This window comes from Temnothorax longispinosus, chromosome 9, assembly GCF_030848805.1.
Source record: "Temnothorax longispinosus isolate EJ_2023e chromosome 9, Tlon_JGU_v1, whole genome shotgun sequence".
NCBI classification, from domain to species: domain Eukaryota; kingdom Metazoa; phylum Arthropoda; class Insecta; order Hymenoptera; family Formicidae; genus Temnothorax; species Temnothorax longispinosus.
Window position 1 is genome coordinate 11,841,654 of NC_092366.1, and position 72,089 is coordinate 11,913,742.

The following is a 72,089-nucleotide window of genomic DNA, read 5'->3' on the forward strand; positions in this document are numbered from 1 at the left end:
CCCTTCGAGAACACACAGGGTCAATTTGACTCTTTTTTTCTTTTTTTTTGCCAGAAAAATTTTTAGCCAAAAATATTAAACATAAAAAAATAAAATTTTTTTCGTAAAAAACTTTTTTTTTCCAAAAGAACACACTGGGTCAATCTGACCCTACACACACTTTGATCGTCTACCATTTTAAATTGACGAGTGCGATCAGCTTGAAAAAATTCTCAGATGTACTTGGAACATTGTTAAATCAATTGATATAAATAAAAAGTGCCGTTGGAATTATTTACATATTTTAAAAAATTTAAAAAGAAAAATATTTAAATTTTTTTTAATTTTTTAAAATATGTAAATAATTCCAATATGTAAATAATTCCATTGATTCAACAATGTTCCAAGTACATCTGGGAATTTTTTCAAGCTAATCGCACTCGTCAATTTAAAATGGTAGACGATCAAAGTGCGTGTAAGGTCAGATTGACCCAGTGTTCTCCGTGAATGAAAAAAAAGGTGTGTTCTCGAAGGGTTAAATAAATACTGCACATTGTAATAAATTTGTAGTACAAAGAATGGAATTATAATAAAGTAGTAAATAATCCTGTTTATATATCCGGAATTCACGGATTCTATCAGTTTGAATCGGTCAGTCAATCCGTTTAAATCATTATAATTTCGTGATTTTGGGATTCACGAAATCATAACAATTTAGACTGATTCAAACCGATAGAAAACGGGTGAAATTACATCCTTGAGTACGAATCCGTTTTAATCGTTTCCAATCGGTATAATCGTTATGAAATTATAACGATTCAAACCGATAGGAACCGATTGAAATTACATCTTTGAATACCAATCTGTTTCAATCGTTTTCAATCAGTGTAATCGTTATAAAATCATAACAATTCAAATCGATAGAATCCGATTGAAATTACATCCTTAAATACCAATCCGTTTCAATTGTTTTCAGTCGGTGTAATCGTTATAAATCCGTGATTTCCGGATCAAGAATCCAGATTCATGCGGATTCAAAATTTTTAATCGGATTCAATCGGTCATTTTTAGCAGGGATGTGCGCTCGGCGCGGTATACGGAATATCGGAACGCGGGTCTTCAACTGGACGCGGTATTTACACGGACCGGTAGCGCATGTGCGCTCGGGCGGTAGGACGGACGAACGGAACGCGGTATATTACAACGATCGGTAGTGCATGTGCACTCGGGCGGTAGGACGGACGAACGGAACGCGGTATATCACAACGATCGGTAGTGTATGTGCACTCGGCGCGGTATGCGAGATAACGCGACTTTACAGTGAGACGCGGTATTTTACGGCGCGCTATATACAACGGAGTATCGCGGGATCCCGGGGTTACGGTCGCGAGAACCCTCGCTACGAGGCCGAGCACGCTCGACCTCGTTGTGCCGTGGCCGTCGGGAGTAAGTGCGATGGAATCCGGAGACACCTGAGAACGCTCAGTCGAGGCCCATACTCTGGACCTCGTTTTTGTGTGTCGCCTGGGGATAAAAATGGTAGGCTTCGTCGGAGATGGTTGAAGGCCGTTGGAGACGAAGTCGCGATCTCTTGCCGGAGCGCCGGCTTATATACCGCTCGGCGCGGCTGGTTCGGTGGGAGGGAGGCCGATCGTCAGGCGGGTCGCGCGGTAGTGGGATCGGTGCGGTCCCGCGCGCCTGTCCTCGGCGTGGATCGGCTCCCTCCGGCGTTTATCGGCGCCGCGCGGGGAAGGCACCGGTGCCGCGTTTTATGTTTAAAAGAATCGTTCGGGCGGCATCCGACGGGTGGTGTTCGGGAACGATGCTTTGAAAAGACGCATTGTTACAATATAAACTAATATGAATAAATAAGAGATTTTTTTTCCCGGGTTATGCGGTTTTAGACATGTGTGTATATGTGATGCTGGGTAAGGTTTTTTTTTATAATGACTCGCTTTTTATTTTACAGATAAGTTAAAATAAAGAAGTTTTTTCTTTTTGTAATCGCGCAGCGCGACGTTGGCCCAATAGGCCTATTTTATAATGAACCGGCACTGGTTTCTGACATTCACCCGACATTAAGAAAAAATTATATTTGTATCCGATTCAAAATTTTATTATTTTTTTAAAATTAAATTTGTTTCTTAAAAATTTTTGAAAAATTATATATTTGCGCTGGTTATGACACATGTAGACTATATATAACACTTACATCAAATTAAGAAGTAGTCTACCACGTAAGACGGTTGGCTCACGATCCAGAGGTCCCGACTAGTCCCGAGGTCTCGAGTTCGAATCCCATCAAGGTAAGTGTGTTTTTCAAGTACGAGAAAATATTTATAATCATAGGTTGCATCTTAAGAAACAAATTTAGTTAAAAATTAGTAATAAAATTTCAATATAAATATAATTTTTTTTTATGTCGGGTGAATTTCTTCATTAAAGAGTGTTTTAATTTTAGTATTTCCTTGTAGTCTACTGTACTCAAATAGATATAGAAATGTGTAGAATATCAATATTAGTTGTAGTTTGGCGTAGTTTTACCCAAAAATTTATGGATCAAGATGCACTAAAAAAATACAAAAATTTACAAAATTGTTCCAATTCTAGCATTTTCATGTAGGATTTTGTAGTACTTCTTAAATTTATGTAGAATTTAATAGATTCTGGCAATTATATTTTATAGTTTTTTGTAGTACATTTTTATTTTTTTTTTTAATTTTGTAGAAATATTCCAAAATTCTTTGCTTTGTCAGTGAAAAATTAACACAGGTTGTATTTTTGACCAAACTGACATTTATTCTTACGTTAACTCGACGTTTCGACACTGGTTTTGTGTCCTTATCAAGAGATTTCTAAAAGTATACAAAACGAAGTCGTTACAAGCATGTTGTTACAGGAACGAATGTCGCACGAGAAACAATCAAGGAAATATCTACCTATCTCATATTATTCGCAAATTGCATTAGCCAACCACAAAGTTCTTGCAGTTCTACTAACATTGTCAAATCTTAAAAAAGTCGCAATCCAGAGCGAGCCGCAGTCATGATGTGAACGGAACCGACCGGTGACACGTCGTTCCGTCGGATCGAAAGACAGCGACTGACTAATCTCCGATATATAAATAAACGACTGTATAGGTCAAACAAATAAAAAAAAAATCATGCGTGTGGTCGCCACGCGCGTTAGAAGTGAAACTTCTAAAAACAAGGCTTTGCCATAACTTTTCTGAAATTAATACAAAAACAATGCAACGGAATTAGTCACTCCAAGCCGCCCGCAACTCGAAAATATAGTGTTATACGCAGTTCTCACTATATCCGTCTTGCCAGTGCCGTACGCCTGATCGAATTTTCGTGACGCGTTTTCGAGTCGCAAAATCGAATTTACTTACCGATCCAAAAGGAGTTTCACTTTGTACGCCTGTTGGTCGAATTTTCGTGACACTATTTCGTGACGTTTTTTCGTGTCGCACAATCGAACTTACTACCGTACCAATTAAAGAAGTTTGGGAGATAAACTTGCGTTACCGATTAACCAATTCGATAAGAAGGACCGCGAAAATTCCGTTTTAGAAACAATAAAGAATTTCGAAGTTAATGCTCACAGGTTTCCGGAGAATGCGGTAAATGGTGTACGTGAGTCGTTAACGGATTCTTTACATAGATATTTAGTGGATAAAAACCACGTAGATTTGGTCGATCGCTGCATATTAAATAGATACGCGGAATGCAAAAAATTTTTACGAGAAAACCACGATGTCTTCGTCACGAAGGCTGACAAGGGTCAGGTCACTGTTATTATGGACAGGGATGAATACTTGACAAAAATGACTGATTTACTTAAAGACGAGTCCACGTACAAAAAATTAAAGAAAGATCCTATTAGACAAATCTCCTTGAAATTAAATGAACTTGTCAGATCGTGGCGAGACAGTGGCATTATCGAGGACACGGACTACAAGCGTTTAAATTGCACCAACGGTAATCTCCCACGTTGTTACGGGCTGCCAAAGATCTATAAAAATGGTTTTCCGCTACGGATTATTGTTTCGGCTTTGGGAAGTCCCTTATATAACGTAGCGTCCTTTCTTTACAGTATCTTGCATCACTCTACTCGCCCACCTAAGTCTCACATCAAGGACAGTTGGTCCTTTGTAAGAGAAATCAATGACATTGAGATTAATACTGATGAGGTACTCGTTTCCCTCGATGTAACGGCTCTTTTCACCAACATCCCGAAGGAGTTAGTTCTCAGAGGAATAGAAAAACGTTGGCAGGATATCTCTGGTAACACGAAGCTTAATTTGCCGCAATTTTTGCATGCTATTGAGCTGGTACTGGGATCTACGAGTTTCAGTTTTAATGGTGACACATATGAACAGATCTTTGGCAGTCCGATGGGATCTCCGCTTTCACCAATATTAGCGGATATCGTGATGGAGGATTTAGAGACCCACTGTCTTGCTATGCTTAATTTTTCTTTGTCGTTTTTCCGCCGTTATGTCGATGATGTTATTGCCATAATTCCTAAGGATAAAATTGGGGATGTCCTTGACGTGTTTAATAACTATCACCCCTGTTTAAAATTTACTCACGAATTGGAGGTAAATGGGGCCATCCCTTTTCTAGATACTCTCATCATCAAAAATGGCAACAGGCTTTTGACTAATTGGCACAGGAAACCCACGTTCTCGGGCCGATATGTAAATTACTTTTCCAACCATCCACTGAAATACAAATATAATACAATCACAAGCCTTGTTGACCATGCAATTTTACTTTTGGATAAACAATTTCACAGTTCTAATATTAAAATTGTGAGGGACATCCTTAGGAATAATTGCTTCCCAGAAGAGCTGATTGATAAGCAAATTAACAACAGATTAAAAGAATTAAAACATCGCAATAACATCACCGACTGTAATAATGTAAGCAATACTTTCGACGCCCGGAAATACATTGCGCTTCCTTACATTAAGGGTTTTAGTGAGAATATTCGCCGGACTGTAAACCGATGTGGCCTGGATGTTCTTTACACGATCCCCAAAAAGCTGGATTCAATTATAAAACGGGGCAAAGATAAGCTCGAAAATATGAAAGAAACAGGAGTGGTCTACAAAATCGAATGTAATGACTGTAACGTTTCTTATATTGGACAAACCCTAAGACATTTGGAAACTCGTGTGAAGGAACATTTAGGTGACATCAAAAAAGATGTGAATAAACACTCCGTTGTTAGCAAGCACCGACTTACACACGGGCATAATTTTAAATGGTCCGATACGGAAATTATGCATAGAGAGAGAAATGTAAGGAAGAGGGAGATTGCAGAGATGTTTTACATAAAAAAAGAACGAAAGAACACGATCAATTTAAAAAAAGACACTGAGAATCTCAATCCGCTATACGATAGAATCATAAGAGCCACGTAATAATTACTCTCTAAGCGTTATTGAAGTGAAACTTCTTTAGGCACGGTAGTGAATTCGATTCGCGACACGAAAAAGTGTAACGGAAGTGAAACTTCTTTGGTACGGTAGTAAGTTCGATTGTGCGACACAAAAATTGTAACGAAAATTTAACCAATAGGCGTACGGCGTTGGCGAGACGGTTCTTCTTCTGGCACGGTAGTAAGTTCGATTATGCGACACAGAAAGTGTAACGAAAATTCGACCAATAGGCGTACGAAATGAAACTTCTTTGGTACGGTAGTAAGTTCGATTGTGCGACACGGAAAGTGTAACGAAAATTCGACCAATAGGCGTACGAAATGAAACTTCTTTGGTACGGTAGTAAGTTCGATTGTGCGACACGGAAAATGTAACGAAAATTCGACCAATAGGCGTACGAAATGAAACTTCTTTGGTACGGTAGTTGTTCGAGAAGTCGAACATGTGCCGCGCGCGCCTGACAAATGCGCGCCCGGCCAACACGCGCTTATCAGATTGCGCGGCTCGCCGCGGCGCGTCGCCGGCTCACGTACAATTACTCGCGTTTAAAGTACGTTCGAGTAGCAATTTAAGGCGAAGCCGCGCACAGACCAGGATCGAATCCTACCGCTATACTCGGCGATCTAGCCTTGAGGAAGCGTTGAGAGACTCGAAATTATAAATCTTTTGTCGCGTCGAGTGAGATTTCATCTCCTCCGCGCAGAAATTATTGAGCGTCGAGAGACTTCTCCTCCGCTCATTGCACTCTCGTGGAGCCACCGTGGAGACCGTGGCCCCCTCCAAGTCGGACGCCCCCTCCGGGCCCGGCACAGTAGAAGCGGAGGCACGGAGTGGCCCCACTCCAACAGCGACCCGAAGGAAGAGGTGCCGAACCAGGACGCGGAGCCAGAGACGGAAGAAGCGCCTCTCCCACCAGCCGGTACCTCAGGAGCGGCACACGAAGGAGGCGGAGCCCGCTAAACCGGTGCCGCAGGAGCGGCCCCAAGAGCCACCAGCCCGTGTGCAATCTCGTCTGGCCAACCAGCCAGAGCCGCAGGAGCGGCAGCCATCGAGACGGGCATTGGACAAGGGACAGGCGATACGTCCGTGGAAGCTCATTCCACTGGAGCTCCCGGAGGTGCGCCGCACCAGGCCAGCCGGACTGACGCTCCCGAAACGGGATTGCCGCATTTCTCGGCCACCGGCTCTCCACCTGATCCGCGTCAAGGAGACGCGAACCACTGCGTGTCAAACGGTGCTCAGCCGAGCATTTCTGGCTCCTCCATCGCCTGTGGACCCACCGGATCACCCGACGGACAAGCCACCGCGCACCCCGGGCTCTAAAATCGACCTCAACAATAACTCGGTCCCCTCTGAGCCCCTTGCAAAGAAAGCCATCCGCCAAATGAACTTTTAACCGTGCATTAGCACTTATATTTTTTGATTAGGCGCCTACAAGGCGCCGCCTAAGACAACGCAAACACAATGTACATAATTTAGACAGAATATATTGTTTTTGTTACCAAATCTTGTCTCGCTGACTCACCGCCACCGTCCTGATCCCTATTGCGACCCCACGATATCGAACAGTAGTAAATTCGATTGTGCGACACGGAAAGTGTAACGAAAATTCGACCAATAGGCGTACAAAATGAAACTTCTTTGGTACGGTAGTAAGTTCGATTGTGCGACACGGAAAATGTAACGAAAATTCGACCAATAGGCGTACGGCGTTGGCAAGACGGTTCTTCTTCTGGCACGGTAGTAAGTTCGATTATGCGACACGAAAAGTGTAACGAAAATTCGACCAATAGGCGTACAAAATTAAACTTCTTTGGTACGGTAGTAAGTTCGATTGTGCAATACGGGAAGTGTAACGAAAATTCGACCAATAGGCGTACGAAATGAAACTTCTTTGGTACGGTAGTAAGTTCGATTGTGCGACACGAAAAGTGTAACGAAAATTAGACCAATAGGCGTACGACGTTGGCGAGACGGTTCTTCTTCTGGCACGGTAGTAAGTTCGATTATGCGACACGAAAAGTGTAACAAAAATTTTCGACCAATTGGCGTACGAAATGAAACTTCTTTAATTGGTACGGTAGTAAGTTCGATTGTGCGACACGAAAAAACGTCACGAAATAGTGTCACGAAAATTCGACCAACAGGCGTACAAAGTGAAACTCCTTTTGGATCGGTAAGTAAATTCGATTTTGCGACTCGAAAACGCGTCACGAAAATTCGATCAGGCGTACGGCACTGGCAAGACGGATATAGTGAGAACTGCGTATAACACTATATTTTCGAGTTGCGGGCGGCTTGGAGTGACTAATTCCGTTGCATTGTTTTTGTATTAATTTCAGAAAAGTTATGGCAAAGCCTTGTTTTTAGAAGTTTCACTTCTAACGCGCGTGGCGACCACACGCATGATTTTTTTTTTATTTGTTTGACCTATACAGTCGTTTATTTATATATCGGAGATTAGTCAGTCGCTGTCTTTCGATCCGACGGAACGACGTGTCACCGGTCGGTTCCGTTCACATCATGACTGCGGCTCGCTCTGGATTGCGACTTTTTTAAGATTTGACAATGTTAGTAGAACTGCAAGAACTTTGTGGTTGGCTAATGCAATTTGCGAATAATATGAGATAGGTAGATATTTCCTTGATTGTTTCTCGTGCGACATTCGTTCCTGTAACAACATGCTTGTAACGACTTCGTTTTGTATACTTTTAGAAATCTCTTGATAAGGACACAAAACCAGTGTCGAAACGTCGAGTTAACGTAAGAATAAATGTCAGTTTGGTCAAAAATACAACCTATGTTTGTAGAAATATTTCCGCTAGGGATATCCCATGGAGCGGAATTCGCGGAAGCGCAATTGACGCTTGCCAATCACAAGCTTCCCATAGATCCTTTCATGTATTTATCGGAACAGTGCATATTGTTGGCACGCACTGACTACGCTTCCGCATTTTCCGCTCCATATGGGACATCAAAAAAAAATATTTCAGCGGAACGGAATCACATGTACATGCAATACATCTATCACATTCGACAACGACTTCCGTCACAAGGCGCGGAAATTCGCGCCCAGGGACGAGCCAGAGAGGCGACGACGAGATCTCCAAAAGCTAAAAATTTAATATTGTTTCCGCATTCTGATTCCAATTTTATTTTCATATGTAATTGTAATGCGCGCGGCGCCTCACCCGCACCACGGCGAATCTTCGAGGGAACACCGTTGACGGAAGGGTCCTGGAGGACCAAGGACCGAGGAGGGGTGGCGATAGCGGCAACCACTGGGATCACGGGCGGCGAGAGCAACGCGGCAGGCGTGCGGCGAATGAGGCAGCGATGGACGAAGGCCGCCAATGGCGGGGCCCCAGGTACCGGGGAAAGCCCGACCTCAGCAATTCGCCTCCACGAAATACCGGCCCGCGGGGTGGTTGGCCCCGAGGTCAAACCGGAGGCACACCGGCCAGAACAAAGTCCAGTCCGCTGCCCAGGGACAAATCGAAGGGGTCGCTACGCCGCCGAGGGACCGTTGCGCGCCCCGAAGGATCCCCTTGCGACGATCCTGCGCTGGGATACCGCGCGAGCTTGCAAGCTCGCTCCCGATTGGTCGGCGCGCCCCTCAGGAAGGGGGTGCCGCATTGACTCCGCTATCGAGCGAATCTAGCAAAATACTCTCTGGTCGTCCGTCGGCGAGTCCGAATGATATTTAGTTTTGAGCTCCGCGATAACCGCCCCGAATCGGGTATCCGTTTGATCCTGCGACGACCGATAACACGAGGTGACGGCGAGGAGCCCGAGAGGAAGGCATCGCATCGGTGAGGTTGCCCGCAAGTAATATTGAGATGTTAACCAGCTGAAAATGACCGATTAAATCCGATTGGTTCCGTATTAAATTTGGTGAAATTAAATCGGAATGAATGCGTTTTCAATCCGGTTAATCGGATGCCCGATTGGAAGTGAATCGGTTCTAATAACAAATCAATCGGAATCGTTTTTAATTCGGCATTTCCGGATTGATCTGAATCCATCGTTATCAGTTTCAATCGTATTAATGCACATCTATTTTAATTGGGTAAATAAAGTGAGCACATGAATCGTGTTGAATCCGCATCAATCGTAAAATTTTAATACAACACCAAAATCGGATTTAATGCGATATTTCCGGATTTATTTGAATCCGACTGAATCGGTTTCAATCGTATTAATGCCAATCTATTTTAATCAGGTGAATAAAGTGACCACATGAATCGTATTGAATCCGCATCAATCGTAAAATTTTAATACAACTCCGAAATCGGATTTAATGCGATATTTCCGGATTCATCTAAATTCTACTCAATCGGTTTCAATCGTATCTGCGCTTAATCCATTTAAATTGGGTAGTGAAAGTAGCTATGTGAATCGGATTAAATCCGCTTTAATCATTAAAATTGTATATAACACATAATTTTTACGTAATAGAGTTCTTACTACAGAATTTCCTTTTGGTAAAGTCATGAATTCCATATTTGCAAAACTGTAAAATGTTTTTATTTAACCCTTCGAGAACACACAGGGTTAATTTGGCCCTATTTTTTTGCCAGAAAAATTTTTAGTCAAAAATATTAAACATAAAAAAATAAAATTTTTTTCGTAAAAAACATTTTTTTTTTTTTTTTTTTCAAAAAAACACTGGGTCAATCTGACCCTACACACTTTGATCGTCTACCATTTTAAATTGACGAGTGCGATCACCTTGAAAAAATTCCCAGATGTACTTGGAACATTGTTAAATCAATTGATATAAATAAAAAGTGCCGTTGGAATTATTTACATATTTTAAAAAATTAAAAAAAAATTTTTTTTTAGTTCTCCAATGGCACTTTTTATTTATATCAATTGAATATCAATTGATTTAACAATGTTCCAAGTACATCTGGGAATTTTTTCAAGCTAATCGCACTCGTCAATTTAAAATGGTAGACGATCAAAGTGTGTGTAGAGTCAGATTGACCCAGTGTTCTCCGTGAATGAAAAAAAAGGTGTGTTTTCGAAGGGTTAAATAAATACTGCACATTGTAATAAATTTGTAGTACAAAGAATGGAATTATAATAAAGTAGTAAATAATCCTGTTCATATATCCGGAATTCACGGATTCTATCAGTTTGAATCGGTCGGTCAATCCGTTTAAATCATTATAATTTCGTGATTTCGGAGTTCACGAAATCATAACAATTTAGACTGATTCAAACCGATAGAAAACGAGTGAAATTACATCTTTGAGTACGAATCCGTTTCAATCGTTTCCAATCGGTATAATTGTTATGAAATCATACACGCAAAAAATTTTTCTCGAATAATGTAGAATACTCATAATAAAATTTACTAGATTTGCATCGCACCGGTAGGATATACTCGTATTCAACCGGAAATTAATATATGACAATAGAAAAGTAATAGTTTGATCAGATACATCTTGTAACCTAAAGGTAAATAAGTTTGCCATACTATAGTCCGGGAGGTAACGACACAAAAGTGTCAGCGATTTGATTAGTCTTGGAAAAAAGTAATTTCTCTTGTTTTAATAGTGTTGTTGATGAAATGCAGAGTCTGGCTGCGCTGTCTCGCTGGAATGGGCGTTGCGGCGCCTTTGACCTTGTCGAAAAAACACTTATGTTGGAAGAATTTGATTAGTGCTGAGCTTTTATATATTTATTGTTTTTTGTATAAAGAAATGTTTTAGAAGAATCTGGCATGCAACTGACACTGGAAAATGAGTCTGGCATCCTCCCAAAGTTGTTGTAAAAAATCAATTTGTAGAATCATTTGATTAGAGCTGTAACTTGTCAAGATGGTAGTTTAAATATATAAAATTATAAAAAAATAAGTCTGGCTATTTGTACTGGCTGGAAAATTGGTCTGGCACCCCCTTTAAAGTCGTCTGCACGAGCGCGCCGGTAGCTCGTTGCCCGCCGTATCTGTAATATTATTAACGCATTACTCATTGAAAAAGATTTTACTTGTCCAAAAGGAGAAACGTAAACGATTTCGTGCTTATTAGTAGTGGAATGATGTGTAATTAATTATGTAATAATCAGAAATAAAGTAATTTAAAAATCATGCGTGTGGTCGCCACGCGCGTTAGAAGTGAAACTTCTGAAAGCAAGGCTTTGCCATAACTTTTCTGAAATTAATACAAAAACAATGCAACGGAATTAGTCACTCCAAGCCGCCCGCAACTCGAAAATATAGTGTTATACGCAGTTCTCACTGTATTCGTCTTGCCAGTGCCGTACGCCTAATCGAATTTTCGTGACGCGTTTTTGAGTCGCAAAATCGAATTTACTTACCGATCCAAAAGAAGTTTCACTTTGTACGCCTGTTGGTCGAATTTTCGTGACACTATTTCGTGACGTTTTTTCGTGTCGCACAATCGAACTTACTACCGTACCAATTAAAGAAGTTTCATTTCGTACGCCAATTGGTCGAAAATTTTTGTTACACTTTTCGTGTCGCATAATCGAACTTACTACCGTGCCAGAAGAGAACCGTCTCGCCAACGCCGTACGCCTATTGGTCTAATTTTCGTTACATTTTTCGTGTCGCACAATCGAACTTACTACCGTACCAAAGAAGTTTTGTTTCGTACGCCTATTGGTCGAATTTTCGTTACACTTCCCGTGTTGCACAATCGAACTTACTACCGTACCAAAGAAGTTTAATTTTGTACGCCTATTGGTCAAATTTTCGTTACACTTTTCGTGTCGCACAATCGAACTTACTACCGTACCAAAAAAGTTTTATTTCGTACGCCTATTGGTCGAATTTTCGTTACACTTCCCGTGTCGCACAATCGAACTTACTACCGTACTAAAGAAGTTTAATTTTGTACGCCTATTGGTCGAATTTTCGTTACACTTTTCGTGTCGCATAATCGAACTTACTACCGTGCCAGAAGAAGAACCGTCTCGCCAACGCCGTACGCCTATTGGTCGAATTTTTGTTACATTTCCGTGTCGCACAATCGAACTTACTACCGTACCAAAGAAGTTTCATTTCGTACGCCTATTGGTCGAATTTTCGTTACACTTTCCGTGTCGCACAATCGAACTTACTACCGTACCAAAGAAGTTTCATTTCGTACGCCTATTGGTCGAATTTTCGTTACACTTTCCGTGTCGCACAATCGAACTTACTACCGTACCAAAGAAGTTTCATTTTGTACGCCTATTGGTCGAATTTTCGTTACACTTTCCGTATCGCATAATCGAACTTACTACCGTGCCAGAAGAAGAACCGTCTCGCCAACGCCGTACGCCGATTGGTCAAATTTTCGTTACTTTTTGTGTCGCACAATCGAACTTACTACCGTACCAAAGAAGTTTCATTTCGTACGCCTATTAGTCGAATTTTGTTACACTTTCCGTGTCGCACAATCGAACTTACTACCGTACCAAAGAATTTCATTTCGTACGCCTATTGGTCGAATTTTCGTTACATTTTCCGTGTCGCACAATTGAACTTACTACCGTACCAAAGAAGTTTCATTTCGTACGCCTATTGGTCGAATTTTCGTTACACTTTCCGTGTCGCATAATCGAACATACTACCGTGCCAGAAGAAGAACCGTCTCGCCAACGCCGTATGCCTATTGGTCAAATTTTCGTTACACTTTTCGTGTCACACTATCGAACTTACTACCGTACCAAAGAAGTTTCATTTCGTACGCCTATTGGTCGAATTTTCGTTACACTTCCCGTGTCGCACAATCGAATTTACTACCGTACTAAAGAAGTTTAATTTCGTACGCCTATTGGTCGAATTTTCGTTACACTTTCCGTGTCGCATAATCGAACTTACTACCGTGCCAGAAGAAGAACCATCTCGCCAACGCCGTACGCCTATTGGTCAAATTTTCGTTACACTATTTGTGTCGCACAATCGAACTTACTACCGTACTAAAGAAGTTCAATTTCGTACGCCTATTGGTCGAATTTTCGTTACACTTTTCGTGTCGCATAATCGAACTTACTACCGTGCCAGAAGAAGAACCGTCTTGCCAACGCCGTACGCCTAATGGTCGAATTTTCGTCACATTTTCCGTGTCGCACAATCGAACTTACTACCAAAGAAGTTTCATTTCGTACGCCTATTGGTCGAATTTTCGTTACATTTTCCGTGTCGCACAATCGAACTTACTACCGTACCAAAGAAGTTTCATTTCGTACGCCTATTGGTCGAATTTTCGTTACACTTTCCGTGTCGCACAATCGAACTTACTACCGTACCAAAGAAGTTTCATTTCGTACGCCTATTGGTCGAATTTTCGTTACACTTTCCGTGTCGCATAATCGAACTTACTACCGTGCCAGAAGAAGAACCATCTCGCCAACGCCGTACGCCTATTGGTCAAATTTTCGTTACACTATTTGTCGCACAATCGAACTTACTACCGTACAAAGAAGTTTCACTTCCGTTACACTTTTTCGTGTTGCGAATCGAATTCACTACCGTGCCTAAAGAAGTTTCACTTCAAAAATCATGCGTGTGGTCGCCACGCGCGTTAGAAGTGAAACTTTTGAAAGCAAGGCTTTGCCATAACTTTTCTGAAATTAATACAAAAACAATGCAACGGAATTAGTCACTCCAAGCCGCCCGCAACTCGAAAATATAGTGTTATACGCATTTCTCACTATATCCGTCTTGCCAGTGCCGTACGCCTGATCGATATTTCGTGACGCGTTTTCGAGTCGCAAAATCGAATTTACTTACCGATCCAAAAGGAGTTTCACTTTGTACGCCTGACGTTTTTTCGTGTCGCACAATCGAACTTACTACCGTACCAATTAAAGAAGTTTCATTTCGTACGCCAATTGGTCGAAAATTTTCGTTACACTTTTCGTGTCGCATAATCGAACTTACTACCGTGTCAGAAGAAGAACCGTCTCGCCAACGCCGTACGCCTATTGGTCGAATTTTCGTTACATTTTCCGTGTCGCACAATCGAACTTACTACCGTACCAAAGAAGTTTCATTTCGTACGCCTATTGGTCGAATTTTCGTTACACTTTCCGTGTCGCACAATCGAACTTACTACCGTACCAAAGAAGTTTCATTTCGTACGCCTATTGGTCGAATTTTCGTTACACTTTCCGTGTCACATAATCGACCTTACTACCGTGCCAGAAGAAGAACCATCTCGCCAACGCCGTACGCCTATTGGTCAAATTTTTGTTACACTATTTGTGTCGCACAATCGAACTTATTACCGTACCAAAGAAGTTTCATTTCAGTTACACTTTTTCGTGTCGCGAATCGAATTCACTACCGTGCCTAAAGAAGTTTCACTTCAAAAATAAAACTATATTTTAAAGTAGTCAACATTATGAAAGTTTACGCTTATAAAAAATCAATTAACTTTATTTATTAAAATTATTAATTTATTCATCTGGATAATCTGTAATCAAACTTTCAATTTCTGATAAACTTTCATTTTCATCATCGGTGAGCTCGGTATTGTCGGTATCGTCATCGGATTTTTCTTCGATTTCCTTTGATTGAGTACGTTCATGATCTGAAAATGATTCAAAGTTGAATTTATTATTAAAATTACACGATTTTAATAAGCTGCGATAAAAACAAAACTTTTACGAACTAAACTATTTAACTCGTTTTATTTGCAAAAAAATAATTATTATATTAAAATCATATTTCTAAAGTCATGATTAAAGATTTATTAACAGTATTTAAACCAAAATTTTTTATATTTTTATAAACTAAAATATTATAATATTATAAATGAATAATTAGTTATTATAATGATAAGTATCTTTATTAATTTCAAATTATTTGTTGCATCATTATTATAACTTTATTACTAGTTTATTTATTTAAAATTAATTTTGCATTTTTTTTAAATAAAATTAATTTATGAAATATACCTTCATTTTCTTCCTTATTCGATTCAAGTAATATATATCGCTCACGAACGGGGGCAGTTGCACTCTTTCGAACTAAGTAAACTCGTTCTTTTCGTCAACTTCTTTCCAGCCATTCTCAATCGGAGACAAATTTGTCATATGCTGCAAATAAGCATTTCTCCAAATGGTTGCGATGTGTGACGCTCTCAAAAGTTGTATTTGATGCGTCATCTATATTTCCATGTCAATCCAAATTAAAGCAACAACTTTTGAGAGCGTCACGCATCGCAACCATTTGGAGAAACGCTTATTTGCAGCATATGACAAATTTGTCTCCGATTGAGAATGGCTGGAAAGAAGTGGACGAAAAGTACGAGTTTACTTGGTTCGAAGGAGTGCAATTGCACCCGTTCGTGAGCGATATATATTACTTGAATCGAATAAGAAAGAAAATAATGGTATATTTCATAAATTAATTTTATTTTAAATGAATGCAAAATTAATTTTGAATAAATAAACTAGTAATAAAGTTATTATAATGATGCAACAAATAATTTGAAATTAATAAAAATACTTATCATTATAATAACTAATTATTCATTTATAATATTATAATATTTTAGTTTATAAAAATATAAAGAATTTTGGTTTAAATACTGTTAATAAATCTTTAATCATGACTTTAGAAATATGATTTTAAGATAATAATTATTTTTTTGCAAATAAAACGAGTTAATTAGTTTAGTTCGTAAAAGTTTTGTTTTTATCGCAGCTTATTAAAATCGTGTAATTTTAATAATAAATTCAACTTTGAATCATTTTCAGATCATGAACGTACTCAATCAAAGGAAATCGAAGAAGAATCCGATGACGATACCGACAATACCGAGCTCACCGATGATGAAAATGAAAGTTTATCAGAAATTGAAAGTTTGATTACAGATTATCCAGATGAATAAATTAATAATTTTAATAAATAAAGTTAATTGATTTTTTATAAGCGTATACTTTCATAATGTTGACTACTTTAAAATATAGTTTTATTTTTAAATTACTTTATTTCTGATTATTACATAATTAATTACACATCATTCCACTATTAATAAGCACGAAATCGTTTACGGTTTTCCTTTTGGACAAGTAAAATCTTTTTTCAATGAGTAATGCGTTAATAATATTTAGAGATACGGCGGGCAACGAGCTACCGGCGCGCTCGTGCAGACGACTTTAAAGGGGGTGCCAAACCAATTTTCCAGCCAGTACAAGTAGCCAGACTTATTTTTTTATAATTTTATATATTTAAACTACCATCTTGACAAGTTACAGCTCTAATCAAATGATTCTACAAATCGACTTTTTACAACGACTTTGGGAGGATGCCAGACTCATTTTCCAGTGTCAGTTGCATGCCAGACTCTTCTAAAACATTTCTTTATACAAAAAACAATAAATATATAAAAGCTCAGCACTAATCAAATTCTTCCAACATAAGTGTTTTTTCGACAAGATCAAAGGCGCCGCAACGCCCATTCCAGCGAGACAGCGCAGCCAGACTCATCTGCATTTCATCAACAACACTATTAAAACAAGAGAAATTACTTTGTTCCAAGACTAATAAAATCAAAAAGTCGTGTTTGTTCGACCCGACTGGCCAAATAATAAATATATTCAAAATTCACAACGTTTCAACCGCATTTTCGGTCCTTCTCAAGTGATTCAGCTATGCATCCTCAAAACCGCGTACAAAATAATAGCGTGGTCTCTAGTCCAAACTGTCTAGTAACAGTATTAAAAAATCCTTCGTCACGATGAAACACCATTTCTCTGGTCCCAGGTGTGTGGTATAAACAAAATAAGAAGCTTCCTTCGCCAGTAAATAAATACAAAACAAAAAGTCGTGTTTGTTCGACCCGACTGGCCAAATAATAAATATATTCAAAATTCACAACGTTTCAACCGCATTTTCGGTCCTTCTCAAGTGATTCACTAATAAAATCGCTGACACTTTTGTGTCGCTACCTTTCGGACTATAACAAGGAAATATGAGAAAAGTAAAAAAAGTCCTATACTAATATGTATATAGACGACGGAAGGCGCGCGGCGCGAGCGGCAACGCGGGCTCGCGCGGCGAAAGGGTTCGGTTCGCGCCCGCTACGCGACGCATCGCCGGTATATTTTCGCGTGATTAAGATTCAACATCGACCTTTATATCTAGGGCAGCTCGGCAGGGTTTCTTCAGCGTTCTCAAGTTCGCTCGTGGCGGACAGCTGACCGCCACATCCTATAACAGCAACTTGTGTTTTTACTGCAACAGACGTCTCGTTTTTTGTCCATCAGCCATATTTTTATTCTTTGCTCTCTAAATTTCCTATACTTTCTTGAAATCTTTTGCATATTATGACTATATCCTAGCCGTGCAAGATTAGTATAATATTTACTTTGTTCGTGTACACTTGTATTGTCGAGAAAAATTTTCTGCGTGTAACGATTCAAACCGATAGGAACCGATTGAAATTACATCTTTGAATACCAATCCGTTTCAATCGTTTTCAATCAGTGTAATCGTTATAAAATCATAACAATTCAAATCGATAGAATCCGATTGAAATTACATCCTTGAATACCAATCCGTTTCAATCGTTTTCAGTCGGTGTAATCGTTATAAATCCGTGATTTCCGGATCAAGAATCCAGATTCATGCGGATTCAAAATTTTTAATCGGATTCAATCGGTCATTTTTAGAAGCCACGACGCCGCCCTCCGGTACGCGCTCTCGCTCGGGAAAACGTTGTAATACCGCGACACGTATGGCTCCTTGAGACCGAATATCGAATGGCGATCGACAGCGAGAGCGAAGGGCCTCGGGCAGTAATCGGCAGTAATGCCAATCCATTTTAATCAGGTGAATAAAGTGACCACATGAATCGTATTGAATCCGCATCAATCGTAAAATTTTAATACAACACCGAAATCGGATTTAATGCGATATTTCCGGATTCATCTGAATCCGACTGAATCGGTTTCAATCGTATTAATCCTAATCCATTTTAATCGGGTAAATAAAATGACCACATGAATCGTATTGAATCCGCATCAATTGTGAAATTTTAATACAACACCGGAATCGGATTTAATGCGATATTTCCGGATTCGTCTAAATTCTACTCAATCGGTTTCAATCGTATCTGCGCTTAATCCATTTAAATTGGGTAGTGAAAGTAGCTATGTGAATCGGATTAAATCCGCTTTAATCATTAAAATTGTATATAACACATAATTTTTACGTAATAGAGTTCTTACTACAGAATTTCCTTTTGGTAAAGTCATGAATTCCATATTTGCAAAACTGTAAAATGTTTTTATTTAATCCTTCGAGAACACAGGGTTAATTTGGCCCTATTTTTTTGCCAGAAAAATTTTTAGTCAAAAATATTAAACATAAAAAAATAAAATTTTTTTCGTAAAAAACATTTTTTTTTTTTTTCAAAAAAACACTGGGTCAATCTGACCCTACACACTTTGATCGTCTACCATTTTAAATTGACGAGTGCGATCACCTTGAAAAAATTCCCAGATGTACTTGAAACATTGTTAAATCAATTGATATAAATAAAAAGTGCCGTTGGAATTATTTACATATTTTAAAAAATTAAAAAAAAATTTTTTTTTAGTTCTCCAATGGCACTTTTTATTTATATCAATTGAATATCAATTGATTTAACAATGTTCCAAGTACATCTGGGAATTTTTTCAAGCTAATCGCACTCGTCAATTTAAAATGGTAGACGATCAAAGTGTGTGTAGAGTCAGATTGACCCAGTGTTCTCCGTGAATGAAAAAAAAGGTGTGTTTTCGAAGGGTTAAATAAATGCTGCACATTGTAATAAATTTGTAGTACAAAGAATGGAATTATAATAAAGTAGTAAATAATCCTGTTCATATATCCGGAATTCACGGATTCTATCAGTTTGAATCGGTCGGTCAATCCGTTTAAATCATTATAATTTCGTGATTTCGGAGTTCACGAAATCATAACAATTTAGACTGATTCAAACCGTAAAATGTTTTTATGCAACTGTAAAATGCAAATGTAAAATGTTTTTATGCAACACTTGCATGGAAAGTGCCCCATTACGCACGCTACGCGTGCGTGGTAGACCACTTTCCAGGCACTTGCAACATAAAATAGGGAGTGTAAGTCGTGTGTAAAGATGAAAATTCCCGGGTGCGGTTACCGCACTCGGGAATTTTCATCTTACCCCACTTGTTACACAAATAACTATTATTTAACCCTTCGAGAACACACAGGGTTAATTTGACCCTTTTTTTTTGCCAGAAAAATTTTTAGCCAAAAATATTAAACATAAAAAAATAAATTTTTTTTCGTAAAAAACATTTTTTTTTTTTTCCAAAAGAACACACTGGGTTAATTTGACCCCTACACACACTTTGATCGTCCACCATTTTAAATTGACGAGTGCGATCAGCTTGAAAAAATTCCCAGATGTACTTGGAACTTGGCGTGTGTGTGTGTGTGTGTGTGTGTGTGCCATTTGCAAAGATCTTCGAATGGCTTTTCTTTTGTGCTGTCTGTTACTCTCTCGCTTTCGCCGTCCCCCTCTACACACACACACACACACACACTTTCTGAGTAGAGAGGGTTTGGAGTCGGTAAATACCGTAAAAATGACGAGCTACGGGGTCCTTATCTCTGCAAGTGACACACACATACACACACACACACACACACACACACACACACACACACACACTCACACTGAGCAGAGAGGGTTTGGAGTCGGTAAATACCGTAAAAATGACGAGCTACGGGGTCATTATCTCTGCAAGTGACACACACACACACACACACACACAAAAGCACATACAGAAGTGAGAGGCAAGGGGACTCACTTTAATCAAGCACCCCAATGAGATGTAAACCCGACCGTGCGACCTCCTACGTTCGCGGTACATCTTGGGTTACGCTAACGCCGGCGGTAACTAATGCGACACACGCGCATGCACGCAAACTTCTTTTTTAGGTCATGTTTGCGCGTTGAAATTGTTTAGCACACCTTTTTTGTAACGGACTGTCGATTACACTGTTACACCGCCAAAAATCGCTGTTTTTTACCTACATAACCTTACTTTCTTGAAAATCCTGACGTGTTAGAGCAAAATGGGGCCTTGTTTCGATTTTAGCTACCCAAAATCTATAAAAATCGTCTATTGCGGTCCCAGTTGCTCTCTGAAAAATTTTTTTTGTGGTCCTGTGTAATCATATATGAATATATACTCTATAATGGATCTATCCATATAAATTTGTATAACTGTTATAAATATTCTTCTAATAGTATATTATTTTACTTGACAATATCAAATTAATATAAAATATATTATTTTTAGTTTCAGTTTACACAATTGCGTTTTAAGTCCGACAAAGTCCATATTGGCACGCAGTGCCAATTTAAAAAACTGAAACATGTATTTAATAATAATTGATATTGTGAAATATTATTAAGCATCAATATCCGCTTCGACCGAAAACGGCACTTCTCATTGCTTATATGTTATTTTAAGTTTTTTTTTTTCCAATTTTGTATAAGATACTTAATTTTTTTAATTGACATATTAATTTTTACTTTCCATGGAAAGATTGAAGGTTTGGTTGAAGGTCTGTTAATTTCCATGTAAAATTGTAGTATCTTATAAACATCTAAAAAAAGCAAATTTATGTAGATTTTCATAAATTCACGAGTTGTAAAAGGCTTAAGGATTGTGTCGTTTTCTGTAGAATCTTGTAGTATTGTATGCAAAATTACAACCATTCACGAATCAGAAATTTATATAAGTAAAAAATTGTACATTTATGTATTTTTCTATTGGACTTTACAACAGACTATACGAAAATAAAAACATAAGTATTTTGACTTCTGCGAATTAAGAAGTTATTAATAATAGATAAATTTTAGAAGATTTGTGTAAAAACTTGTAACATTTAACTAAAAATTACAAAGGAGGAGGGTCCCTAAGGCCTGTTTTCGGCACCCCTTCAAAATAATTCGGATTGACATGGAGGTATAGATGACGCATCAAATACAACTTTTGAGAGCGTCACACATCGCAACCATTTGGAGAAATGCTTATTTGCAGCATATGACAAATTTGTCTCCGATTGAGAATGGCTGGAAAGAAGTTGACGAAAAGTACGAGTTTACTTGGTTCGAAGGAGTGCAACTGCCCCCGTTCGTGAGCGATATATATTACTTGAATCGAATGAGGAAGAAAATAAAGGTATATTTCATAAATTAATTTTATTTTAAATAAATGCAAAATTAATTTTAAATAAATAAACTAGTAATAAAGTTATAATAATGATGCAACAAATAATTTGAAATTAATAAAGATACTTATCATTATAATAACTAATTATTCATTTATAATATTTTAGTTTATAAAAATATAAAGAATTTTGGTTTAAATACTGTTAATAAATCTTTAATCATGACTTTAGAAATATGATTTTAAGATAATAATTATTTTTTTGCAAATAAAACGAGTTAATTAGTTTAGTTCGTAAAAGTTTTGTTTTTATCGCAGCTTATTAAAATCGTGTAATTTTAATAATAAATTCAATTTTGAATCATTTTCAGATCATGAACGTACTCAATCAAAGGAAATCGAAGAAGAATCCGATGACGATACCGACAATACCGAGCTCACCGATGATGAAAATGAAAGTTCATCAGAAATTGAAAGTTTGATTACAGATTATCCAGATGAATAAATTAATAATTTTAATAAATAAAGTTAATTGATTTTTACATAATTAATTACACATCATTCCACTACTAATAAGCACGAAATCGTTTAATTTTCTCCTTTTAAACAAGTAAAATCTTTTTTAATGAGTAATGCGTTAATAATATCAAGAGACACGGTAGTGTCTCGCGCCAAGTACACGCGAAGCGAGACCGCACCGTGACTCTTTTACGCGACGCAATGGGTTGCGAGTATACGAGATGTTGAGATCTCGATAACGAGTGAACGGATCAAGTTCTAAGTAGGCTTGATCGATAGCTTGGGGTCCAATTAGGGGGGGTTTTCTTTTATAATATTCCGCTACGTGCCCTACGAGCGGAGATATTGCGACGCAAAGTCCAAATGTCAAAATTTTATTTTAAGATACTTCTACGTCGACCGCTCTCATTCATTATAACATACATGTAACAAACAGAGAACAGAGAAATGTCACTTTCACTTTTTCGACACTGGCGGCTAGCGGCGTTAGTATCGCAGTGCAGTGTAGTGCAGACAATGCGTTCGTTTAGCGCGCTGTCAGTCAGTTCATCAGTTATAACCTATCTCGAGAGAGACACGGTAGTACGCGCGGAGCGAGACCGACCGTGACTCTTTACGCGACGCGACGATTAATTCAAGGTAATTGTTTTATGTAATTATCCTATAATTATCTTATTCTATATATTACTGTTATACTTGTACTATTTTATTTACTGTTTATATTGTTTATATTATATTATTTTTTATATTGACAACAGGGAGCTGATACTGAGATCAAGGAGCCTGTTCACACGAGGCGTTTCTGCCGCGCGATTGCGGCCGCGCGTTAACGTTTGCACGAGCCGCACGTTGTCGCGAGGTATAAGGTGCGACAACGCGCGCATACGCGCGTACGCGAAACGGCAGTAACACCGTAATCGTGCCGGTGATATACTATGAATTGAATTGCTTCGTGCTTATCTGGAGATTTCGTATCCCTTCATCGTGTTACCACCGCTGCCGGAAAAGAAGGTTCTCTACGCTTGGCAGAAAGTGACGACTGACACGTTTGATCCCGGCTTCGTTGATTGCAGAAGGGTAAAAGTTTACAATAACAAACACAGCTCGGATTACTTTGACCTTGACATATGTTGTCAAGGACATAATACTGAGTAAATTTTCCTTATAACTTAATCGGCGGTCGCTGCTTATTAAAAAGTTATTAACAAAAAAAGGTTTGGCTTCACCTCACCGATTTCAATGACCTTGATATATGTTGTCAAGGTCATGATCCCGAGTGACCTTCAGAAGGTTTTAGCCGTCGCTCGCTATTCGTTAAAAAGTTATTCACAAAAAAAGTTTGGAAAATATAGCATATATAGGTACATATATAGGTTAGTTGACGCGCTTTAAACACTTAGGGGAGAGTGGGCTCCCTTGAGCCACGGGGTCCAATGTGACAGTGCGAGTTTTCTGTATTAACGTTCTGCAAAATAGTGACGGTGGTTATGAAAACTTTCGTTTTCAAAACATATAACTTCCATCAAAAAATTATGCCGAAATAAGCATATATACTTTAGTTAAAGGCAGATATGTAATTGGAGCCTTGCAAAGTAAATTTTTACTTGTCATAACTTTTTGATATTTATGGATTTCTAAGGATTCTACAGTTAAAAAAAAATTCGTAAGACGTTCGTCGGGATCTAGGTTCAATACCAAAGTACGTACAAAAACGTTTAATTGTTTTGTATCTGAAATATTTACGATAAATAATATCAATGTTCAGTGGGGTCCAATGTGACGCAGGTTGATGGGGTCCTCTGTGCCACGCTTACAGAACTACACTTTTTCCTATAAAATGGAATAATTTCCATCGATATAATCATCTCCACACTTTTATTTTCTCTTTTTTTCATTCTTTAGTTACAGATCACATGTAATCGAGTCGCTGTGAGGCTTTGTTTTCAGTTTTCAATTAGATCTCTTCTATGTGTACCCTACACTATGGCTCAATCGACCCCACGCTTTTGGTCCACTGTGAAAAACGCAGCATTTCGAAATATCATTATTTTTGCAAAATATTTCTGAAAATTTACTTCTTAAATCATTTACAAACAAAGTTTATTATATTAAACATCGAATAGTCTCATTTATATTATAATAAAGTTATTAAAAATCATTTTTAATGTGATTTAAAAAAACGTGGTTCAAGGGTGCCCACTCTCCCCTAAATACTTTTAAAGCGCGTCAACTAACCTATGTAGGTTAGTGATCAACGATTTACTGCTTTAAATGTTGTGTTTTTGTAAAGCAGCGACTTTTTCGCAAAATAAAGTATTCTCTGCTTTAACAAAAAGACTTTCAATTTATCAACAATTTACTGCTTTAAATGTCGTGTTTTGGTAAAGCAGCGACTTTCTCGCAAAATAAAGTATTCTCTGCTTTAAAAAAAACGTAATATTAGTCGTTTATGCCTTTCAATACTCAAAATAGCTGCTATATTTTCCAAACTTTTTTTGTTTATAACTTCTTAATAAGCAGCGACCGCCGACTAAAACCTTCTGAAGGTCACTCAGGAGGGTGACCTTGACAACATATGTCAAGGTCAAAGTAATCCGAGCTGTGTTTGTTATTGTAAACTTTTACCATAACCTCAAATGAAATTGTGCATGTTGTTAGTATTCTGATTATACAATACATTTTTACTTTGTAGAGGTATTATATATTGACAGCAGAGAGCTGATACCGAGGAGATCATGGAGCCTGTTCACAGGTATATATTGACGGCAGGGAGCTGATGCCGAGGAGATCAATCCCGTTTACGCGCGAAGGAATTATCGTGTTATTATTATCGGTTCAACTTATTTTTTATTCTTTTTTAAGAGTTAGAAAAAGATAAAAATGCTCTCTTTTCATTTCATATATACATTTTTTTACATGTCCTCCTTCTCTCTTTTATTCACTGTTATCTGTTGTATCTCTCTTATCTTCCTTCTTTTTACGTCTCCCTTTCCTTTGATGTTACTTAAAAAAAATTGTAACTTTTCCATTTTTACTGTTAGTAGAATATACTTCTCAAATTTAACAATTTATTTCTGAAACATTCCGTATTATATTATGCACTATATAAATTAAACTATGTATAATATATATAAACTAATTATATGTATGTTTGTGAATTATAGCAATTAGATAAGGAACTAAAGTTTCGTCATATCTGAAAAATGGCACCACCGAAGGTATTACTCGGACAAAATCGACAAAACAGCACTGCAACTTTGAGGAAAGGAATAACGACCAGGAAGTCAAAATTCTTTACAGAGCAATGTATTACGACAACCCAATGTTGGTAGAGAAATTCGCGCCAAGCGAAAAGTGGAAGTTTTGCCGTTTAAAGAAAAAACGCATAAAAGATGCGCTTTTGCAAACATCACTAATGTATGTGTACTCTACACAATTATTATATCAAAATTAAATGTATATTTTGATTCAGTGGTAAGATTTAAATGCAATTTTTAGCTCGATTTTTATGTCGACGTCCATTCTTTCCTCATGAAAATCAAACCACTATTTTAATTTATCCCAAACACAGCATTGTAATATTTACATTATGTGCATGTACCGTCGGTCACGCGGAATGCAAGAGAAAATCCGCCGTTAAATTGAGCGAACATTCACGAATCCTGATACCCACAAGTAATTTCTTACAATCTTCTTATGATCCTGATTATCTTATAATTTGTATTTTTGTACGTGTATTTTATGCTTCGATAGAAGGAACGTGAAAAAGAGCAGGAAAAGGAAAGAGCACTAGCGGCGAAGCAGACAGAAAAGAACAAACAGAAGAGACAGATTTAAGCTTTGTCTTTTAATCTGGACGAAGACGAAGATGAAGCTGAAATGTCTTCTGACGAAGACAATGCCGAAAAATCTCCGCAGTCAGAAAATGTGCAATCTGATGGCCCTGCCAATCAATCAATCTTTTTAGAAGATTTAGAAAAATCCAGATGTAGATACATGTTTTTTGCCAGTAGGGAAAGGGACGAGGAGGAAAATAAACTTAGGGAAGAATTGTGACAAGAATGGGCTAGAAAGCAGAACGCGTTGAAGGAAGAAGAAATTGAGATCACATTCAGTTATTGGGATGGATCCTGACCATCGTCGGAGTGTTATAATGAAGAAAGGTAAATGTCTCAGTGGTTTAGAGAACGTTTAAGTTATTAAAATACTCCAGTGTCACTTTTGGAGTAACATTGGCATGATATATAATGTTCTGCTGCATAAATTAAATTTTTACATACAGGTAATTCTATCTATTAGGTTCTTCAGAGATGTTTAGAAGTTCTCAGGCGTGAATTCAGCGAGCTTAAAACAGTAATGGCAGATCAGTTAATGTATGTCAAGGAGAATCTTATATTACCGCACCATTATACGTTTTTAATTCATTCAGTTATGTGATAATATTTAATTTATTTACTCGATTATGTAGCTCTACTAAATAGTTAAGGTTTCGCAAACATTTGGAGGGAAAATAAAAATACATGAATAGTTTAATGACTTGAATATAATAATTACAATATGAAAATACAAAACCATACTTTAATTCATTCCGATAACAATCAGAAACAGTATTAAAATATTAATCCATGATCAGATCCTCTAACAGAAATCTATTTACAAATATTAAATGTATCATTTCTTGTCATTTCTTGAAGATAACTGTACAAAAATATATACAATTATATCGATTATAATCACGTATTATTCATAGGTTTGATACAAGTTGGATCCATGTATGTAATATTTTCGGGAAAATGGTTCATTATAATAAACTTTTTCTCAGTCGATCTGTTCAAGCAGTCAAGGAATCCGAACCAATAAATAACTAGTCCAGACCCGAATCTGTTCCAGTAGTTTCCAGTTTCGCATCGTTTTATATTCTTCATGTGTTTTTAATACATGAATTATAATTAATAGATGCTTATTTAAAAATTAATAATTAGTGGATAAGGAATAATCACATTGTCAGGTATTTTATTTAAAAATAATAATTGGTTTAATATAAATAATTTAATTATTGCAGATAAACATGATTTAAAAAACATGTTAATATTATATATATGTATATATACAATATATATGTGTATTTATATCTACTTAACATAGAGAATTGCAAGAATAACATTAAATATAATAAATACGTATTTAATCAATACATATTTAATAAATTTCAAAAATAGGAGACAATAGTTCTATATTATAACTATTATTACATTTAATGTTATAGCGATTCTCTATATAATACGAATATAAATACACATATATGTATATTTGTAAAAAATAAGAGGTTTTATATATATATATATATATATATATATATGTAGGTCCGGAAGTATGTTCCGGGACTTTTATTTTTTACATCGGTATATTCCAGGACATTTGGCAGTTTCCAGGACTGTCCTGGAAAAAAATTCATGTCCTACGGCACGTTTCGGGACAATTTTTTGAATCTGATTACATATATATGCGTTATATTCCAGGACTGTACATTTCAAAAAACGTAAACAGTCCCGGAACATACCTCTAGACCTACATATATATATATATATATATATATATAGATTTATTTAATTTCAGCTATACAAAGCCATGAAATGGACTTGGTTTACAATATACCTTAAACACACTCATACCAACTTTTTTAACGCGTGACACTGTTAATTCCTTATTCCTTACTTTTTTAATTTCTTCTAGAAAAATCATCCCTTAAACCCAACACGCCTAAACCTATTATTTACACGTTAAACTCACAACCTAAACTCAGAAATACTTGACTTAGTCCGCTTCGGCAGTCTCAAGCCAAGAAACGGACATTATTCACCCATACACACACACATACCTTCTTACCGCAACGCGCAACAACTAATATTCCCTATATTTCTTTTATTTCTAAATTTTTCCCAAATCTCTTTTAGACTCATATCTCGCTTTGTTTCTAAAATAACCTTCCTTATATCTTAAAACTTATAAAACTTATAAAACTTGAATTCTCTAAATCAATGCATATTCTTTATATACTTTATAATCCAAAACCTAATTCTCTCTTTTTCTTTATCCCTACCTTTATTTTAATATTACGACTATTTCCTGTTTTTCAACCACATCTTAATATGTTAATAATTCTTTACCTTTACTTTCAAATATTAACGCAACTCTCTCATCTTACAATACATATAATAAACTATATATATATATATATATATATATATATATATATATATATAAATTTAATAAAAATTTAATTCGTTGTTATTGTCAATTTGTGAATAATTAAAAAATAAAAAACGGAAATTTTTTGCCGATACTTGTTTATCACTACAAAATGCATGATATCAGCACAAAATTACCTTTTTCAAAAAAGGTAAAAAAAGGCGCCAAGTACACGCGCAATGTATGTTGTAAATCTAAAAATCTTAAATGGTAGTAGCTTTATTTCTTCCTAACAAAATAATTCACAAAATTTTGTTACCTAACTCAACCCAAGTGATATATGTATAGTAGCTTTACTTCTCCCTAACAAAATAATTCACAAAATTGCGTTACCTACTCTCTAAATTTCTTGGAGTGGAATCTCACTCCAAAAGAGTGAGATCCCACTCTTACGAATAATGAAAATACTGCCAGTCTAAATAGAGCGAATTTTCACTTTGCGAAAGAGTGCTTATTCACTTTTTACTTGGAGTGATTGTTCAACTCTGGAAAGAGTGACATGTTTCACTGAATAATTATTCACCCGACATAAAAAAAATTATTTATTTCGAAATTTTATTACTATTTTTTAACTAAATTTGTTTCTTAAGATGCTGTCTATGATTATAAATATTTTCTCGTATTTGAAAAACACACTTACCTTGGTGGGATTCGAACTCGGGACCTCTGCATCGTGAGCCAACTGCCTTACGTGGTAGACTACTTCTTAATTTGATGTAAGCGTGTATATATGGTCTACATATATCACAACCAGCGCAAATAAATAATTTTTCAAAAATCATCTTAAGAAACAAATTCAGTTTAAAAAGAGTAATAAAATTTTGAATTAGATATATGATATAATATTTCTTAATGTCGGGTGAATGTCAGAAACCAGTGCCGGATCATTATGAAATTTTGTGTTCGTAAATATATTCGTAAATAATCGGGGCCTTATGTTATGTAAGGCCATCCCTAACAAATTTCTACACAGGAACAATTGAACACGCGGGAAGCGGGAAGCGGGAAGGCGATTTCACTTCAAGTTGGAGTGAAGTTTGGAGTGATGACTTCACTCGAAGCGGGAAGCGGGAAGGCGATTTCACTTCAAGTTGGAGTGAAATTTGGAGTGACAATTTCACTCTAACAACTTCACTTTAAAAATCAGAGTGAAACTCAACTCTTTTTACCTTAGAGTAAATAAATTCACTCTATTGGAGCGAATATTCACTCTTTTTGAGTGAACTGGTCAGTAACTCCATGTTTAGAGTGAAAATTTCACTCCAAAAAATTTAGAGAGTAATTCAACCTAAGTGATACGTATTTCAAAAAAAGATGTAAAATCTTTAAATTGCGCCAATTGCAAAGAGAATATATACACTTTGAAAAAAAAATCATGCGTGTGGTCGCCACGCGCGTTAGAAGTGAAACTTCTGAAGGCAAGGCTTTGCCATAACTTTTCTGAAATTAATACAAAAACAATGCAACGGAATTAGTCACTCCAAGCCGCCCGCAACTTGAAAATATAGTGTTATACGCAGTTCTCACTATATCCGTCTTGCCAGTGCCGTACGCCTAATCGAATTTTCGTGACGCGTTTTCGAGTCGCAAAATCGAATTTACTTACCGATCCAAAAGGAGTTTCACTTTGTACGCCTGTTGGTCGAATTTTCGTGACACTATTTCGTGACGTTTTTTCGTGTCGCACAATCAAACTTACTACCGTACCAATTAAAGAAGTTTCATTTCGTACGCCAATTGGTCGAAAATTTTCGTTACACTTTTCGTGTCGCATAATCGAACTTACTACCGTGCCAGAAGAAGAACCGTCTCGCCAACGTTGTACGCCTATTGGTCAAATTTTTATTCCACTTTTCGTGTCGCACAATCGAACTTACTACCGTACCAAAGAAGTTTCATTTCGTACGCCTATTGGTCGAATTTTCGTTACACTTTTCGTGTCGCACAATCGAACTTACTACCGTACCAAAGAAGTTTTATTTCGTACGCCTATTGGTCGAATTTTCGTTACATTTTCCGTGTCGCACAATCGAACTTACTACCGTACCAAAGAAGTTTCATTTCGTACGCCTATTGGTCGAATTTTTGTTACACTTTCCGTGTCGCACAATCGAACTTACTACCGTACCAAAGAAGTTTCATTTCGTACGCCTATTGGTCGAATTTTCGTTACACTTTCCGTGTCGCATAATCGAACTTACTACCGTGCCAGAAGAAGAACCGTCTCGCCAACGCCGTACGCCTATTGGTCAAATTTTCGTTACACTTTTTGTGTCGCACAATCGAACTTACTACCGTACCAAAGAAGTTTCACTTTCGTTACACTTTTTCGTGTCGCGAATCGAATTCACTACCGTGCCTAAAGAAGTTTCACTTCAATAATTGTTGTGCAACTACTTTTAAAAAATAAAACAAAATTGTGTTACCTAACTCAGCCTAAGTGGTATGTATCTTTGTATTCCTGAAAGTCTTTCTATCAACCCAAGTGGTAGTAGTTTTAATTCTCCTTGATAAAATTATAATATTACAAAAAATTATTTTAATCACAAAGAATTGAAGAGGTAACATTATAAAATAAAAATATTTAATTAAAATAAAATAAATAAATTTTTCTTGTAAAAAACTTGGCGCTGCTTTTTTAAGGTCAACCCAGACAAACTTGCATAGGTGCATAAGCATATGCATAAAGAGATGGATTGGTCTATTTCCTTTTGCACATATACATGTAAACCAATCAATTTCTTACGCTTATGTTTATGCGCTATGCAAATTTGTCTGGACAAGAGCCTTTGCACAAGACTCTCGTATGATAGCGTAGCGTAACGTAACGTGGATTAACGCACAAGAAACGTATCGGTTAGAGCCTCCGCACAAAATTTTCGTATGGTAACGTAACGTAGATCAACGCACAAGAAACGAATTGACGTATAAAGCGTTATCTACAATGGCAGCAGGAGTATACAGTAAGACGTAAGCAGTAAGTTATTGACTAATGGGATTTTTGCAATTCAAGAATAATCGACTGTGATTGGTCAATAGAATAGCTTACTGCCTTACGTCTTACTGCATACTCCTGCTGCCATTGTAGACGACGCTTAACGCCGTAACCGATACGTTTCTTGTGCGTTGACCCACGTTTCGTTACACTACGTTGCCATACGAAAGTCTTGTGCAAAGGTTCTAAACCTTAAAAAAGCAGCGCCAAGTTTTTTACAAGAAAAATTTATTTATTTTATTTTAATTAAATATTTTTATTTTATAATGTTACCTCTTCAATTCTTTGTGATTAAAATAATTCTTTGTAATATTATAATTTTATCAAGGAGAATTAAAACTACTACCACTTGGGTTGATAAAAAGACTCTCAGGAATACAAAGATACATACCACTTGGGCTGAGTTAGGTAACACAATTTTGTTTTATTTTTTAAAAGTAGTTGCACAACAATTATTTTTCAAAGTGTATATATTCTCTTTGCAATTGGCGCAATTTAAAGATTTCACATCTTTTTTTGAAATACGTATCACTTAGGTTGAATTAGGTAACGCAATTTTATGAATTATTTTGTTAGGGAAAAATAAAGCTACTATACATATATTACTTGGGTTGAGTTAGGTAACGAAATTTTGTGAATTATTTTGTTAGGAAGAAATAAAACTACTACCATTTAAGATTTTTAGATTTACAACATACATTGCGCGTGTACTTGGCGGTTTTTTTACCTTTTTTGATTACAGATACGGCGGGCAACGAGCTACCGGCGCGCTCGTGCAGACGACTTTAAAGGGGGTGCCAGACCAATTTTCCAGCCAGTACAAGTAGCCAGACTTATTTTTTTATAATTTTATATATTTAAACTACCATCTTGACAAGTTACAGCTCTAATCAAATGATTCTACAAATCGACTTTTTACAACGACTTTGGAAGGATGCCAGACTCATTTTCCAGTGTCAGTTGCATGCCAGACTCTTCTAAAACATTTCTTTATACAAAAAACAATAAATATATAAAAGCTCAGCACTAATCAAATTCTTCCAACATAAGTGTTTTTTCGACAAGATCAAAGGCGCCGCAACGCCCATTCCAGCGAGACAGCGCAGCCAGACTCATCTGCATTTCATCAACAACACTATTAAAACAAAAGAAATTACTTTGTTCCAAGACTAATAAAATCGCTGACACTTTTGTGTCGCTACCTCTCGGACTATAACAAGGAAATATGAGAAAAGTAAAAAAAGTCCTATACTAATATGTATATAGACGACGGAAGGCGCACGGCGCGAGCGGCAACGCGGGCTCGCGCGGCGAAAGGGTTCGGTTTGCGCCCGCTACGCGGCGCATCGTCGGTATATTCTTGCGTGATTAAAATTCAACATCGACCCCTATATCTAGGGCAGCTCGGCAGGGTTTCTAGAGCGTTCTCAAGTTCGCTCGTGGCGGACAGCTGACCGCCACAGCCTATAACAGCAACTTATGTTTTTGCCATGACTGCAACAGACGTCTCGTTTTTTGTCCATCAGCCATATTTTTATTCTTTGCTCTCTAAATTTCCTATACTTTCTTGAAATTTTTTGCATATTATGACTATGACTATATCCTAGCCGTGCAAGATTAATATGGTATTTACTTTGTTCGTGTATACTTGTATTTTCGAGAAAAATTTTCTGCGTGTAACGATTCAAACCGATAGGAACCGATTGAAATTACATCTTTGAATACCAATCCGTTTCAATCGTTTTCAATCAGTGTAATCGTTATAAAATCATAACAATTCAAATCGATAGAATCCGATTGAAATTACATCCTTGAATACCAATCCGTTTCAATCGTTTTCAGTCGGTGTAATTGTTATAAATCCGTGATTTCCGGATCAAGAATCCAGATTCATGCGGATTCAAAATTTTTAATCGGATTCAATCGGTTATTTTTAGCAGGGAAGTGTGCTTTACATATGAGATCTTCTCGAAGATCTAGCCCAAACGTGCTAGCCCGAACGTGCTAGCCCATTGCTTTGCCCTTAAAAACATAATTTATTACAATGTAATTACAAATATTATGTTATTTTATAAGTCAAATAGTTTTTGTCAAATAGTTTAAACTTATTTTATAAGTTCATTTTATTTAATTTAACATAACTTAGTTTCTACATTTACGAAAACTTACTTTTCAATATCTTTTGAATAACGAAAAAAACTCTTATGTGAATTCGAACTATTATTAGTGCATTGTTTAACACTGCACTTAATATATCGTTCCTTTTTTTTTATCCATTTTTCATAATCTCTGAAAAATGACAACCACAGATGACAACTTAGGTCGGGCACATGTTTGCACATATGCACGTTCCTGTCCCCTTGTATTTCATTGGATCCTACCAGAAACAAAAGCTGCGCAGCTGTACCTGCGCGACCACGCATATTTTCGCTGAGTGCCCCTACTGGTTATACTGTGATCGAGATCTTAACATCTCGGGTACTTGCAACCCGTCGCGTCGCGTAAAAGAGTCACGGTCGGTCTCGCTACGCGTGTACTTGGCACGAGATACTACCGTGTCTCTTGATTTCGCGTCCCTCTGAATTTTTAAACAAAGGCCTGTACGTTACAAAGTCACATTGATTTGATATTATTTTAAATATCTATTATAAAAAGAGCAAGATGGATTCTCAAGAGGTAAATATCAAAATTATAATGGTATTATTCCTAACCTTCAAATATGCTTTTTTTTACAGAAAAAATAGAATAATTAAAATATGATAGGGGAGACCGGGGCTAAGCCGACACTATTTTTTCAAAGGCAATTTTTAATATTTAATTAAAATTTTTAGGCAAATTCAATGATATATATTTAAAGAGTGTTTCTTCAGGTACAAAATTGATTCAGGAAGTTTTGCTGTACGTCGCTTTGTTTTGCCGCCAGGAAAGGAAAAGTGACGCGAAGACAAATTTTCGAATTGAAAAATGACGGGGCGAACTCGACACCCCGCCGGGGCAAACTCAACACTTTGTTTGATCGACACAATTTGATCTGGAACTTATTTTTTTATTGTTTAAAAATAAAAATACATTGTTTATCAAATGAAAAGACATTGTGTATTAGAAACAAAAAGTCGGAATAAAGTAAACAATTATTTAAAATAACGAGAAAAAAAAATGAACGCGTGGACGCCACACGCGTTAGAAGTGAAACTTCTGAAGGCAAGGCTTTGCCATAACTTTTCTGAAATTAATACAAATACAATGCAACGGAATTAGTCACTCCAAGCCGCCCGCAACTCGAAAATATAGTGTTACACGCAGTTTTTACTATATCCGTCTCGCCAATGCCGTACGCCTGATCGAATTTTCGTGACGTGTTTTCGAGTCGCAAAATCGAATTTACTTACCGATCCAAAAGGAGTTTCATTTTGTACGCCTGTTGGTCGAATTTTCGTAACATTATTTCGTGACGTTTTTTCGTGTCGCACAATCGAACTTACTACCGTACCAAAGAAGTTTCATTTCGTACGCCTATTGGTCGAATTTTCGTTACACTTTCCGTGTCGCACAATCGAACTTACTACCGTACTAAAGAAGTTTAATTTTGTACGCCTATTGGTCGAATTTTCGTTGCACTTTTCGTGTCGCATAAACGAACTTACTACCGTGCCAGAAGAAGAACCGTCTCGCCAACGCCGTACGCCTATTGGTCAAATTTTCGTTACACTTTTCGTGTCGCAGAATCGAATTTACTACCATACCAAAGAAGTTTCACTTCCGTTACACTTTTTCGTGTCGCGAATCGAACTCACTACCGTGCCTAAAGAAGTTTCACTTCAAAAAGATTAAACTTTTAACTATCTTTTTTTGAACTGTCTGAAAAACAATTTATACACGTAAACTCGCGATCAGATGTGTGCACACATTCGTCATGAGCCATACGGTTGCATAAGATGCATTGTTTGTTATTAGAAGCTAATGAAATGTTTTCCGAACACACGCAACAGATATTCCTTAAATCGTCATCGGAATCGGACGAAACAGTGACCTTTTTTGCGATAATGTCACTTTAGGTTAGTGTCGTCTTTGCCCCGGTGGCGTCGTGTCGACTTAGCCCCGAACGTCGTTTTTTACTTTTGTTACTCCAAAAATATATAAATTTTGAAAATATGCAAAAATTATTATCGGATTCGTATAAAGCATCGAATTTCCCATCAAAATCACTTACCGGTAGATTCGCAAGAGTAAAGCTCGATGAAAGGGTAGACATTTTCGAGAGATCAGAAAATTTACTTTTCACTATCAAAAACACTTATGTCGCGTTAAAACGTACACTATAACTCAGAATGTTACCAACGTTCGTTGATAATACTGGCACATAAAGACGCCGTTACAGTAGCAAAGGCAAGTTTCTACGATAGATTTAAATTGGCAAAAAGCCTAGTGTCAAGTTCGCCCCGCTGTCGGCTTAGCCCCGGTCTCCCCTACATTTTTTTTACATATATTTAGCAAATTCGTATTGTGTATACTTGTGGTTTGTGCAAAGAAATTTGCGCAGAGATTCAAGATCACCCCTGTCTAGAGGGTTACACCAAACTTTACATTGACCAGAATCACTACTTTTACCCCATGCTAGGTATGTAATGTATAATTGTTTTTATTTTAAAGTTAATTAGGCAAATGATCAACAAAAATTAATTTTACCGATGATGAAAAAAGTATTGTCAGGCGGAGTATGATGCCAGACAACAAAGAGGCAATCGTTATGAATAATCAGGAAAATTTAAATCCGAATATCCGTAAGTAAACAACACGTCACGAATTTTGCTAAAACTTTTGGCTGTGTCTGCTTATTTGGCAACGCATGTGAATAAACGTCCGTTTTTCGTTCGGCAAAATTCCCTTAAATTTAGTCAATATTTACGTTATATTTGGACATTAATATATAGTTATTCGTGTGGTTGCCGCACAACTAGACACTTTGAAAATTTTTTGAGAATGACAAATTCTTGTAATTCGTCATTTTGCAGCTGAACCGGTCAGACTCTCCAGAAAATCGACTAGAGTACCCATCGCGAAAACTGCCCGAAACAAAAAACTAACCGATGTAGACGTGGAATTCTCATCCTGGAAGTGCAGAAACGGACTCCTTTATGGGATATCTCATTACCGTTGGAGCAAAGGAATCGAGAGACTGTACGGCATCTCTGGAATGAAGTCTTTGCAGAACTGAATGGTGAGGAATAATATGTCTCTTCACATAAGTGATTTAAGCCTCGTCTTGATTGTAATTTACCGTTATAGGCAAACTAAATGCAGCAAATGCTAAAAAAAATTTAAAAGCTTGCGAGACATTCCGAAAACTTGTTCAAGCTGAGCAGCGTGCCAGCGGTTCCGCAAGAATTGACATCAAGAAGAAGTGGAAATATTATGACGCGATAGAATTTCTCCGCGATTCTTACCTGTTACGACCGTAATACTTCTTTCTTTAAATCTTATTAGTATTGGTTTTATAATAATAGGTAATAATTATTATTATTACAATTTTTTTTGTAGAACACACAAATGTGAGTCAGGATTTTCTTAGCAATTTATATTTTATATATACATACCTTTTATGATGCTGTATTAGCGTACAAAAATGTAGCCAGCTATCACAAATTTTCAGAACTTTTCAGCGTAAAAACACATTTTCTGAAAACTCGAACCTCCTTAAAATGTTTCATCAATTTTCTTAAGGTCAAATACCAATATCCTTCTATTTCTTTTTTTTTCTTAGAGTAAACAGATTAATAATAATAATAATAATAATAACAATAGTGATAATGATAATAATGGCAATGATAATTATGTTACAGCTTCAGCAGACTCACGTAATAGAAGATCTCGCAGAAACACAGTCACAGATGAAGAATCTGTAAGCGTAATGAATAGAATCGCAGATGCCTTGTGTAGAGAGAAGTCAAATATTGTTTTACCAGCACCCTCTCCATCGGATGAAGTTGACGCTATGTTGCATACAGCAGGATTCCAGTTGCGTCCACTACCGTACGCGAGACGGATGAAAACATTTTTGGACATCATATAAATGGTTCACACTGGACTGATGACTGAGGAAACGCAATAAAACGAATATCGAGGAAATGCAATAAAAACATTATGTTTTCGTTTAAAATATATTTTATACATTACATATAAAAATGTAATATCAAAATAGTTTAATACATTAATATGACAGCGTGCGACATTGAAGCGTGCAATAAAAGTGCCAAATTCAGTTGTGATTTTTATTTAATCCTTTACCTATAATGAAACTGCAACGGGTGCTTTATTTTTATTTTGCAAATTTTTGCAAAATTTCTTTACAGCAGAATATTTACATAACCGAACAGAGAGCGTATTAAAAATAAAGTTAAAAAAAAATTACACGCGCATGTAAATTAATCCTACTTAAAATGTACTAAGTTATTCCATCATCGCTTAAATTAAAGGGATTGTTTTAGTTACGATTATATTGCCAGGGAACAGCTCCTTCTCCATTGAAAAAATCAGAAAATTCTTGCCTAATAGCTATGGAGATCGGTTACTGTTATGGTTACCGTAAATACTATAACATCTTGGAGTGCCGAATCCCCTACTTCTTATCTCCAAGAAGCAGGAATTAAACCGTTAGAACCATATTGATCAACCATATTTGGTGAAATACGCTCATTTGTATCGTTACGCTTTCGAAGCCAATTATGGAGACATATGATGGCCTTAATCACGTTAATTGTGTTATCAACCGTAGCATCGTTGGGTCTTTTCAGAATTCTCCACTGACTGACCAATATTCCGAAAAAATTTTCAATAGTTCTTCGAGCACGGGGCTGAGACGATAGTTAAAAATACTCCGATCTTGGCTAAGACCTCCTCTGCCAGGATATGGCCGAAATAAATAATCACTTACGAGAAGACTTACGGAAGTGTAACTCACCGATTTTAATGAAACTTGGCATACTTGTAGAACATCGAAAAATAATTGACACGTATTTTTTTATTTCGGCAATGGTGCGAGTTTAAGGGGAGGTAACCGTTCAAAGGCCCAAAAAATGCATGAATTTCAGGAATTTTTTTTATATAAAATAAATAAATTTGAAATAAAAATCATGCGTGTGGTCGCCACGCGCGTTAGAAGTGAAACTTCTGAAGGCAAGGCTTTGCCATAACTTTTTTGAAATTAATACAAAAACAATGCAACGGAATTAGTCACTTCAAGTCACCCGCAACTTGAAAATATAGTGTTATACGCAGTTCTCACTATATCCGTCTTGCCAGTGCCGTACGCCTGATCGAATTTTCGTGACGTGTTTTCGAGTCGCAAAATCGAATTTACTTACCGATCCAAAAAGAGTTTCACTTTGTACGCCTGTTGGTCGAATTTTCGTGACACTATTTCGTGACGTTTTTTCGTGTCGCACAATCGAACTTACTACCGTACCAATTAAAAAAGTTTCATTTCGTACGCCAATTGGTCGAAAATTTTCGTTACACTTTTCGTGTCGCGTAATCAAACTTACTACCGTGCCAGAAGAAGAACCGTCTCGCCAACGCCGTACGCCTATTGGTCAAATTTTCGTTACACTTTTCGTGTCGCACAATCGAACTTACTACCGTACCAAAGAAGTTTCATTTCGTACGCCTATTGGTCGAATTTTCGTTACACTTTCCGTGTCGCACAATCGAACTTACTACCGTACCAAAGAAGTTTCATTTCGTACGCCTATTGGTCGAATTTTCGTTACATTTTCCGTGTCGCACAATCGAACTTACTACCGTACCAAAGAAGTTTCATTTCGTACGCCTATTGGTCGAATTTTCGTTACTCTTTCCGTGTCGCATAATCGAACTTACTACCGTGCCAGAAGAAGAACCGTCTCGCCAACGCCGTACGCCGATTGGTCAAATTTTCGTTACACTTTTTGTGTCGCACAATCGAACTTACTACCGTACCAAAGAAGTTTCACTTCCGTTCCACTTTTTCGTGTCGCGAATCGAATTCACTACCGTGCCTAAAAAAGTTTCACTTCAAAAAACTTTCAAGGGGTTTTATTCTTGTACTGTTACATAAGAAATTATTATTTTTTTATGTCAAAATAACGGCTCTTGCTTCCACGCCATGAAGCCACAAACGACGTGAGTTTATGCGTGCGAAGCGCTCCACAGCCTTGCCAGCTAATCTGAAACAAAAAACACAAAAAATTTATTAAACTAGACTAAATTTGGGGAGCCTTATGGTTTTCCGATTTTTAAAAAACCCCCAGAAAACAAAATGGCAGCTATTTGAAAAAAAACCCATTTAACGGAAACAATGTTTTTTTTTCAAATGGCTGCGATTTTGTTTTCCGGGGGTTTTCTAAAAATCGGAAAACCATAAGGCTCCCCAAATTTAGTCTAGTTTAATAAATTTTTTGTGTTTTTTGTTTCAGATTAGCTGGCAAGGCTGTGGAGCGCTTCGCGCGCATAAACTCACGTCGTTTGTGGCTTCATGGCGTGGAAGCAAGAGCCGTTACTTTGACATAAAAAAATAATACTTTCTTATGTAACAGTACAAGAATAAAACCCCTTAAAAGTTTTTTTCAAATTTATTTATTTTATATAAAAAAAAATTTCTGAAATTCATGCATTTTTTGGGCCTCTGAACGGTTACCTCCCCTTAAACTCGCACCATTGCCGAAATAAAAAAATACGTGTTAATTATTTTTCGATGTTCTACAAGTATGCCAAGTTTCATTAAAATCGGTGAGTTACACTTCCGTAAGTCTCCTCGTTAGTTGAAATGCTTTGTCGCCGACAAGAACATACGGCAAAGGCATTCCATCGACTGTCAGCCGTTTTGGTTTCGGTACATTCATTTGTCTCTCGTTGAATTTTTGGCCCATTATGGAATCTTGTAACGGCCTGACTTTATCGAACGCGGACTGGCGTGCGGGATCAGGAGTCCGATGAAAGGCCCAGAAACAATAATCAATTTAGGTGGTACATGCAGTAGTTTATTCAGCTTAGCTTATTATATACACGAAGTGGTATTTTATATAGCGCAGGGACGGGTGGAACGCGATATATACAACGAAAGGGGCAGTGCGGGTGCACTCGATAACGGACGCGGTAGCACGCTATTCGACGGGCTCGGTATACACGAAGCGGGATGTTAGCGCGGTATTTGATATAGCGCAGGGACGGACAAAACGCGATATATACAACGAAGAAGTAGTGCGGGTGCACTTGATAACGAACGCGGTATCGTTACTCGACGGGCTCGGTATATTACATAGGCGTATTACATAGTACAGAGGCGGACGCGGTATATTACAGGTAGTGCAGGTGCACTTGATAACGACGCGGTATTTAATAACGAACGCGGTATCGTTACTCGACGGGCTCGGTATATTACATAGACGTATTACAGTACATAGGCGGACGCGGTATATTACAGGTAGTGCATGTGCACTCGATAACGACGCGGTATTTAAGGTACTGGACGGATTCGGTATATTACCGTTAATGCCTGTACGCTCGCGGATGCCGCGGTATCGCGATAATATGCGTGCGGGACGCGTAACGTAGGATGGAAGATTTCCGGAGCCCCGGGGCGGCGGCAGCGAGAGCCCTCATTGCGAGGCCGAACGCGCTCGATCCCGCGTAACCGTGCCTTCGGGGTTAGTTTCGAGGGAGTGCGGGAACACCTGAGAGCTCTCAGTCGAGGCTCGGAGCACCGGACCTCGTTTGGTGTGTTCCCTGGGAGTCGGGATAGGTTTCGTCTGGAAGAAGCGGAGCTTTTAGACGAAGTTTCTCTTTCTCGCCGGAGCGGCGGTTTATATACCCGCCCGGCGCGGCGGGCTCGCTAGGAGCGCCGATCGTCGCGCTGTGGTGGAGCGGCGCGGCGCCGCGCTCGTCCTCGGGGCGGCTCGGCTGCCGTCGTCGCTCGTCGGGAAGCACCGGTGCCGCGCTTGGCCCGCGCACACGGTGCGTTTTAAGTCATGCTTAAAATGTGGGCGCACCGCGCCCTGGTCTTCGCCCGACTGGTCGTCGGTCGGGCGGCATCCGGCGGTCGTTAGCCGGGAACGATGCTTAGCGCACGGGGTGCATCGTTACACCACCCCCCCTCTTAGGAATGCCTGAAATTAGAGGCATATCGCTCGCCATCTCACTCGGCTGGTCGGAGGCGTCGGTTGGATGTTCGGCTGGCCTCAGGCTGGTTTTCCCCGCGACTTTTCCTTGATCCACCGTACGGAGCCATCTCCGTTAAAACGGATGTGCCACCGTCGATGCCCGAGCGTGGGCTTGTACTGCCGGGCGACATGGCATGCGAAGTGGGGTACTTCTACGATTACCCCGGGCTCGACTTGGATCGGGATCGGCGGTGGCGGCAACGGCCCCATTACCCGTGCCGGCTGCAGGGTTGGCCGTGGGCATCGGGGGGCCTCGCTCAGCGGTCGTGGTCGTCGTGGTGGTGGCGGCGGTGTGGCCAGCAGCCAGGCTTGCTTGGCCCTGTTGGCTGCGTCGGACCGTTGGATGACCGTGCCAACCCGTGGCACGGCCCTCGGCTGAGTTGGTCCGGCTGGCGGCGCTGGTGGCCCCGTGTCGGGCTCGCCCCTGTACAGGGTGGCCCATCCTCGGTCGATCCCGGGGTTGGCCGGGTCGTATTCCTCGTCTTCCCCGAGAATCTTGGCGATTTCGGTAAGGATGTCGGGAGCGGCTGCCGGTGTTTCGTCCGTCATGTCTCTCGATATTTTGACGATCGGCGCTCTCTTCCGCCGTCGCGTCGGGGCTCATTGCGCTTGTTTTTGTTTTCCGGCTAATGTTTAGGTCGTGGTAGGTCGTCGTCGCGTCACAATCTTGCACGTGCACGTGCCGGTACCACTTTCCCGAGCGGCTACGGAGATCCACTATGACAGGCGAGATGATGCGGCGAATCTCTAGCGGGCCGATAAACTTTGGCGCGAGCTTCGCGTTAAACGCCGCGCTTTTGTTGGACAACGGGCGGTCCCGCTTCCATACTCATTTTCCAATTCTCGGTCTCCATTCTCGTCGGCGGAGGTTGTAATGTTTCTCCTGGTGCTGAAACGCGCGCGCCAACTGGATTTTTACAAGTTTGTATGCCTCGGTCAGGTGGCGGTGGAGTGTCGACGGCGGGATCGGAGCGTCGCGCGGCGCGTTTTCCCCGGGGCGCCGTAATTCGCGGCCGTGGTTTAGGTATGCGGGCGTGTAGCCGGTCGCGTCGTGCGTCGCGGTGTTGTACGCGAACTGGAGCTCGGGTAGGTTTTCGTCCCAGGTTTTGTGCCTCTTTGCGTATTGCGCGATCATCGTTTTAATTACGCGATTTGTGCGCTCCACTGGGTTGCAGTGGGGCGCGTATGCCGGCGTAAATCGGTGATGAATCCCGCATTCGTCTAGCAACTTTGCGAGTCGTTTCGATTTTAACTGGGTGCCATTATCCGACAGGATTTTGTCCGGGCATCCATGACGGAGGATAATGGCTTCCGTGATAGCTTTTACGATGGCCGGCGCGGTGGCTCGTCGCAGCGGTCGGAGCTCGACCCATTTCGTGAATCGGTCTTGCATATTTAAGAGCCATACGTGGCCGGCGGCGGATCGCGGGAGCGGACCGACGAGGTCAATGGTGACCTGCTGCCACGGGTGATTGAGGGTGGTCGGGTGCAACTGGCCGGCCGGTTTCTCCTGCGCGACTTTGTGCGCCAGGCATGTCGGGCATTCCCTTACGTAACGGGCGATATCGCGGAACATGCCGGGCCAGTAATAGCGGAGCGCGACTCTCGCGATCGTCTTAGCGATTCCCAGGTGGCCGGCGGTGGGTGCGTCGTGGTACCGTTCGAGGATCGCGGCGCGCTGGTCCTTCGGGACGCACTCCTTCCACTGTTCGCCCGCCGGAGTGTCTTTAAAGTCCAGGCTGTGGAGCACGTGCTTCCACAGCCGTCCGTGATCGATTCGGAAGTTGGGTACTTCGTGCGGAGTGGCTTCGGTCGCGTGCCACATACGCGTGTACCACGGGCATTTCGGTGCGGAGATGCTGAGGCTTTCGGGTTGCCTTGACAGCGCGTCGGCCACCTTGTTGAGGGTCCCTTTACGGTACTTGACGTCGAAATCGAACTGTTGCAATTCGAACGCCCACCTCCCCAGTCGGCCGGACGGTGATTCTATCTTTTGCAGCCATTTTAAGGATTGGTGATCCGTGATCACCGTGAACCGGTATCCTTCGAGGTACCCGCGCATTCTCCTGATGCCCCAGATCACCGCGAGACACTCTAATTCGGTGGCGCTGTAATTTCGCTCGGCGTTATTCAGGGTGCGGCTGACGTACGCGATCACGCGCTTTCCCTCGGGAAAATACTGCGTCAGCACGGCCCCGAGGCCGGTGGTGCTGGCGTCGGTCTGCAGGTAAAATTGGCGCGTGAAGTCGGGGCAAGCGAGCACCGGAGCGGTCGTTAGGACCCTTTTCAGCGTCTCGAACGCGGCCCGTTCGGTTTCCCCCCAGGTCCACCGCGCCTGTTTGCGGGTCAACGCGGTGAGCGGTGCGGCGAGGGTTGCGAAGTCCTTGACGAACCGGCGGTACCAGGACGCGATCCCCAGAAACTGCCGGACTTGACGGACGTTCTGCGGGGCGGGCCAGTTCGCGACGGCGCTGACCTTTTCGGGGTCGGTCTGAATACCGTCGCGGTCTATGATGTGGCCGAGATATTTAATTCGGTTGACGCAGAACCGGCACTTTTCGGGGTTGATCCGCAGGTTGGCCTCGCGGAGCCGGCGGAACACTTCGCGCATGATCTTCAGGTGTTCCTCGAATGTCTCGCTGATGATGACGATGTCATCCAGGTAGACGAACACGTATGGCTCCAACTCGGGGCCTAACACGGTGTCGAGCAAGCGCTGAAACGTGGCCGGCGCCGAATGTAACCCGAACAGCATTACGGTGAATTGCATTAAGCCTTTTCCCGGGACGGTAAAAGCGGTTACGGGCCGGCTTTCCGGTGAAAGCGGCACCTGCCAGTACCCGTTTTTTAGGTCAAGAGTTGTCAGGTATCGGGCCCCCCGGAGTTTATCGAGGGTCGCGGTGATCTGGGGTATCGGGTAGGCGTCCTTTTCGGTCACGTCGTTCACCTGGCAAAAATCGATGCAAAACCGCGGTTTGCCGTCCTTTTTCCGCACGATGATGACCGGCGAGCTCCAGGCGCTGTGCGAGGGTTCGATGACCCCGTCGCGGAGCATTTTGTCGACCTCGGCGTCGATGATAGCTTGCATCGCGGGGTTGCGCGGCCGATACCGTTGCTTAATCGGACGGTCTGTCTTTACGCGGATAACGTGCTCGGCACGGTCGGTGGGGCCCCGCACGGCTTCGAATTGCGCCAGTTCGTCGGCCAAAAAACGGCGGAGGCGTTCGTACTCGAGCGTTGGCATGATTTGAAATTTATGCCAGAACATCCTCCCTTGTATGGTTATGGGGAACGTGATCAAGCCCGGAACGGTGGTGCTTGACCCGTCGGCGAGGTACACACGCCCGTCGACCGGTTGGATCGGAAAGTCACGGGCGAGCCTATCGGCGGTGCGTGCGTTTACGAACGACGCCTCGGATCCGGTATCTAGCAGGGCGTCGACGGGCTGTTTGGCTACCATGACGGTTAGGAACGGGCGCGGTTTGTATACTATTCGGAGGACCGGGGGACGGCCACTTCTTCCCCGGCCCGAGCGGCATTTCCCGACGGCGGGTGGCAATCTTTGGTGAAAACGCCATCCCGGCCGCACTGCGAGCAGAACCGGCGCGGCGGTCGTCGGCAATCAAAGCGGGTGTGACTCCGCTGCTTGCACCGCCAGCAGCATTCGCGACGGTCGTAAGCTGCGGCGGCGACCACGGGTTTCGGCGTGATAACTTGGCGGGCGCGCGTCTGTTCCTCGATGTGTTCGAACTCTTCCGCCAGGCGCAGAATGTCTCGGGTACGGATTACCGTGTCGCGGCGAATATACATCTGGTACCGCGGATGCATATTATTGTACAACGCCTCGATTTGGTCGTCTTCCGCGAATCCGGTGGCCCGCCGCATCATCGTGAGCATCTCGGTCGCGAATTTCCGGTATGGCTCGTCCGGTTTCTGCAAGCGTGTCTGGATTTCGCGGACCAGCGTGGCGCGATACCGGCGCGGCAGGTAATATTCGCGAAAGTCGGCGCAGAAGTCCTCCCACCCCTGCCAGTTGGGGCGGTTGTTCCTGCACCAGAGAAGCTCGTCGCCCCGGAGTAATTCGGGTAGCCCCATTAGTAACTGCGCGCCGGAATAGTTATAGGCATCTTTCAGCTCCTCGAGCCGCTCGAGGAAGGTCACCGGGTCTTTCCCGTCGAAGTGGCACCCCCATTTACGTATCTGATCCATGACCTGGGCGGGGGTCTCGCTGGGCCGGTCATTCGCGGTCGGGCGAAAGGGCACGAACGGCGTCGTCATTACCGGTGGCGTGTGAAAAGCCACGTTCGGCGATAGCGGTGGGCGTGTGTCGATCGCCGGTATGCGTAGGTTTTCGGGCGGGTGCACGGAAATTAGGGGTGTATCCTGCGGTGGGTCACCCCCCGCGACGGTGGACGGCACCGTTTCCGGGTGTTCGGTTACATACGCGCTCAGGCGTTGGCGCAGCTCGTCAACCGAGCCGTCGGTGTCCAGCTCGAGCTTGTCGAGCTCCGCGCTCAACTGGCTTTTCGCCAATTTATATATCCACGATTTTGGCATGCTGTCTCTTGATTACTGTCTCTCGGAGCGGATCAAAATGGTCCCTGTTCGGGCGCCATGTAACGGCCTGACTTTATCGAACGCGGACTGGCGTGCGGGATCAGGAGTCCGATGAAAAGCCCAGAGACAATAATCAATTTAGGTGGTACATGCAGTAGTTTATTCAGCTTAGCTTATTATATACACGAAGTGGTATTTTATATAGCGCAGGGACGGGTGGAACGCGATATATACAACGAAAGGGGCAGTGCGGGTGCACTCGATAACGGACGCGGTAGCACGCTATTCGACGGACTCGGTATCCACGAAGCGGGATGTTAGCGCGGTATTTGATATAGCGCAGGGACGGACAGAACGCGGTATATACAACGAAGAAGTAGTGCGGGTGCACTTGATAACGAACGCGGTATTGTTACTCGACGGGCTCGGTATATTACATAGGCGTATTACATAGTACAGAGGCGGACGCGGTATATTACAGGTAGTGCAGGTGCACTTGATAACGACGCGGTATTTAATAACGAACGCGGTATCGTTACTCGACGGGCTCGGTATATTACATAGACGTATTACAGTACATAGGCGGACGCGGTATATTACAGGTAGTGCATGTGCACTCGATAACGACGCGGTATTTAAGATACTGGACGGATTCGGTATATTACCGTTAATGCTTGTACGCTCGCGGAAGCCGCGGTATCGCGATAATATGCGTGCGGGACGCGTAACGTAGGATGGAAGATTTCCGGAGCCCCGGGGCGGCGGCAGCGAGAGCCCTCGTTGCGAGGTCGAGCGCGCTCGACCCCGCATAACCGTGCCTTCGGGGTTAGTTTCGAGGGAGTGCGGGAACACCTGAGAGCTCTCAGTCGAGGCTCGGAGCACCGGACCTCGTTTGGTGTGTTCTCTGGGAGTCGGGATAGGTTTCGTCTGGAAGAAGCGGAGCTTTTAGACGAAGTCTCTCTTTCTCGCCGGAGCGGCGGTTTATATACCCGCCCGGCGCGGCGGTTTATATACCCGCCCGGCGCGGCGGGCTCGCTAGGAGCGCCCATGGTGGAATTATAAAAGGTGAGACATTGCGCATAATGGCGGCATGTGGGGAGGGACCGAAATTTCAACCAATCAGATTTTACCCATTTGGTAACGCGCGTATTTTAAACGTGAATGACTAATCAGAAATAAGAACATAGTATTTATATATAATATATATATATTTGAAGTAAAAATATATGTGTATTTATAAATATTAACATACACTCATATTGTACACTACTGAAAACTAATAAACAATACAATATTGAAACAATACAACAGAAAATAAAACTTATAAATAAATGAAAATATAAGAAATATATATAGTGCTATCTAAATAATAATATTGCACATATGCTTCGTTTTTTTTCTATTTTTTTTTATATTATTCATTTTTATTTCATTATTAATTGTTCTTAACCGTGCATATTCTTTCTGAAAGTAATTTTAATAAAAATTACTTTATTGTATTAAGAAATTTAGGTTATGAGCGTTAGGTTATGGGGTTATATAACATAATTTAATAATAATTATACAATTTAATAATAATAATAGCGATATAATAACATATTTTAATTACCATTTTTGTCTTTGTATTCCTTATTTTTTTGACAAGCTTCCAACCATTTCGATCGCAAATCCGGATCTTGGGGAAATGTATAAAATACAACTTTTTTATTGAAGACATGAGACGTCCGATTTTTGCAATTGTTTACAAAACATTTCGGCATGATGTCCGAAATAATAATAAACTATATAACACTATACGTAACGTAACGTACACTATAGATTTTCAGTATTTGCAGTCAATAACGAAACGCAGCCTATATATCGCTGAGCACAGCTGAGCATTAAATACATATATATCAATCATATGATCATGGTGGATTTGCAGAATGGGTAAAATCTGATTGGTTGACTACTCCCCACCACTTTCGGACGACTGCGCATCTTCCGGAATGTCTCACCTTCTATACTTCCACCATGGGAGCGCCGATCGTCGCGCTGTGGTGGGGCGGCGCGGCGCCGCGCTCGTCCTCGGGGCGGCTCGGCTGCCGTCGTCACTCGTCGGGAGGCACCGGTGCCGCGCTTGGCCCGCGCACACGGTGCGTTTTAAATCATGCTTAAAATGTGGGCGCACCGTGCCCTGGTCTTCGCCCGACTGGTTGTCGGTCGGGCGGCATCCGGCGGTCGTTAGCCGGGAACGATGTTTAGCGCACGGGGTGCATCGTTACAATCTCTAAAAATTCCGCCATCACTGCGACGGCCATAGGCATCTATTTTGACCAATGTGAATATGTATTTGGCATCACAGATTCCGAACAATACAATGCTGTGAGCATTTTTATAGTTGAAATATGCGGAGCCAGTATTTTCAGGACACTACAAAAAAATCTTATTCACTGATGCAATTTATCATTTATTAAACCCTTTAATATTTCTACACACCTTAATTAATATATGTTTGCCATCAATAGCACCTATATAATGATTAAACTGCCATTGGTTTTCAAATTCTCGAGCAATGTTCAACCAGTCTGTTGTTTTCAATGGAAATGGCAGTACTTTCTTGCTGAGATAATTCCAAAGGGCTTCGCATGTTTCCCCAATAATGTTACTTACTGTAGTAAACCCAACAAGATACTGCAGTAGGCAGTCGAAGTCATGCAGTCACCTGTTGCCAAGTATCTGCATATAATTCATTAGTTTTAACAATGTAGACAATTGAAAATAATGAATTAAAATTTCTATAAGAAACTAACCTCAATGTCACAGCCAATCGTGCTGCAGCAGGTACAGGATTTCTTATTGTACTTTTTTTAGAAATAAGAGGCCCAATCAAACTAAGCAGCATGGTGGAAGTATACAAGGTGAAGCAATCCGGTGGATGCGCAGTCGTTCAAAAGTAGAGAGGAGCAGTCAACCAATCAGAAGTGCCCCAATCACACAGAATTCAATATGGCAGACACAGATTTGACAGATTGCGATTATAAGCAGTGATAGGTGAATAGTATATTGCGCAAATTATTAAAAATGCCGAACTGTTTTGTAAAAAATTGTAAAAATAGGACAAATGTCCTTTTTATGAAAAATGTAAAATTTTACTCGGTTCCTAAAGATCCTGAATTACGAATAAAGTGGTTGGAGGCTTGCCAGAGGGATAAAGACTGTATGATAAAATGTGGTATGTAATGAAATTACAGTTTTAACCTGTACTATATCTCGTTGCGTAAATATTGTAATGCTATTGGGATTGGCGATCGTGACGTCACCAAGGCAAAATAGCCGGAGAGAGTAGGTCACTTGTCACTTTACAATACGACGTATGTGCTTATTTATAAATTTCAGTAATTAAAATGAGACTGCCCATAAGTGAAATATGCAATTTTACCAATTCGACGCCTTCATGCCGCAATTCGATTTATTTATGTGGCAGCCGGCGACCTACTCTTTTTAGTTCTGTTTTTGCCACCAGATAGGTTATCGCAGTTTAGCCATTCCCAATATTTTTTATATAAATTACTTTTAGAAAGAGTATGTAAAGTGTATTTTTTATCAAATTGCTTTGAGGAACAAATGACGAAAGGAAAATTAAAACGTAAACTGAAGGCAGGATCTATATCAACAGAATTGCTTCAGTTCCCGAAGGAAAGGCAGAAAAGAATGCATACAAATTACACTAACAATGCAGGACCAGAGAAATCAGTTCGGTAAGAATGAAAAATTTCTCAGGGTGGAGTCCGATCTGATAAGCTCCCATCCATAATGTATCCAAAAAATAAGTGAATATTATAAAGTTGATAAAAGAAATAAATCCTATATCAATGAGAATAAAAAAATTTAGAATCTATTTTAAAATTAATTCACGAAAAATATTAAATTACATCGCATTCAATCGATTAATTAACGTACGTTCTTTCTCATTTACTGTACTGGGTGTCATTATTGTTTTTAATCAATTTTTCTCTAATACATTTGTACATTTTTTAAATGATTACAGTACCGCAATACCAACGTATGCTGAGCTTGTTGAATGTGCAACCAAGGAAACTGAAAACGAGTCCATTCCAAAACATACCACATTCAATAAACCATAAGCTGTGGAAGATGTATCAATAGAAAATATTGATCTTACACACAAGTATGCATCGTCTTTAGCTCTTTAGTGTTAATGCTGATTCTTATCTATTTATATCAATATTACTTTAAATGTTGTAAATAGATTTATTTAATTAATTTTGTCATGTGCTGCACTTTTTAGAAGTGTACAAGATGCTACAGAGAAAAGAAAGCCAGAGGCTTTCAAAGCGTTTTAAAGCATTAGAAAAAGAAAATGAGCAACTCACAGAAATGATAAGAAGGATGGAAAAAGATGCGAACATTCGTGGAGAACAAATTGCCACCAATATTCTCCATCTCTATATTTGCGCCAGCTCAAGTAAAAAAAATTGTCTCTCCGCAGAATAGGGCAAATTGGTCGATTGAAGATATTACTTCCGCCATCGCTCTTCGCTCTGTCAGTGCAAGGGCATATAATTATTTACGCGAGGTCCGAAAAATTCCTCTACCTTGTGTGAGTACTCTTCGCAAATGGATTTCAGAATTTCAGGTTAACCCTGGAATTCTTTACGAAGTTTTAAAAATAATGCAAATTAAAGGAGAACAGTTAATAACTGCGGAGAAGTTAATTGTACAGACCTTTGATGAGGTTTATATTGCTAATAAAATAGATATAGATGTGCGAGAACAAAAAATTTACGGACCTCACAAAACTTGTCAAGTTGTAATGGCCCGTGGTTTGTTTTCCAAATGGAAACAGCCAATTTATTATGATTTTTCAAAACCTATGACAAAAGAGATTCTTTTCGTAATAATTGAATCATTGTATAAAATTGGTTATACAATCATAGCCTACGATAAGCGACATGGGTCCTCTTAATGTAGGACTTTGGAGAGAGTTGAATATCAGAATTTCAACAGTAAAAAAAATAAATGAAGTTCAAATCGATGAATGAATGCACAAAAATACAATGTTTTTTCCCACGTCCATCAAATTATGATTTAAAGATATTTGTATTTGCCGACGCACCTCACCTTATAAAATTACTAAGAAATAATTTCATAGATTCAGGCTTTAGTCAACGGTGAAATTTTTGATAAATCTTTATTGGAAGAGTTACTGCAATTAAATTCGAAGGATTTGAAAATTTCATTCAATTTGAGCAGAGAACATTTAGACGTTAAGGGATTTCAGCGACAACGCGTTAAGTTAGCCGCACAAGTATTGTCACTTAGAAATGCTAAAAGTTTGGAATATTGCGGCACAAAAGGTTTCTTGTCAAAGAACAAAAGAAATGTCATATATGTTGAAGACAATTAATAATTGGTTTGATGTCCTAAATAGCAAATGTAAAATTGGTAAGCATATATAGCAGTACATGCTTACGAAGTTGAGCTAAACAAGCAAAACGAAATTCTCGACGAGATGAGTAATTTAACTTCAAAATTGAGAGTAATAAAAAAAAAAACAGGGCTTCTACCATTTCAGAAAGGTATTTTGTTAACAAACGAATCGTTAAAAAAGCTTCTTCCCTACTTGGAAAAATATTCCGATGACAAATTTCAACCGCAATATATAATTACAAGAAGATTATGCCAAGATATTCTCGAAAATTTTTTTTCGTATTTGAGAGCAATGGGAGGAGCCAATGATCATCCATCCCCTGTCAAATTTAAAAATCGATTACAATGGTACGTTCTGGAAAAACATTCCAATCAAGCCATTTCTGAAAAAGGGAACACGGAAACGGACGTTGAAACTGAACCATTAATAGAAAGAATGACAAGGACAAGGAAAATGAGGACTTCTTTAATGACGGTACTTGTAATAGTAAAAACTTATTTTCTAATACTTGTTATTTTTAGCAACTAATGAGTAATTGTATACATACATAATATATATTATAATATATATATATATATATATATATATATATATATATATATATATATATATATATATATATGTTACGGGCAAAGTCAGCATGGTGTGCAGTGTCGGCATTGCCCGGGCAATGTCAGCATTGCACAACGCGACTGGGCAAAGTAGTTTATTAGCGGACATTGCCCGGTTTGATGTGGGCAAAGTTAACACTGCCCATCCAGCGATGGCAATGTCAGCAACGATTATCACATTGCAGACTTTGCTCGGTTCAAAGTGGGCAATGTCGACAATGCTAAATCTCCGTGGGTTAAGCTGCGCTAAATGTATGGTAATTCTTCAGTTTAGCTACCTCAGCACAGAAATCGATGCAATTAGGCTTAAGTTGTGATTTTCGTTAAAGCAGGGCATACACACGTGTGTGTGCCCTGCTTTAACGAAAATCATTAAACAGTTACATCGTGCAGAATAACCAAGCATCTCGATTCAAGCAGTTAGGTCTCACGCTGGGAGTTTCATTAGTTTAATTATGCGTGGGAAGCACACACACACACACGGGGGGGGGCCTTTGGCCTTTGGCCCCTCCCTCCCTCGCACCCACCCCGTCGGTAGGCAGCGTGGACCTCGCTTTACATTTACAACATAAAGTACATGCTAAGTTGTAAAGCGAAATTATAAAGCACATGCATGGAGGGGTGCAAGGGGGCTTACATGCGTGAGCGCACATGAACAGAAAGGCTTTTCTTCCCTGCACTCTCCCCCATGCATGTACTTTATAATTTCGTTTTACAACTTAGCATGTACTTTATGTTGTAAAGCGAGGTCCACGCTGCCTACCGACGGGGGTGGGTGCGGGGGAGGGGGGCCGAAGGGTCCCCCCCTCGCACCCCCCGTGTGTGTGTGTGTGTGTGCTTCCCACGCATAATTAAACTAATGAAACTAACAGCGTGAGACCTAACTGCTTGAATCGAGATGCTTGGTTATTCTGCACGATTGATTCATTTAAAATTGGCGCAGTTTTACATGCGCGTGCGACGACTGAGCATGCGCATATGGCCGCAGGGCACGTCCAATGTTGCTACATGCCGTCGGTTCAACTTTGACGATTAATATCTCGCGTCGCGGGGCAGAGCGACACTTTTTTCTGCCAGATTCGTTCGTTTCATGCAAAAATGCGTCGATTAAGCCTAATTGCATCGATTTCTGTGCTGAGGTAGCTAAACTGAAGAATTACCCTTATTTAGCGCAGCTTAGCCCACGGAGATTTAGCATTGTCGACATTGCCCACTTGGAACCGAGCAAAATCCGCAATGTGATAATCGTTGCTGACATTGCCATCGCTGGATGGGCAGTGTTAACTTTGCCCACATCAAACCGGGCAATGTCCGCTAATAAACTACTTTGCCCAGTCGCGTTGTGCAATGCTGACATTGCCCGGGCAATGCCGACACTGCACACCATGCTGACTTTGCCCGTAACATATATATATATATATATATATATATATATATATATTTTTTAAGATAATTGTATACTTTTAATTTATATATATAAAATTACATATTAAGATTTGTATATATATACATTGTATTGGAAAAAAAAATTATTTAACCACTAAAGGGTACTAACCCATACAGCACAAAATATTTTTAAAATATTTTTAAAATATTTTTTAAGAAGATTTTAAAATAATTTACAAAAATATTTTTAGAATGTTTCTATGTCCGCCAGATCATGTCAGAAAAATATATTCAATAATATTTGTAAAATTTTTTAGAAATATTGCTTCGAAAAATAAAATATGTTTGACCCAATCAGCAATAATTGTTTTACGTTTGAAAGATTTTTTTAATACTTGAAAAATATACATCCCTATATCTTGCTTTGTAAAATATTTTATATATTTAGAGCATTGCAGTGATGTTGGGTAAGCCTTGCGTTGTATTGCTGGCGAAGATGTGTCACGAATGTCATGGTTTTGCTTTGCCGGAGGCCTGCTTATATTAGATCCCAACTGAAATTTACTTGCGAGTTAGTCTTACCATTATGCGCCGCCTAGCGGCGTCGTTGCGAACTAGCACGGAAAGATGTACTACCATCACAGATTAATAGACAGATAGCCAATGGCCCCTCAAAAGTCGAGGCCAGCATTTCCGTGCTTTGATTACCGACACACTTTGCCCTTTACCGACAGACTTTGCCCCTAGGATTGAGTCCGGACTAAATCACATTACAGACTTTGCCCCTGGTGCGAATCCGGACTAATTTTGCAGTGATGCCAGATTTCAGCGGTGATGTCTCAGATGCTCGATGCTCGGTCAGCCGAGCCGGCGAGAATCGTGCTAGGCTTCTTGTTAATATCTCGGCGCTCGCGCGCGCGCGCGCGCGCACCTAGGTCTTGTCGCACTTATTAATTACTTATGATATTTATTGATTCTATATATATATATATATATATATATGTATATATATATATATTATATGAAGCCGAGACCGAGGATTAATGAACAATACTATTGTTATTATACAATAATAAAGAAAACTTATTTTGTAATTTAAAAATAATTTTTTATTTTTTTATGAGCAAATCATTAACTTTCCTAAAGTTGTTAGAAAATATGCGAGTAATTTTAATGATTGTCAAATAATTTTCCTAGTTTATATGTATTACATAAAAACTCATTTGCCTAAAAAAATAAAAATGCAAAAAAAGTTAGAAAAAAACCAGGATTCGAACTTGAGAACTTCATCATTCTAGCCGATCGTCTTACTCGCTCGTCCACGTTTACTATTAGAAAATTGCTTCTACCGGCTCGATAGATTACGCACATAGAAACTTTAAGCAATTTTATTTCATTAATTATTTGACATTGGCACAAGTTACTATGTCTTGTAAAATACATATAGTAAAATTAAAGGACAAATTTTTGCAATCACAGCAGTTATGTGTATTTTACTTTTACGATTAGATTACATACATATTGTTGCTCAACGGAAACCGCGAGAAGGTGATGGTCTCTTTCGTCATGAGATAATGTAAAAAAAATTTTTTTTTAACATTGCAATAATTTTAATATGTATAAATTAAAAAATATATAAATAGATAAAGCTCGTATGTCTTAGATAAAACAAGAGCCAATAACCGAACAACATGATTCTAAATAATATAGTTTAATATTCCGTCAAAATAACTGGGACGTTTCGTGCTTTACAGAGACTTTTTCAATCAATAAAATAAATCCCTCTAATTAACTGTAATACATTATCATAATAATCCCGTTACATAAAAAATCCGTCGAGAGATAAAATAAATTAAAAGGAAGTTTAACATCATAAAATTAACATTAATTAATAATTATAGCATTTTTGTTATAAAATTTATCCTCTCTATTGATTTAAATCATAGCGGTCGTTTTTATTTTCTTAATATTAATAATTATAGTATACAAATTACATGGAGTTATTAAGAAGCCACATCAAGTTAAAAGCCCAAAAAACCGATTAACAAATAGTCTAAATGTATGCGTGGTCAAACTATAAATTTAATTAGAGAGTTGTTAACAATTTTTTAAAACTTAAAAAATAATTATTCGTTTAATGGCGAGAAAAATCGTGTTAGAAGGCTGAAAAATGTGGAGCGAACGGCCTTAACCCTCCGAGAACACAAAGGGTCAATTTGACCCTGTTTTTTTTTGCCAGAAAAATTTTTAGCCAGAAATATTAAAAATAAAAAAAATAAAAAAATTTTTTTAAAAAGAAACTTTTTTCAAGAGAACACTCTGGGTCAATCTGACCCTACACACACTTTGATCGTCCACCATTTTAAATTGACGAGTGCGATCAGAGTTGTGTAGGGTCAGATTGACCCTGAGTGTTCTCCGTGATTGAAAAAATAGGTGTGTTCTCGGAGGGTTAATCATTGCGTGTCAAAAAATTTTCCGAAGTCAAGCTGTGTAATAATAGTCAAGTAGTAAAAAATCTATAAATTAAGTAAAAATCGAATTCTTTAAAACTGTGACATAAAAAAGTAGTAATTCTCAACAAAAAGTAGATTTATAGTCTTATAAACTCGAATTAGCATCAGCTAAATTCTCAAATTAACGAAGGCTCCTATGCTTCAATTCCAAAAAGCGACTGAACGAGCAAGGACTCAGAAATATGTCAGTAAAGGTTGGAATCGTGGTGATAAATAAAGCTAGAGAAAGTAATTTATTAATTTAATAATTATCCCTGGTGTAAAAATTTGACTGAAAATATAATGAAATTTTTTTATCAATTGACCCCTTTTCATTATTATTCCATAAATATCATTATGAAAATTTCAGTTTTCAGTTAATTTCAGTTAAATTCAATAACTTTCAAGATATCTAATATTTTAACAAATTTTTCATTATTTTTTAACAGTATAATTTAATTTTTCTTATATTTCACAGTATTTACATTAAATTTCATAAAGAAAATTATGATTTATTTTGAAATATATTCAGTAATTTTTCAATAACTTTCATTTTATTTATCATCAATTTCATAGTACTTTCAGCAAAATATTTTCATCTAGGTCAATTGAGACAGAATTTCAGTAAAATTCCATTATATTCAGTAAAATATTTCCATCAGGGTAATAATAATAGTAATAGGACTCTAAGATTTAAAATCAATTTAATATAAGAACGCCATCAAGTCCGAGCTACGATCTAAGTAGCAAATAATTTCCGTGTGAATTTCCAATATTATTTCCAACTAAACTGCGCGCCAACGAATTGTCGGTCTTGAAACACAGTTTCTTCGTTAGAACAGTAAATTCATTTAAATAAATCGCAAATCGATTTAATTTTTGATGCTGATACAAATCGTATCTAACATCCCCCTTCCCCCGAATATTACTGTAAAGAATTTATTGCGAAAAAACCCTGACTGAGATAATATTTTTTCGCAATAAATTCTTTACAGTAATATTCGGGGGAAGGGGGATGTTAGATACGATTTGTATCAGCATCAAAAATTAAATCGATTTGCGATTTATTTAAATGAATTTACTGTTCTAACGAAGAAACTGTGTTTCAAGACCGACAATTCGTTGGCGCGCAGTTTAGTTGGAAATAGTATTGGAAATTCACACGGAAATTATTTGCTACTTAGATCCTAGCTTGAATTTGATGGCGTTCTTATATTAAATTGATTTTAAATCGCCGCAGGGACTACTGTCAAAATGCATTCTGCGCTTAGCGCTGTTTATAATGTGCAAATAAAATATACGCTTGCTCATCTATCTGCATTAGTGTCATCTTGTGCACTGTGTTCATACAAGAATTCGTGCAAATGGAGTAAATTGCTACCTATATGTGCACATGGGTGCATTTATATCTTACCGTTTAGAGTACAAAATATCTATTCTCTAATGGGTAGATATGATTGCAACCCGTCTGTAATACAGCAGCGTGTTTATAATCCAGTAAGTAAATTAATAGCGAATTGTTGCCAATTTGGCATTAAACTCACTTACAAAGAACTTTGCCCATTTTTATAAAGGTTTTAGGCCCCTCACGTCTAGTAACGAGACTTAAAATAAAAGATTATTGTTAGAGGATCGAAATATTTCTGTATAAACATAATCCTTTATTGTAAGTTAATACCGTTCAGAGATACACTCTTTGAAAAATTAGAAAAATGTACAAAATGGCTTTGTTTCATTTAATTTTTCGACGTCCTAGGCATCTCCCTGTGATGACGGATAATAAACTATTTTAATATATCAATTAAAGTACTTTTTATACAAATAAATTTGTTACTACTGATCCAGCTAATTGCAAGTTTCTGGATGTGAATCAGGGATATTCAAAACAATTGATTGTATCCATTACCATTATCACCACGGAGAAATGTCCTGGATGCCGAGAAATCGAATGAAAGAATGCTATATAGTATATTTTTCTAATGTTTCAGAGAGTGTATCTCTAATCAATGTCGACTTAGAGGATTATGTCTGTAGAATATTCTGATCCTGTAACAATAATTTTGAAGTGAAACTTCTTTAGGCACGGTAGTGAATTCGATTCGCGACACGAAAAAGTGTAACGGAAGTGAAACTTCTTTGGTACGGTAGTAAGTTTGATTGTGCGACACAAATAGTGTAACGAAAATTTGACCAATAGGCGTACGGCGTTGGCGAGACGGTTCTTCTTCTGGCACGGTAGTAAGTTCGATTATGCGACACGGAAAGTGTAACGAAAATTCGACCAATAGGCGTACGAAATGAAACTTCTTTGGTACGGTAGTAAGTTCGATTGTGCGACACGGAAAGTGTAACAAAAATTCGACCAATAGGCGTACGAAATGAAACTTCTTTGGTACGGTAGTAAGTTCGATTGTGCGACACGGAAAATGTAACGAAAATTCGACCAATAGGCGTACGAAATGAAACTTTTTTGGTACGGTAGTAAGTTCGATTGTGCGACACGGAAAATGTGACGAAAATTCGACCAATAGGCGTACGGCGTTGGCGAGACGGTTCTTCTTCTGGCACGGTAGTAAGTTCGATTATGCGACACGAAAAGTGTAACGAAAATTCGACCAATAGGCGTACGAAATTAAACTTCTTTAGTACGGTAGTACGTTCGATTGTGCGACACGGGAAATGTAACGAAAATTTGACCAATAGGCATACGGCGTTGGCGAGACGGTTCTTCTTCTCTAATTGGTACGGTAGTAAGTTCGATTGTGCGACACGAAAAAACGTCACGAAATAGTGTCACGAAAATTCGACCAACAGGCGTACAAAGTGAAACTCCTTTTGGATCGGTAAGTTAATTCGATTTTGCGACTCGAAAACGCGTCACGAAAATTCGATCAGGTGTACGGCACTGGCAAGACGGATATAGTGAGAACTGCGTATAACACTATATTTTCGAGTTGCGGGCGGCTTGGAGTGACTAATTCCGGTGCATTGTTTTTGTATTAATTTCAGAAAAGTTATGGCAAAGCCTTGCCTTCAGAAGTTTCACTTCTAACGCGCGTGGCGACCACACGCATGATTTTTTTTATTTTAGTAAAGTCTCGTTGTTAGACGCGAAGGTTCTAAAATAGACAGGGTTCTTTGTGGCAAATCCAATTATCAATAAAGTGAAACGTGATATAAAATAATGTAAAATCTCATAAAGTGAGAGAATGTAAATGTAATGTGTTATTATAAAATAACAATAAATATTTTAAAATTAAAAAATCTTCCTATACTTATCTTTCCGATAAATCATGTAATGGTCATCACCTGCGATGATGTTTAAAACTTCCAAAGAACTTTGTTCCCAATTGCAAATAACACTTAATATAATACTAAAAAGCAACGTACATTAAAATATGTTTAACGCATTACATTTGTTTTGCTTTTTCACTTAACTTTTGCATATACTTACAATAGATTAGGCAGCAAAAATAATCAATAACTCAATAACATAAATGTTTTGTCGCTTATAAATCTTCACAAGTTCGAATTCCATTTCAACGATGACAAAATTTTTTCCTGTTTATATTTTTTATTGTTTCTATCGTATATCGACTGATATCTTTCGGGAAATCGTATCTCAAAAACTGTCACTTTACAGGATTTGTAAATTTTTGTTTTGTTGATAAGCATCAAACAAGATAGTTTGCTTTACTGTTCAAAAGTATAGTGATTTGGAATTAAAATACAGCTTTATTGTTTAATTTAATATTATTCGTGGGAAACAAACGCAAAAACGCAATTTTTACAGATACGACGCACTTCAAAATTGTAATCAAATGAACAAGATACGACATATTTATTGTTAAATAACATTTATTATTGTCATTTAAAAATAAATATGTCGTATCTTGTTCATTTGATTATAATTTTGAAGTGCAAATTTGTCGTATCTACAAATACGAGAAAATGCGAGAAAATTTCGACAACTATATTTCATTTTTGGTAATCTATTTCAAGATAGGATGTAGACGTGTGTGTGAAGCTAGCGTCTCATTTTGCGGAAACTCACAAATTATTGAGAGTTCTGACTTCCTTTTCAATAGTTCTAGAGTTCCTGATAGTTTAAACAAATAGTTCTGGCCATTAAAGCCAAAAAACGCGTCAGTACTAAACTGAGACGTTATGGTTCACGCAGCGTCTCACTTTGTCCTACACAAGTTTCACCACTGTATCTCATCAGATTTTGCGAGATCTCTAGTTCTATAACAGTTTTATAAAGAGTTTTACCATATAAAAGCAAAAAAATTAATTATAAGATACTAAAAAAAAATTACAATGTAACGAGTATACCGAGTTGAGACGCCAGTTGAAATCTCGGAGTTCCGGTTCATATAAAATATTTTTCGAGTAGTTCTGAGCATTTCGAGCGTTAGAAGCATTTTCTAAAGAGTTCCCGGCACTAGCAATGTTGTATAATTTTAAATAAATTAATAACGCTCGAAAGTCAGGAATTTATCAAAAATAGGTGAGACGCTGGCCGTATTTCGACAGTTTTGCGAGTTCTATTACAATTTCCGTGTAGTTCTGAACGTGTTCTAACGTTTTCTAAAGAGTTCTGGCGATAAGCGTTATTTAATCATTTTTTAAATAATTTTTATCGCCCGAGAAAGACGCATTTACGGGTATATGGGTGAGACGCTCAATAAATTCCTGATTTTCGAGCGTTATTAATTTATTTAAAAATTATACAACATTGCCAATGCCCGGAACTCTTTAGAAATTGCTTCAATATACTTAGAACTATACGAAAAATATTTTATATAAGCCAGAACTCCGACATTTCCTACAGCGTCTCACCCATATACCCGTAAATGCGTCTTTCTCGGACGATAAAAATTATTTAAAAAATGATTAAATAACGCTTATCGCCAGAAGTCTTTAGAAAACGTTAGAACACGTTCAGAACTACACGAAAATTGTAATAGAACTCGCAGAACTGTCGAAATACGGCCAGCGTCTCACCCTATTCTCGATAAATTCCTGACTTTCGAGCGTTATTAATTTATTTAAAATTATACAACATTGCTAGTGCCGGGAACTTTTTAGAAAATGCTTCTATATGCTCAGAATTACTCGAAAAATATTTTACATAAACCGGAACTCCGAGATTTCAACTGGCGTCTCAACTCGGTATACTCGTTACATTATAATTTTTTTTTAGTACATTATAATTAATTTTTTTGCTTTTATATGGCAGAACTCTTTATAGAACTGTTATAAAACTAGAGATCTTGCAAAATCTGATGAGATACAGTGGTGGAACTTGTGTAGGACAGAGTGAGACGCTGCGTGAACCTAGCGTCTCAGTTTGTACTGACGTGTTTTTTTGTTTTAATGGCCAGAACTATTTGTTTAAACTATCAGGAACTCTAGAACTATTGAAAAGGAAGTCAGAACTCTCAATAATTTGTGTTTCCGCAAAATGAGACGCTAGCTTCACACACACGATGTAGACACTTAGCTTCGGGGTTGCCTGACTGACAATGAGCGTTTAAGCAGAAAAACCGGAAATTGTGTAAAATCGACCTCGAATTGTGTAAGATACGACCTCCCGAAAGATATCAGTCAATACGTAAAAAATATATATATTTCTTGATTAAATTAATAAATTAAAATTTAAGAAATTAATAATAAAATAAAAATTAATTTTATAAACTGAAATTAAAAATATTAGATATTAATTAAAATTTAAAGAAAAATAAAAATTATAATCAATAATTTTATAAACTATAAATTAAAAATATTTTTGTAACATTCTTTGCGGTGTGTGTGGAGATGGGTATAGTATCGGTATTGTTAAATTGCATGATTATCAATTTAATTATGTGATTGTACGTTTCAGTTTCAGACTGCGTTTCAAGATTAAAAGTACGGCGCATGTAGTTGACGAAGCAAAAGAATATAGTTTTAAAATTCACACGAAAAATTGTTACTATATAAGTGAACAAAATTCAGCCTGACCGTATTTGGCAGTTTAATTTGATGAAAATATTAATTTTATGAAATTACCAGGGGAATTACATAAAAGTTTATTTGAATTGATATACAAACATGAAACTTTCCTACATAGTATAAATAATAAATATAATTAATAGAATAAGTTTATTAAAGAAGCATCGCGAATTAAAATATTTATCCTTTATTTGTTCTTAAAAAAAATTTCTTATGTTATTTATAATTAAAAATATATAATTGATGCATGATTATTAACATCGAGATTAACACAGAATCTATTGCGTCAAAAAGTTGCAACTATATACATATACCATTCAGAATTTATAAATTATTTTTTAATTATGTATTTAAAGTTAAGGGTTTTTCTTTAAATAACCGCAATATTAATTGGATGGCAAAGTTAATTAAAAATAGCAGATATTAAACATTAAAATGATAGTATTTTTACTTTTGATATCCGGCCGCCGCTATATGGCACCGAAATTTTGAATTTATCAACTGAATTTAACATCAGATTAATATTTAGCAACCTGAAAAACTCTTGAGTTTGAGTAACAAGAAAAATTTCATAGTTTCTTAATTATATAATGGTCTATGTAAGTCGCAACTTTGATGCAATAGACTCTATGTTAATCATCAATATCTTTTTAACTACAATTGACATAACAAATTTCTAAGGGCTAAAAGTCCTAACAATTAACATACTTAATTTTGATTGCAATATAACTTCTCTAACACGTCACGCGGAGTTCTCGGCTTAGAGATCAGTGCTCTGATTAACTATTAACAACAATTCGTTATCATTATATTGTCGTTGCGCAGCTTTTTTATCATATATTATATCTGCACAACGATAATATAACGATGATAACGAAACTGTAGTTATAAGAGTTACAGAAAATAGCCTTAACAACGCGACTTTTCGACTGTTAGCGACTTCGTCCGAAAATGACCCGCTTTATCTTAAGAACGTAGTTACAGTGGCATTGGCCACTACACGGTATGGCGCTGAAACCAGTGAGAAATGCTGGTCTCGTCTCAACCCGGACCTTTGGCTATCTGTCTATTAATCTGTGCTACCATGCATCTTTCTTAATTAAGAATATTTCATAATATTTCAAAAATATTTTTAAAAATATTTGAAAAAAGATTATAAAACCAATAAAAAATAAAAATATTTTTTAAATATTTTGAAACAAGATTTTGATACAATAAATATGTAAATTTGAATTAATATTTCAAAAATATATTTCAAATATTTAAGAAAATTTTGCCTGGGTGATAAAAAATAATATTTTTAAAAATATTTTTAAAAGATTCTTAAAATATTCTTTAAAATGTTACCACAAAATGTTTTTAAACCATTTTGAAATATTCCTAAAACCATTTTAAAATGTTTCTCGCAATATTTTTATAGAAATATTTAGAAATATTTTTTGAAAACATTTTGTGCTGTATGGGAACTTGTGCTCGGGCCTACGGATACACTGGGCACAATATACCCAGCCGTGGTTTTTGTTTTTATATGTAATAAATAATGGCAGTAATTACATCTCAGTCGATTTTCAGAATGACCTCTCTGACCTCTTCATATTCAACAGGAGTTTGTGGGATGTTCAAATATCGTGGATATTCAAATATCCAATTATATTTTCATCAGATGTTTCGGGGTTGAATAGGGCTACATCATTTTCACTCATTTCTGCAAACATTGGATTTTGGAGGACAACTCAATTAAATGTGCTAAAAATTGCAATTTTTTTAAATGACAGGTTTTGTATTAGGGCACAAAATGTTGTTAAATGATGTTGTAATAACTATCATGTTGATTATTAAATTTTATTTACATTTTTAATTATGTGTCTTTCATAAATTATAGCTCCACAGTTAACGAATTTTTCGGCAACAGATCTGGAATGGAACCTATTAAAAGAATTCGAGGCCAATATTGCAGCAGAAGATATTGAATCTCAAGAATTAGTTTATATTGCGGGATACGTTGCGCATAGATATCGCCATCAGTATCCTCAATTAGGTAGTACAACTAATACGGCGATACACTGTAACGATTGGCTGTCGTTTATTTCGCGAGAGAACTGTATTCGTCCGTCTACAGACTTTTTAAAAGTTGCAAAAATTATGAATAATCAATTTATGTTATTTCACGGAAATTTTTTCAATCCAGAAAACAAAATTTTTGACAATTAACCCAAATTGTATGCGTGAAAATAAATAATAGTATTCCAAAAGAGGTTATTGCATGTTTGGTACGTACACGAACGTATATACGTTTACGAAAATTAAATAAAGATATAAAAATAAATAATTCGATTAAAAAGAAAGCTCAAAAAACTAAAAAAATTTGTAATGTATTATTATAATCTGTAATGTATTATAATTTTTTTTTTATTTCCATTTATTTTATGAAAAGTTTATTATTTTATTTCGTTGTTTTTTATATTTACATTTATTAATACAATTGTTTTAATCTGGCAAAACTGTGTTTTTATTTTATTGAAGTTATTTCATTTTGAATTTCCGCCTTTTTGTGTGGGGCAGTTTTGATTGGTTCTTTGCCCATAATACCGCCATTATGCGCGTTGCTTCACCTTGTATACTTCCACCATGCAACCGCCTACCACCCGGAGTCAAACGGCATCATTGAACGTTGGCACCGGGTGCTTAAAGCCGCAATCATAAACCATGCCGATGCGTGCTGGACGCGTACCTTGTCTACCGTTCTATTAGAACTTTGGTCGCACGTCCGTGCTGACACAAATGCGTCTCCCGCCGAATTTATGTTCGGGACGACTTTACGACTTCCCGGGGAATTCTTTTTTCCCGACGATTTTACACCTAACCCTAATTATTTCCTTGAAGAGTTTCGCGAATATATGCGCCAGGTCCGGCCGGTTCCCGTCGCGCACAAACATAAAAAACGAGCCTTTTATTTTAAAGATTTATATAATTGTACTCATGTGTTTTTACGCAATATGGCTAAAAGGGCGTTAGAGCGTCCATACAAAGTAGTGCAACGCATCTCGGAGCGTGTATTCAATATTGATATCAACGGAGACACAAAAAGCGTGGTCATATTTATTAAAACCGGCATATTTTGTCCCTGACAGTGACGACCCCGCCGACCCCCCAGCAACCTCCGAGAACATACTCAACCGGAATATAAATCCGAACCCAGCGCTTAAGACCTACTCTCGTAAGACTGTCACAGTTGCGCCGTCCACTAAACCAAAGTGATTTAATTGTAAGAACGAATTCTACTCTATATAATGTTATTAGATATAAGTCGGCTCAAGTTACGTTTAAACGTATAATATATTTTAAGTTAAGGTATTGTTAACCTCGTACAATAGCACCTGGCCAAACGCATAAGCTCATTCGCTTTTAGTGCAATATTACTTATTATTTATTTCGTTAACACTCGGGGGGGAGTGTGTAGGGAGCAGCATATCTACCTCCCTTCCGATTGATCAGCCCCCTCTCCAGCGTCAGCAAGAGGGGTTGAGAGTTATGCTAAGACTCCATAGACGCGGAAACGATATGCGGAAAAGTGCGTTGACCAATCACAAATTTTGATTTTGTCGCAGGCGACTTGCGGCAGCCTTCTGATTGGTCAACGCACTCTGCCGCATGGCGTTTCCGCGTCTATGGAGTCTTAGCATTACGAGGTTGGCAGAACTGAGTTACGACGACCGTTAGAGAAAACCGTACTCTCACGCCATTGGTCGCATGACTCCGTGACGTTAGCTCGGTAATTTGATGAATAAACATTATTTATCAATCAAATTGACTTTCATACGGCTCAATCGACGCGGAATCGTTTGGTGGTCACGAATATCGTCATTAAAACGTTTGGTGGTCAATCGTTTTCCTAAGAAATAGATAAAACCGTACTCTCACGCCATTGGTCGTATGACTCCGTGACGTTAGCTCGGTAATTTGATGAATAAACATTATTTATTATTCAAATTAACTTCCATACGGCTCAATCGACGCGGAATCGTTTGGTGGTCACGAATATAATCAGTAAAACGTTTGGTGGTCAACCGTTCCGACTAATGACACAGAGGTGATATGTCCGGCATTATGCGCATACGATTTTTTCTATTTTCTGAGAAAACGGTTGACCACCAAACGTTTTACCGATTATATTCGTGACCGCCAAACGATTCCGCGTCGATTGAGCCCTATCAAAGTCAATTTGGGTGATAAATACAATTGTTCCGACTAATGACACAGAAGTGATATGTCCGGCGTTATGCGCATACGGTTTTTTCTATTTTCTGAGAAAACGGTTGACCACCAAACGTTTTACTGATTATATTCCTGACCACCAAACGATTCCGCGTCGATTGAGCCGTATGGAAGTTAATTTGATTGATAAATAATGTTTATTCATCAAATTACCAAGCTAACGTCACGGAGTTATGCGACCAATGGCGTGAGAGTACGGTTGTAATAAGCGTGGTTTTAATAAGATCACACTTAAGATTATAATCAGTCTTTATTAGATAACTGTGTTTTATAATGCGTGTCTCTGGGGACCTCGTGTCTCGACTCGACTGTTCTTAACGCTCTCTCTGACTGACTCTCTCTCACACACGCCCACGCCCCTCAACGCCGCCTAGGGGCTTTCACTATCCCTACAACAACCTTCAACCTTAAATTATGCACAACCATGACATCTTCCCCTTTTTATTTTATAGATATATATATATATATATATTTTTTTTAATGACCAATTTCTTATTAACTACGCACACATAATCGCTTAAGTACGCTGGCTTTTTTATAACTCTGCCTGATCTCGTTGATACGTAAGGTGTACTTATAGTTGGTAGCCTACCGCTCTCTTGAACACCTGTTTGATCCTTTATAGGCTCAGCAACGGACTGACTTGACAGCGGTGTTTCTTCCAGATCGTATTTATGTTCGTTAAATGTTAAACCTTTTGATAAATCTTTCCTATTCCGTTTAATCAACTGACCCTGCTCTGTTTTTATTTGGTATGTTCTTGGATTTGAATCCATTCCTAATACAATTCCACTTTGATGTGGTACTAGTTTGTTTTCAGTGTGTATCTTGACTGTATCCCCTATTTTAAACTCTGGAAGTAACCTCGCACCTCTGTCATAATAACTCCTCTGCTGTGCCTGACGCTTTCATAGTATATCCGCAAACTGCTCTGTCTCTACTCTATTCTTACAGTTATAGCTTGGTATCGAATTTCTTATTCTCCTGCCATACAACAGTTCCGCTGGGGTAAACCCATTTTGTTCAATTGGCATATTCCTATACTGTAACAACGCCATCTCCTTATCTTTCCCTTCTTGAATGGTCTTTTTCAAAATTCTTTTTAGCGTTTGTATGTGTCTTTCTGCGAGACCATTTGATTGATGATGTTTAGGAGTAGTGATTATATGTTTAATGCCCCACTCCTTTACAAACTCTGCAAATCTGCCACTTGTGTACTGAGTTCCCGAATCAGTGTACAAAATTTTTGGTATCCCGAACCTAGCAAACATTTCTTTTAAAGACTTTATGGTCGTTTCTGTAGTTAGGTTGTAGCCGGACGGAGGATCGACATTAACCACACGCCCTTGAGATCATTAATTATCACGGTCGCCACTCGATTTTCACCTAGGCCTATCGAGAAAGATACTGATGAATGACCAACCTTTCGCTGACTTTGCCAATTCCCCTCTCTACGACTCTGTTTCAGCTCCCATCTGTCTCCGGATCGACCCGCTGGACCTGTTGGACCTCTCCGCTCAAGGGACTTCCTTCGCTTCTGTGCTGGACAGCACCGCTTGGCTGGGCCTCAGCCTCTGTGCGTGTTCGTCGATGGAGGATTTCGGGCGGCCGAGAGGCGAGATTACGATTTAGGATAGGTAAGTCTTTGCAGGTTGTCTTTGGATTGAATGATAGTCGTCACACGTATGTTTTCGCAACAAGAGTTAAGTTATAATTTATTTCTCTTATGTTCGGTTACGTTACATGGACTCGCGGTATAACGCCCCGTTAAGCGGGATCGTTCTCGTTCTCGCTCGCTGTTAGCGCACGCGTTGAGACCAAGTTGTCTATCTTACGCCGATGCTCCTGACTACAGGAAGCCAACACTATACGCCGGATAATTCTAAGTGAGACGAGTGCTCCGATGCGAGAACCGTTCGCATCGAGAGCCGAGAGACGAATTCCTCGATTCTCCGGCTCGGCTGGCCTACCTCGATTGAGTGGGGATCGCCCCACTTGTCGCTATCGCCGGACACCTGTGCCTACAAACGGCAGCTGTGTCAATGGCCTCGTGAATGGTCTTATTGTTTCGCGCGCAAACACCTTTTGTTCACGGCCGAACATCTGGCCAACATCTGTATTCACTCGCTACGCAGTAGCGCAAATATTTCCGCATTCCGCGCGCTTTCACTTTTCGCACAAACATGTTTACGCTCGACGAATCGAATCCTGGAACGATCCAGAAGATTCTATATGTTTCCGCTCGCTACGATTCCCTATGCCAAGTTCTATCACGGGTTCGTCCTCGCGGTTACGCTATGCCTCCACCTCGCGTTGCCTCTTTTGCCACGCCGCGCTCGGAACCCATCGGTAATTGATGGATCGACTACGCGGCGTTTTCGCATTACGCTCTTACTTCGATAATCCGATTCTACCTACGGTCGGCTATTTCGCCTTGCCGCGCTCGGATCGCATCGAAACTCGCTGGATACATTACCCGTCAATTCCGCCTCGCGTTGCTACGTCGATAATCCGATCCTGCCTACGGTCGGCTATTTCGCTTTACCGCGCTCGGATCGCATCGAAACTCTTTGAATGGATCATGTCGGATCCACGCGTTATGCTCCTATACCGGTGAGTCGATTTTGCCATCGGTTGGCGATTTCGCCCTACCGCGCTCAGAACTCATCATAACTCGCTGAGCGGCATACTCGGTATCGATGCATCGCACTCCTATGCCGCTGAGCCAATCCCGTTATCCGTCGGCTATTCCGCGTTACTGCGCTTGAGACTCATCGCAACGCACTGAGCAGAATACGCGGCGTCTATGCATCGTGCTCCCAGTCTGCTGAGCCGGTCCCGTGGTTGGCTTGTACGTTCGCGCTATCGCGCTCGAAACTCATCGCAACGCGCTGAGTGAAATACGCGGTGTTTATGCATCGCGCTCCTATGCTGCTAAGCCGGTCCCGCGGTTGTCTCGCAAGTTCACGCTATCGCGCTCGAAACTCATCGCAACGCGCTGAGTGAAATACGCGGTGTTTATGCATCGCGCTCCTAAGCTGTTAAGCCGGTCCCGTGGTTGGTTCGCAAGTTCGCACTACTGCGCTTGAAACTCATCGCAACGCGCTGAGTGAGATACGCGGCGTTTATACATCGCGCCCCTATGCTGCTGAGCCTATCCCGTAGTCGGTCTACCAGTTCGCGCTATCGCGCTCGGTACTCATCGTAACCCGCTGAGTATAGTCCGCGGCGTTCGTGTATCATTTTCCTAAGCTACTGACCCGGTCTCGCGGTCGGTACGCCAATTCGCATCATCGCGCTCGAAACTCATCGCAACGCGCTACCGTAGTCTCGCGCTCGTTCCCCTATCTCCGCGGAATCCTTTATTACCGAACAGCGAACTCAACCTTTGTTCGCTGTCGCGCGATGCGTCCTCATTCTCGTGCATCCGCGTATGCGGTTACTAATCATGACAAAACTGAGGAAAAAAAAACTGAACAAGTATGAATTGGCTGGATTGCCACTTAACCCCTTTTCCTCTATAAATTAATTCCGCTTATCAGGGTTTGATGCTTATCCTATTTCGCTATACTTACATCTAAATAATAAACGCTCGCGTCTCATTTTGATACCGACGGAGTCATCGCGTTTTATTTATTTAATACATGTTTCAATATATATATCCTATAAACTAAAGTGTCTATGTACATTGCGTGGGGAGCTGTATCTCCATCCCCGGGTCGCTAAGCGCTTTGCGCTTACTCGCTTGACGTAGCGTTGGGCGTCGCTTCGGCTCCCGACGTCCTCCGCGTCTGGTAAGCGGCCTCCTGGCCGCTCGTCCCGGGCTGCTCGCCATGCGACCGTCTGTCGGTCGATCCGGATCGTTGGCGTTCCAGCTGGACTATGGGCCGCTTCGCCGGCACCGGCCTGGTTGCCCATATCCCTTTACCCAGGTGATACGCATCGGTCAGCGCCGCCCCGGTCCTCGGCGAGATCATGATGCCCCTGGTCGCGCTCGGTGGGTCGCGGTCATCGGACGGCTGCAGTCCTCTAGATCACTTATCTCTACAAACTGAATGAAGTTAAAGTCATATATTTTAAGGATAAACAAAAGTTATAGCGATTTCTTAAAATTAACATTGTTTAAAAAATTATTGAAAAAGACATTTTAATGAGACTTATCAGAGCACAAAGTTCGGAGTGGGGTATCCTACATCCCATGTGCGCTTTAAGAGTTAAGAGTCACCAATGTGTGCAACAATGGCACAGTATTACCATCGAGTCTGATTCCCAAATATTTTATTATTCTTATATTTTTTTCATAAATATAACCATTTAGACGATATTAAGGTTTAAATTTTGAACTTTAAACCTTAATATCGTCTAAATGGTTATATTTATGAAAAAAATATAAGAGACCTTTTTTGTAGATCGTTAAATTTTCTACTTTGATAGTCGATATGATACAAAATTCATAAGAAGCAAAAACAAGTTTTATAAAATTTATCAAACTTTAACTTTGAATATCTTTTGGACGGTTAAATTTATGAAAAAATGATAAGAGATCTTTTTTGTAGAGCGGTAAATTTACTACAAAAATCTCTTGTAGAGCAATGCTGTATTACTGTTTGTTAGATAGTTGTAAAATTTTTTCTATCTTACTAAATAAAAAATAAAAAATCGCGATAAGCGACCTGTTAATATTAATATTAAGGGCTAAAACTTTAACAGGTATCTTATTTTACCTCCTTGCAAGTATATATGCTATTCGTGAAATGAAAAAAAAAGTTGCTCCAAAATGACACACTTTAATATATATATATATATATGTGTGTATGTATGTATGCACATGAACATTGATACGTACGGTTTGTGTTTTGACACCGAACGTAAGAAGGACATTGCTTCAAAATGTTTCCATGGTAGTTTTTGTTGTGACCTTGCTGATCCGCTGGTTTTTTTTTGTCAGCAACTAGTTTACTGTACGTGTCTTTCAGGGATTTCCACTTTTTTTCGCCTCTTCAGCACTTAAATGACCTAATACATTTGTTACAATGGGTTAAATGAATTAGTTAATACATACTTTTACACCATTTAATGTAATATCATCGCTTTTATTTGGTAATTCAGGCTTATGTAATATAGGTACCTTTAAGAGCGTTAGAAATTTCTGCCCACAACTCTGCAACTTTGTGTCTGCCACGGAAAGACAAAGGCAGTGTGTAATCGTATATAGGGGGTCTCTTTCTGACTTCTTCGATCAATAATTCGTCTATTATATTTTTGTTTACTGCTGTTGAACACAATACTGATGTTTGTGAATCATCATCTGAAGGACAGCAATCATCCACTGATAGATTAATAGACTTTGTCACTTTATTGCCTATTTGTATCTGTGTCAAATAGGATTGACCAAGTGACTCTTTATTTATTAATACGATTTGTCCCTTGCCATCACATATTACTCTCGCCAAACATTCACCTCTTTCTGCAAAATCGCACACATACTGTGAACGGGGATAGTTTCGCCACGGAGGCAAGATTTGCGATATTGTTACTCGAAGGACCAGAGGGGGGTTGTTGATTTCCTTTCACGACTATCAAATGTTTAACGCGAAGGCAGAAGCGCATGCAGCGAAATATTAAAGCGAAGCGACTCACCGTGTCGGCCGTCGTCTCCGTGATTCCGCCAGGCCTCGTCCTGTCCTCTGAACTCTGACCGCTCCGTGGGTCTCGTCTCGTTCGGCATGCGACGGCAAAGCCCGTGCAAGCAAGCAAGCGGTGGAGAG

General features: G+C 39.0%; 1 protein-coding gene and 2 long non-coding RNA genes across 5 annotated transcripts in view; 2 read left to right on the top strand and 1 right to left on the bottom strand.

The window, feature by feature from the left end:
* Positions 1-25,104: 25,104 nt before the first annotated feature.
* LOC139819466 (uncharacterized) lies at positions 25,105-26,034 on the top strand. Its single transcript, XR_011733738.1, has 3 exons — positions 25,105-25,546; positions 25,628-25,804; positions 25,883-26,034. It is a non-coding gene; the product is annotated as an uncharacterized lncRNA (long non-coding RNA).
* A 9,064-nt stretch (positions 26,035-35,098) lies between these two features.
* Positions 35,099-37,740, top strand: LOC139819334 (uncharacterized). Its single transcript, XR_011733701.1, has 3 exons — positions 35,099-36,591; positions 36,660-36,828; positions 37,214-37,740. It is a non-coding gene; the product is annotated as an uncharacterized lncRNA (long non-coding RNA).
* A 30,265-nt stretch (positions 37,741-68,005) lies between these two features.
* LOC139818737 (uncharacterized) overlaps positions 68,006-72,089 on the bottom strand; it is a 13,392-nt gene continuing 9,308 nt past the window's right edge. The window contains exons 1-4 of one of the 3 annotated variants that reach the window (XM_071787612.1): positions 71,962-72,089; positions 71,450-71,788; positions 71,168-71,337; positions 68,006-70,372 (exon numbers count right to left, since the gene is read on the bottom strand). The exon at positions 71,962-72,089 is cut by the window's right edge and continues 9,308 nt beyond it. The gene's annotated coding sequence lies outside the window, so the exon portion shown is untranslated. Of the gene's footprint in view, positions 70,373-71,167; positions 71,338-71,449 lie in introns of all 3 variants that reach the window. The other 2 variants (XM_071787613.1, XM_071787610.1) reach the window with 2 other exon arrangements.